This window comes from Adiantum capillus-veneris, chromosome 18, assembly GCF_014529385.1.
Source record: "Adiantum capillus-veneris isolate H3 chromosome 18, ASM1452938v2, whole genome shotgun sequence".
In the NCBI taxonomy this organism is placed as follows: domain Eukaryota; kingdom Viridiplantae; phylum Streptophyta; class Polypodiopsida; order Polypodiales; family Pteridaceae; genus Adiantum; species Adiantum capillus-veneris.
In genome coordinates this window covers 86667063-86736365 of record NC_140948.1, presented here as the reverse complement: position 1 = coordinate 86736365, position 69303 = coordinate 86667063, and the positions used below count along the sequence as shown (strand labels likewise).

Sequence of the window (69303 nt, the reverse complement as noted above, 5' to 3'; positions counted from 1 at the left end):
CTTTATCTTTCCTCTCCAACATGAGGATGCTATCCTAGGGGCACCATGGTTCAACCGCATGGTTGCCAGGATGAAAGGAGAATCTACTTCACCTACAGGGGAAAGAATATGTATATAGATGCTAATGAGTTTGGTCGTACTATAACACTTGTAAATCCTCTCGCCCTTGATAAATAAATGAAAGCTCAGTTTCTACGAACATGATTTTTGTCAAAGAATCCCTAAAAGGTCCAAATGTTTCATCAAAGGTGAATGATAGGAATCAAGAAGAGTTAGACTTGTCTAACTTCCTAAAAGGATTCCAAGATGTTTTCATCGATGATATCCCTATGGACTTACCTCCAAAACGAGGGGATGATGACCATCGAATTGAGCTCCTATCAGGAAGCTCACCGCCTAACAAACCTCCCTATAGAGTTTCACAAGCTCAACAAGAGGAGATCATGAGGCAAGTATAAGAATTGGTAGACAAAGGAATGGTGAGGCCTAGCTCCTCTCCCTTTTGCTCTCCAGTCCTTTTAGTACAAAAAGAAAGATGGTACATACCGCATGTGTGTGGACTATCGCGCACTAAACCATATCACTATCAAAAATAGATTTCCCGTACCTCGGGTAAAAAATCTGTTTGATAAGCTACAAGGCTCTACCTACTTCAGTAGGATTGACCTTGAAAGTGGCTACCATCAAATAAGGATAGTGAATGAAGATATCCTAAAGACCGCGTTTCATACAACGTTTGGCTTTGATGAATATCTAGTCATGCCTTTTGGCTTGACTAATGCACCAGCTACATTCAATCGATTAATGGAGAAAATGTATAGACCCTACCGCAAATTCACTGGAGTGTTCTTTCATGATATCATCACTACTCCAATTCCTTGGAGGAACACAAGCAACATCTCCAAGTGATTTTTCAAGCACTAAGGGAGAATAAGCTTTTTCTCAATCAAAAGAAAAGCGAATTTTTCCTTCAAGAGATTCAATACTTAGGTCATATTATCTCTCGGGATGGTATCCGTATGGATCCATCAAAGTTGGAGGTAATAAAAGCATGGCCTAATCCAAGGAATCTACATGAGCTAAGAAGCTTTATTGGTATGTGTGCATAGTATAGACGCTTCATAGCAAAATTCTCTCAAATAGCAGGACCATTACATGACTTAACAAAGAAAAATTTTAAGTATTCATGGACTACTAAGGAGCAAAGTGCTTTTGACAAGCTCAAAGAGAATCTTATCTCGCAACCAGCTTCCGGATCTCTCAAAGCGATTTGAGGTCCAAAGGGATGCTTGTGGTGATTGCCTTGGAGTAGTCTTGCTTCAAGAAGGGCATGCCATATCATATGAGAGCCAAAGACTCAACACGGATGAACGGCTCTTAGGCATTTATGAGAAAGAGCTGCTAGCTGTTCGACATGTCTTAGACACATCAAAGCACTATCTATTGGGGACTCCATTCATCTTACGAACAGACCATCAAAGTCTCAAGTACTTTATGACGCAAACAAAGCTTTCCTACAAACAAATGAGGTGGGCAAATTTTATTTCACAATCTAATTTCCACATTGCTCACAATGCTGGTAAGCACAATCAAGTGGCTGATGTACTTTCACGACGACCAAAAGTTAATGTTGTGTCAATAGCAACTCACAATGATCTATCTTCTATGATAGATGAGTATGCTATTGACCTGACTTTAAAGACATAATGTGAGCCCTTGCTTTGGGAAAGAAAGAGGAACCATTCACCTTACAGGATGGTTATCTTCTTTATGGCAATACACTATGTGTTACCCACCCCCTTCCTGAGAAAGTCATGTATGAATTCCATGCTCCTTCCTATGCGAAGCATCGAGGCATTCAACCTACTCTTCAAGGAGTAGAGACATACTTTTATTGGCCTACCATGAAAGTGGACATACAAGAGTATGTTTCAAAAGGTGTGGCATGTCAAAAGACCAAGTATGATAGAGGGAACCAACCTGGATTACTCCAGCCATTGCCAATTCCTAAGTCACCATGGGAGAGTATATCCATGGATTTTATCTTTGGATTACCAAAATTTATCCATGGGAATACGGGAATATGGACAATAGTCGACAGGTTTAGCAAGCAAGCACACTTTATCCCTGTCAAGAAGACTATTAAGGTACACCAAATGGCAATTCTCTTTATATCACAGATTTTCAAACACCATGGATTGCCAACATCCATTGTGTCAGGTAGAGATCATAGAATGACCAATAATTTTTGGAAAGGTCTCTTCGAAAATCTAGGTACAAGATTGAATTTCTCTTCGGCCTATCACCCACAAACGGATGGCCAAAGTGAGATAGCCAATCTTACGATTCTTGATCTACTAAAGACCTATGTTACAGAAGTAGATCAACGCTCACAATGGAAAAAGTACTTACCCCTTGTAGAGTATGTGTATAATAATACTATCCATACTTCTACGGGAAAAACACCTTTTGAAATCATAGAGGGAAGACCTAAAAGTCTCTTGCTACTTAAAGTACATGGGAAGATCTTCGCTGCCGATGAGTATAGCTGTGACCTGTTAAGCATCTTTTCAAAAGATTAAGGAGGCTATATCCATCTCCTAACTAAGGCAAAAAGTTGCTGCTGACAAGCACAGAAGGGCCTTAACGTTCAAAGAAAATGATTGGGTCTTACTTAAGTTTCCTAAGGCTCGATTGAGGCAAATGACGGGCAAAATACGGGCCATCAAAAGTATTATGCTAAACTAGCAAAAAAATACTATGGTCCTTTTCAAATTTTAGAGCCAATCAATGAGGTGGCTTATCAACTCAAGTTGCCTAACCATTGGCTCATACACAATGCTTTTCATGTGAGCCTACTTAAGCCCTACAAAGGAGATCCTCCAAATGAACCAACCATTGAAGACCCTCCCGAAATCGAAGATCAAGAAGAGGTACTACAACCTGAAGCTATCCTTCGGCATGAAGAAAAGGTACTACGGCATGGTAAGATTATTGACGGTATCTTATTAAGTTCAAAAATTATCCTTTTGAAGATGCTAGATGGATGCAAGGAATCTAGCTTAAGGATAGTGTGAACCTTGTCAACGCTTACAATGCTACATTAGTGTAAGCAAATGTACATGTTTCTTTTAATGATCAATGTTTTGTCTTATAAGACTAATTCTCTCTTTATTGTGCACAAATTTAAGTAATATGCATACTAAGAATCATGTTTGGGATGATGACGTCTCTCAAACACCATGTAGAATTTGTCACTCTACTTGGGAAGATGAAATGGACTAAAGAGTAGACATGCTTGCGGCAGCTATATCTCCCAAGCACCAATGGATTAGTCATCCATCTTGGAATGATGTCATAGGGTAAAAAGGGATCCGCTACCCGCTAAGACAAATTGACTAATGACTATGACTTTATCTCTTTTACCTCATAGTTGAGGACGACTATGATTTCAAGAGAGAGGTAATGTCATTAAATATTTAATATCTAACCAACCTAAATGATTTTCTCATATTAAACTGATCATTTAATGTGGGATAATAAACGGGAACAAGGGTTAGAATATAGACATGTGCTCATGGATCTATCTCAACACGGGGCCAATGGTAAAGGGGCCCAAATGAGAGATGGTATGTCAAAGAGCAAGGTTAACTAATGGAGCTTAAAAGACCTTAGGGTTAGCTTCATTAAAGACCTCCAATGGTTAGTGTTAAAAGTCCTTTGACCTTAAGCAAGATAGGACCGAGCTTGAGGTGGGAACCCGACCTAAACTTATCTTTGACCTTAAGCAAGCTAGGGATGTGCTTGAGGTGGGAACCCAACCTAAACTTGCCTTTGACCTTAGGCAAGCTAGGATTGAGCTTGAGGTGGGAACTCCACCTAAGGTGCTTGTCATGCTTGATGACTAAGGTACTTGAGGTACTTGCCATACTTAATGAGGAAGTTGCTTGAGAAGCTTTCTATGCATGGGGGGTAAGATGTTTGAGTCAAAAAGAGACCCTACACACTTAATGAGGAAGTTTCTTGAGGAGCTTCCTATGCATAAAAGTCCCAAAGTTAGGGGAATCTTTGACCTAACCTTCCACTCACCCGAGGGGCACCCCTTTTCTAAAAGGGCACATGGGGCACATGTCAGACTCTCACTAAGCTTAACCACATGGTGTGCTTGAATGCTATTGGTTGAGCTAAAGAGGGGTCAAATGAGCTTCTACTTCCATCCAACAAATATCTAGATATTTTCAAGCTCTCTCTCTCTCTCTCTCTCTCTCTCTCTAAGGGGTAAGGAGGACACTTGTCAAAAGACTACCCATGTACTTGACTGCATGCTGCATGTGATTGGCTAGGGGGAGAGGGGTCCAATGAGCTTGCAGCATGTAGAAAAGTCACCACTCACCCAAAGCAAGGAGGGGGGGTGCTAGGGGGATATACTCCACACAGACACTCATGTGCAAGGGATTCTCACTTGGTGAAAGTTGAGGAACACCACCTCCTTCTCCAAGCTTGTGAGAAGTGAGAGCCTACATCAACACTCTTGGCTATGAAATGCAAATCCAACCAAGAGCCATGCTTCAATACTTAAGCTTGCCATCTTCTCCATCTCCATTACTATGCTATTATGTATGCTAGCAAGAAGAGTAATGATAAGTGAGGAACTATTTCTTTCCCCTATGGAATGTTTCTTCTTCCTCTTCCCTATCCGCATTCCCCCCTAGCTCTCTCCACCTTTGAAGGTGTTTGAGGCCTTGGGACTGAGGCTTGGGATAGTCAATTCTTTCTACAAGTTTATGTTATGCTTGTGATGCATGAAGCTTTCCATCTTCATTGCGTCACGTAGGTCACAAGGAACCCAAAGATTGTATTGTACCAAGTCTCTCTTGATGGGAGAAACTATAATACAAATGCCTGTTGGAGGGGGGACCGGCTCCATATGAATCCGGTCCTCAACTATTGTCCTGTTCTCTAAACTCTCTCTCTCTCTTGCAAAAGTATTGTTCATGCCAAGTTAACTAAGTACCATGTTTATGTGGCTACCATCAATTAAGTTCACCCGCTATGCTCACAAAGTAATATCTCAAAAGTGCTTCACCTAATTTCCTAATTCCGCTACTCTCAAAGTTCATAGGCCATTTCCATTACAAGCACCTTAGCTCAAAAATGGTAGAAGAATAACCACCTCGAAACATGTTGTTGTGTGTCTCATGCACTCAAAAACGAAGCCCAATGGAAGGTGGCCAAGCGAGTAGAGACCCCCTAGAGCTCCTTTAAGCCCACCTTGTAGAACTCATTGGGTTGATTGGACCCAACAATCTCATATATAGGCATACCCTACATATGGCCCCTTTTCTCTATGAACTTGCCTTAAGTGTGTGACCTTTCTTTTGACCATACCTTCGCTTGTAGAAGAGTTTCGTCCTCAAAAACAAAAGTAAGAAGTTCTCCTCTTGAGAATACTCATCGTTTCCCAAGGGGAACCTTCTCATGTCGGTCTTTCCACTTGGAAAGCACTTGTTTTCTTAATGTTCCTCACCCTCCCTATCTTTGAAAATCAACTCCCCTTGCTCACAATCAATCAAAGTACTGTGAGAAAACAACCAACCCATTTGCAGTATAATGTCACACCCACTCATGTCAATTGCATAAATATTCTAGAGTGTTTTGCAATTTTAAGACAAAAAGGAAAATGTTCAAAATGACCTTGTGTATAATGTTTCTTCCTGTTTGCTATATCAATTGGTCTTTTAATGTGAGAATCGGATCTTAATTTGTGGTTTTGATAAATTATTGTTGACATACAACACTATGTACTACACGGATCAATTAAGCATACTTTCTTTGAATCCATCTTCCCCAATACTCGTATGAAAAATGCACATCATCTTGATGCCATACAATGGTATCTTTTGTCACGATAATGAAGTAAATCTATTGATGTTTTTGCGTTACATGTATGTAGAATCGTAATTGTGCTCAATATAGAGGTGGTGGCATTAGACTCGAACACAATTGGAGATGTCATTATGAACGATCCACTACCTACTCAATACCAAGTAAATGGCCTAAATAAAACTCACAAAATATGGAAATGGAGTTGCCACATAATGGTAGAGTCACTCTCACAATTCATTTACATGATAAGATAACACTACTAATGGATGAACATTGGTTTTACTAAATTAGGCCTACTGTGGTAGCGTCTCGAGCTCCCTAGAATGCGGTTCCTCTTTGCACACTTGTAGAGAGAAAATCTATTTTGCATTACCAAATCTTTCAAAGAATCAACACTATGAAGTGATTTTGCGAGCTCCTTTTAGCAATGATAGTCCCAAAAGAGATAAGAGTGCTCCCACAATAGCTTTTCAACAAATTGCAATGCAAACCACAAGGTTAAGAAGCTTCATTTTTGGAACTAGCTATTGCATCCTCCATTATCCTTTTTTTTTTGTTGCAAAACTCACAATTGTGAGTGGATAGTATTAAGAACAAAGATATACACCAATCCTCGAGCTCAGACCGTGCCTTGAGGGTCAAAGGATTACAAGTTATCTGCTTGGCAGAGAAACCACTCTTACTCCTCGGCTTTACTTATTACAAGATGTTATGTATTGTTCTAGACCAGTCCTCTGAGGCTTGTTTGCATCCTCCATTATCCTAGAGAGAAGGTATCATTGCAAGAATGAAGCGCCTTGCACTTATCCATGGCTACAAGGAAAGATCGTGAATCTCACTGCAAGAATGAAGCAACTTAAGCTTATTGTGTGCACATTAATTGTTCACAATGAACCCTATTAAATTAGAAATCAAGGACAATGAACTTTCAAACAAATATTCTATCCATATGAAATTACTTCTAAACAATCAAAACTCCAAGGCTACAAGTGGGTGAGAAACAACAAAGAAACTTGACACTTATTGTTGCGTCAATTGCCAGGATTAAACCCATGTTCCATGTCAATTTTTAGGTATAGCTGACAAATGAAAATGCGCATCATGGAGCCATCACATGAGTCACACTTTTTTTTTTTTTGGTTGTAATTTTCTTATGATGAACTCCCTGCCCCAAGTTAAAGAACAGGTATTGCATAGCATTATTGCTAATGTTACATTTGTAGATTATGTTGACATGCATAGTATTTACATAATGAAAGAAACCTACAAATGTATCCATTTGTTTAGGTATTGCACCACATTTTAACCTCACACTTTAGTACTTCTTATTTTATCTTTTGTATTGGACACTTGACACAACCGACGATGATGTAATCGTTTGATCTTGTAGGTGTATTAGGCCTTTCATAGATGTTAATGAACATTTCAATTCAATTCATTTCTCTCTGTCTCTCTCATTTGTGGGTGTGTGTGTGTGTGTGTTTAGTCTCATAGGTCTAGGGTAGAGGAGCCAGGAGGGGGACAGGTAACTTGGGGAGCTTGAATCTCTTTCTTCTGAGCTCAATTTTTTACGCTGAGTAGCTCAATTTAATCGCTTTTTCACAAGCTTTCAAGAGAATTAATTTGGGATTGGTTGGGTTTGAGAGTCGATAGTCGCGACGCGATTTTCGAAATCAAGTGTATCAAAAATCGGCATGAATAAGAACACCAATGGAGGCCAAAGAGGTAAAATGCAACCACGACATCTTGAACCCACACCTTGGCCAATGAAAAGGCTTTATTTCGAATGAATTAGTCGTTTCAACTCCACTTTTTTGTGCTTCTATTGGTCCCCAAACATATTAAAATTAGGGGTTCATGTGTCTTTTCTCTAGGGGCCGTTGACCCCTCTACCCTATTAGGCCTTTTGTAGATGTTAATACACATTTCATCTCTCTCTCTCTCTCTCTCTCTCTCTCTCTCTCTCTCTCTCTCTCTCTCGTGTGTGTCTGGCCAAAAGTTCCATTATTTGTTGCTTTATTAAACCTAATATGGCTTTGTGTTTGGTCCAAAGTTGGCCGATGATAGGTGGTGGTATGTAGTAGAAATCGCGCCAACAAGTGCTCAAATCTACGAATGCCAATGACAATTGTGTGATGTGAGCTAGATCAATTCAGACCGTGTGATTCACGAACCCATCTATGTAAAAAGCTTCAGTCAGTATGTAGTCCTTTTTTTGTGGTTTGGTGATATGAGTGAGTGAGAGAGAGAGAGAGAGAGAGAGAGAGGGAGTATGTTGATTCCCATGCAAGAATCAAGTTTCTTTGTTTGTGAGGCCTGTGAAGCTGCCCTAAGAAGGCTGATTTCCCTCTCCTTTCGGTTATCTTTTTATTTTCCCGGAAGGCCGTTGGACGAAACATTGTAATGTAGCAGTCCCAGGTATCTCTCTCTCTCTCTCTCTCTCTCTCCTTCCTTCCCTTTTTTCTTATGTGCACAAATGGCCGACAGAGCGAACACATGGACGCGCAAGCAATGTCTCTCTCTCTCTCTCTCTCTCTCTCTCTCTCTCTCACATACACACACACAACTTTTTGGATGTGTTTGATACATTAGCCGTTCCCGCGAACCACCACCACAACAAGAGAGCATGATACAGGTTCGCCTGTTGACGTGAATATTGGAAACAAAGACGACGTTGTCTATCCTCTGCCAATGTAAGTCAAGTTTGTGGAGAAAATGACAAGAGGGGGCTCTTGAGGTAAGTGTAATTGTAGATGGGTCTTTTTGCATATGCCCACATGCCAGCTATAGAGCATCCCCTGCATAATTTTCCTCTGAGAAGTGCGGAAGCAAAACTTTGCCATTTTGGGTACAGCAAAAAATGCAGTGTGATGAGCTGGCCCTGCTCAAAAAAATGAGGCAATGTTCTAGGTATTCATGTTCATAGGATATACTCCTAACTGTGATTTAATGCAAGTTATTTCATTCTTCAGCTTTGAGTAGAGAAATTTTGAGAGAAGCAAAATCTTTGTGGCAAGATCATTGATGGTTTGACTATTAGCTTGATAGACATAGTTGGTACGGTGCTCCAAATTGAGTTCTATTACCTTGCAAACTATTGGTATGTATCAGGTAATAGAACTCATGTTCTCGATTGGCTTCGACTTTGGTACCATGTTTTCGATTGGCCCTTAGATGCATTTGATAAGGAGGGAGACTATCTCCTGTACTAGTCTGCTTCCTTGGCCTACCAAGAGCTTTACTTCCTTGGATTAAGGAATGTGTTGATACTTGTTGGGGGTCCCTTTGGATTGCTGCCTCAGTCGTTGCCAAGGCTATGATTTGAGCCCTTATTTTCAAGACAATATGCACTCCCAAAATGGTCAATGAAGTGTGGATAAGATAGTTGGGAGTTGTCAAATTAGTGCTTCATTTTGCATTTTGCGAAGGCTTGTCAAAGTTGAGAGGTTGACAATTTTTGCAGTCTTAGCTACCATGAAGAGGCCCTTTTTAGTCTTCAAGAGCTGTTGGCCCCCTACGATATTAGTTAGATCCTTGATCCTATGTTGCTAAAAACATGAGAATAGGGGTTGCCAAGGAGCTGGATCAGTTCCCTCTTGCCCCCTTCCACCCGGCCAGGTTGGGCGTCATGTGTCCCAGTGCACCTTAGCAAGATCAAAAGAGGGACCACCCCACAAAAGCCCCTTTGCCTCTCTTTAGAAGGTCCATTCTTCAAGATTATATCATCCCTTCTTTGGGTCTTGAGCATCTGGTAGTGAGGTGCGTTTCTTTTTAAGCAACACATTTTTTGTAGATAGGCCTTGTCAAGGAACCAAGCCCCTCTTAAGTCTACCAATGCAGGTAAGTACCTCGAGGCTTGATTAACTTGGATGTTAGTTGATGGGGCAACGTTTGTGGCTTCGAGATTTAGGGTTTCATGTGTTGTGACTGACCACCTAGCGGGGGGAGTTCATCAATAGCTTCCACAACTTTTCATTTCCACTCTGTGGCTTGAACCATCGAGAATGGGTTTTTGAGGTAGGTCTTCATAGCTTGCACCCTTACGTTCTCGATTTGCTTTATTGTTCTGATGACATTGGATTCATAGTTTTGTTAAAGATCTTTAGTATCCTAGATGGTACAAGTTTAAAACACATCTTGGTTCACTTGATTGTGGATGTGCTCAGCTTCCCATGTTGTTTATATATGTGTGAGGATTCCTAGCCTCTCTATATTGTCCTTGTATGTGTTATGTGTTTATCCCATGAGGTAATTGTCATGTGTATACCTCATGAGGTGTGCACCCTTTATCACATGAAATCATACCCTCTCAATCTACCTATTACCAGTTGTATTGGTCGTGGATTTCAGCCTCTAATCAGCCCCATGATTTTGTAGGTAAAAATCCCTCAATCAAGGGAGACCCTAGCTACCTCAAATTCCCTATATAATGCTCCATTTCTACATGCTTTGTACAAGATCATTCTCTCAAGCTCCATCTCTACGTGCTTTGTACAAGACCACTCTATCAAACTTTTTGCGCGCGCACACACACACACACATGTAACTTCTTGTTGTCAATAATATGTACTATGTCTTAGCGTGTAGGAAAAAGAGAATTATGGGCTCCATATAAGAATGGCGGCGGCAGAAGTTGTAGGAGCAAACCCCCAAGAAGCACTTGCCATTGAGGAGATTGTGTCTTATGAGTTAAGTCAAGAGCAGGAGCAAACACTCAACAAGACGTTCTTATTACTTCAAAAGAAGGGCACCAAGAAGAAGAATGAACTTGATGAGAGGTTCTTTCTTCTCTCGTTTTCAGATGCATGCTTTCTCCAATTTCCTCATATACACGTGTATCTGTAAATGCATGTATATATGAATGAAAAAGTGTATATGTGCATGTATATTTAGCGACTGAAGTATTTTTCCCAACCTTGCCATATTTGTGGATAGTTGCCCGACCCACACTTATGGGCTATATATGTGAGGGAAGGGGCACTAGGGAAGCATAGAGTGCAGAGGCCCTTGGGTGTAGGGCGCCTGTAGTAGGCAGCCTTAGGGTACACGATGGGTAGGGAGATGGGCAGCCTGGTAGCGTTTTTGCTACAGATCAGCCCTAGTGTCCTCTCCGTGACCCGGTCGGCCTTAAAAGACCTTAGGGTTAGCTTCATTAAAGACCTCCAAAGGTTAGTGTTAAAAGTCCTTAGACCTAGGATCTTAAGCAAGCTAGGGCTGACCTTGACGTGGGAACCTTGCCCAAGCTTGAGGTGCTTGTCGTGCTTGCTGACTAAGATTCTCTCTAGAAATGTGAGGAGTAATGATGCGCTTGGCTCGCTTTGCCCGAATCAAAATTTTGAGCTAAGTGAGCTCCACGAGCTTGCCCAAAGTATTTATCGACCTGTTGAGCTTGCCAAAGCTCGGAGAAAGTAAGTAGGGGGATGTTGGTGACGCTGGTGACTATTGTAACAGACTTGGACACTCCAAGTCAAGAATCAACCGCGACAACACCAAATAACCACTTCAAAACAATTCACAGATCACAATAGATTTGCACTGGCCCGGCGGAGTTCCGTGCCTAGAGATATTGGCCCCAAAGACTGGCGCCCCTTTCGGTATTTCTTTTTATATTAATCAGATCAAAGTACAAGAGAGCGGTTAGGGTTTCACTCTCAGACTCTGCGTCCAGATGCTCTGAGAAGTTAAGCCCTCACCACTTATTTAAAGGTACAAGGGATGCCCAAAAGCAGAGCCCCAAAAGCTTTTAGAATAAAAAGCATCAGTTCTCTCTCTCTTAGAGAGTCTTTTCTCTTTTTTTTATTAAAAGAAAAGAAAAATTCGCATCGTTCATCATTATATTTTATTATTAAAAAAAAAAAAAACCTCCGCGATTTTCGAAAATCAGGGTTTTTGGCAGAAATTAGGGTTTGCAGGAATTTTAGGGTTTTTGGCAAAAATTAGGGTTTCTGTTGTCCGCCACGTCATCACTTTTTGACATACCCCCCTCTTGAAAGCATTGTAATCGACTGCGATTACGCCTGCAAAACCGACAAAAGCCATAAACCGTCTTAGTAGACACTGACTGTTAGTACCTACGTACTAGGAACACACATCTAGCACATGTACAAAATCGACAGTCACATCACACGACATCACAGGACATTACATGACATTCAACATTCATTCAGATCTTAGACCATGATTTATCGGCAATGTAGCTAGCAATCACATATAGGTCCAATGGGGACCTCATCGATGTCCGATTGGCTAACCCCTATTGCAACCATGTCTATTCGAGATCAATCAGACCAAAATGCTGCAGTCATTTCGGCTATCAGTTCCTGCACTCACAAGAAGTCAAGAACAAATCAGTATCATTATCAGGAATTCCATTTCATAAAGTCATCCAGTAGAATATTGTCAGCTCTCAGTATCCCTGAAGCTCAAGAGACATCAGTGACTTTAGTATCAAAATCGAGGCATCTGTTGACAAAGGAGCGGAGTGACTCCCCTCTTGTGCATCCCACTGCACCAGATCTCCGGCCAAGCTGAATTCTGGGTTCCGTTTGGAGTAGTCTATGCTAAACCAAAACATCGAGGTAAAGTTTCACAATCTGAGGAGTATTTGCTAGGTCCTCCTTCTCTATCCACTTCGCATCAAATGCAGGAAAGTTCTTGAACTAAACCAAGAACCGCCTTCGGACTTTACCTTTCTTCGTATCGTTATGTGCCAAAATCTGTTCAGGAACAAGGATCTCCTCGTTTTCTTCCACTTCGGGTTGCTCATCAGGCTCCCCATCATCAGACACATCACCCTTAACAGGTTTCAAGAGACTCACATGCAATGCATTGTGAATCCTCCAAGTATCTTGCAGTTTCAATCGGAAGGAGACATCATTTATCTTGTCAGTGATCTGGAAAGGTCCGTAGGATCGCATACTAAGCTTTGAAAAAAGCCTCTCCTTTACCTTTTTCTTTCGTAGGCGTGCCTTCTCAAAACGTAAGAGCACCCAATCATCCTCCTTCAATTTCAAGTCGCAACGATGGCGATCCACTGCCTTGTTCGGTCGTTCTTGAGACTCTTGCAAAGTCTCGTGAACCTTGGCAAAAGCCGTATCCAAATCTCTTTAATATTCATCCGCTTCAAATATCTAATCTTCGTACTCAAGAAGGATGGAACCTTCGCAGCACTTTAAACAATCTCACATGGCGTCTTCCCGTCGAAGAGTGTATCGTGTTATTGTAGGTAAATTCCACCAAAGGTAAGTTCTTTTCCCATTGAGTCTTCTGATCCGAGATACAAGACTTCAATAAATCTAAAATCACTGAATTGGCAATCTCAAATTGCTCGCCAGTCTGCAAGTGGAACGATGACGAGAACTGCAACTGCATGCCAATGTTCTCCCAAATTGCCTTCCAAAACAAACTCATAAATTTGGGGTCTCTGTCGGAGATAATCATCTCAGACGAGCCATGTAATCGGAAAATCATCGTGATCATTCTGTGTAATCGGGAGATCAAAAATGAAATCCATTTCAATACTTTTCCAGGGGCGGGTGGGTATGGGTAAAGGCTTTAACAATCCCTGTCCCTTATGCCTGTCAAAATTGACCTTCTGGCATACTGAGCACAACTCTTCCACGTCCTTTTTGAGTCACGGCCAAAAGAAGTATCTCTCTACCCCTTTCATGGTGGTAGCAATGCCGCGGTGACCCGTAAAAGGTGGACAGTGGCATTCAGTCATAACCTTATCCCTCAACGGCTGTGTAACGCACAACATAGTCTTTTTCATCAAGTAGCCTTCCCGAAGGGAGTATCCCGCTACTGTCTCCCCATCCCGTATGCATGTGAAAATATTTGCAAAATCTGTATCTGTGGCATACTGATCGACCATATCCTCGAAACTCCTATGATGTATTGCGGAAATAGCCAGAACCAACGGTTTCTGAGACAAAGCATCTGCCACCACATTCTTCTGTCCCTGCACATGGACAATCTGGAAGTGGAACTGTGACAAGATGTTCGCCCACCTCATCTGCTTTTCCGAAAGCTGCTTCTGTGACAAGAAGTAGCGCAAACTCTGATGGTCTGTAAAGACAGTAAAATCCGCTCCGAGTAGGTAATGCCGCCACTGAGTAAGAGCATGGATAACCGCCAAAAGCTCTTTCTCATAGATCTGTGCTGTCATCTCCGGCCTAGAGAACAAACGGCTCTCGTAAGCTATGACATGGCCTTCTTGCATCAAGGCCGCACCCAGACTACGACCACAAGCATCTCAATATACTTCAAATGACTTCTGCAAGTCCGCCAAAGTCAAAATAGGTCCCGTAGTCAATTTCTCTTTCAATGTCTGAAAGGCAGTCACCTCTGTGGGTCCCCACGAAAAAGATACTCCAGTATGCAAAGGGGAAGCAACCTCTGCAAACTTTCGTATGAACCGCCTGTAGTACGAACACAGTCCCAAGAAGCTTCTAACTTCATGGACATTCCTCAAATTGGGCCAATCACGGATAGTCTCTATCTTGGCCGGGTCCATTTGCACTCCTGTTGTGCTGACACAATGTGTCCCAAAAAGTGTATCTCTGGTAGAAAAAATTCACTTTTCTTTGCATTAATCACTAACGTGTGATATCGTAATGCCTGAAAGACTTGAAGCAGATGATCTCTGTGTTCTGCCTCATTCTTGGAGAAAACAATGATGTCGTCAAAGAAAGTGCCAACAAATAGCCTGTACTCTCGAAAAGTCCTGTCCATCATCCGGTTAAATGTCACAGGAGCATTGGTTAAGCCAAAAGGCATCACCAAAAACTCAAATAACCCAAAAGTCGTCCGAAAAGCTGAAATGTAGACATCTCCTGGGGCGATCCTGATCTGATGATATCCACTCTTCAAGTCAATCCTGCTAAAGCACGAGGATCCCTGTCACCTGACGAGTATATCATCGATCCTAGGAATCGGAAATCTGTTCTTGATGGTGATTTTATTGAGAGCTCTATAATTGATGCACATTCTCCAAGATCCGTCTTTCTTCAAAACCAACAACATTGGAGAGCAATACGGTGAAGTACTAGGCTGGACAAGACCCTTTTCCAAGAGGTCTTTCACTGTGTTCATAATCTTTTCATTCTGTACTCGGCTCACACGATAAGGTGGCCGATTTGGTGGCGTGCTTCCAGGTATCAGATGAATGGTTTGATCTTCAGGCCCTCTGAAAAGCAATCGGCATGAGTGTGGAGAAAAATCTTGGCGTTCTTTTGATCAGGTCAAAACATATTCAACCTTTATCCAGCGTTCAGTTCTCTCCCAAAAGAATGATTAAGAAACTGAAGTTCATCAAGTACAATCTCTAAGCCCTTCATTTATCAAAGTGGCTTTCTCGGCCCGGTAGTCAACCACGGCGTAGTTCTTGTGGTACCAAGGGATCCTGAGTAAAACGTCACTCGTGTGCCCTGAACACCCCTGTCATTGCAAACAAAGTTTGCCAATGCTCGGTGTAATGGCTACATCCCATCTGGGTGCCAGTCGAACTACCTCTGCCTGTGGCGTTAGTCTGTCGGGTGTAATTCCAAATCGAGCCGCCAATTCCAAGTGAAAAGAAGTTGGCCTTGGCTCCTTCAAAAGAGCTTCCTGATCCTTCACTTTGCCCCAAAGCGGCAAAGTTTGTACTTACATTCATTATATTCGGTGCAGGTTCCACGCCATGTGGTACCATATCTGCTTTTCTATCTGCCTTTTCTGCCACATTCCTCAGCTGCTCTCAAACTCTCAGGCATGTCGTCGTCTTTATCATTCTGTTCTTTCTGTGCCTTTTTAGGGCACTTCGCGGAGATATGTCCATGTTCCCCGCATCCAAAGCACTTCCCCTCTTTGATGAAGCGAGCTCTCTCCTCAGGAGTAAGCTTGGGTCGTGCATCCTTTTTCTCTGGGTTGCTCTTTTTCTTTCTACTTTCATTCCCAGAAGTCTGTTCGGCTCGTTGTGTCATGGCCTCATCTGTGGGGTAGGTCAGACTGCCAGAGTGAATGGCAAAGCCCCGCTTCGCATGACTCATCAACTCCTGAATAGAAGCTGACTTCTGTTCCAAGCAGTGATCTCGGATCTCTGTAGGTAGACCCAAGGTAAACCGCTCAATCTGTTCTCTGAACGAGATCTTTTTGAATGAAGAGGCGGGTAGAAAAGAGCTCCAGAATCTTTCACAATAAGCATTGATTGTGTCTTTCTTGGTCATCCGAAGATGGTTCCAAGCAGCTCGTATATCTCGTTCATATTCTTGCGTCAACCAAGAAGAAATAAAAAGATTTTTAAATTTCAGCCATTTAACTGGCGCAGTCTTGTTTAAAAGAAGCGTGGACCACCAAGTACGAGCATTCCCCTTAAGGTAAGAGGTAGCTCTCCGAATCTTGGAGTGCTCTGAATAGCGTCCTCCCGCGAAAGCGATGTCAAACTGTTGTATAAAAGACAAAGCCTTCGAAGCATCTGAGTATCCTGAAAAAGTATCAAACTTGATCGAGTGGCCACCTTTCTTAAACTCTCGAACTTTCTTGCTTTTATCTTTGAGAAAGTCATACTGGTTAGCTTTGTAAAAAAAATAAAAAATTCTTCTTGTTCGCATAAAAGTTTCCGTCATCAGAATCTGAGCTGTCTGTAGACGAGTCCTCAGTAGAATTGTCAGTCTCTAGGCAAGATATAGCCTTCTTTGCCTTTTTCTTGCCCTTTCCGAAGCTTTGTTTCTTGCTTCGCTTTTTGCTTTTCCTGTCTTCTTCGCTCGAGTCTGAAGAGCTAGAAGAACTGTCAGAAGAAGAAGAAGAAGAATTGGGTACTCCTTCAAATCGAACACGCTTCTTCTGTTTTTTTGCCTTGTCAAAAGTCTACTGACGACCCAAATAACCTGGAAAGTCAGTGCTTTTCTTCTGCTTTTTGTCGGGCTTTTTGGCTTTCTTTTGCGCGTCAAAAAGTTGAGCAATCCGTGCATCAACCACGTTCTCCAGTTCCTCCTCCGTATATTTTCTTGGAGGCAGAAGGTTTCTTGAGAGCGGGTTTCGGGAGTGGTGTTGTGGTTCTCTGCCACTCCATCTGTACCTCTTCCAAAGAGGTCTGGTTCATATATTTTGCCATCTTCGGGTCCTTGGCAAAATTGAGCATCATCTTTGTTGCATCGCCGATTAACTGGCGACACTCCGTCTCTCGCCGCTCCGCCTAAGTAGGCCAAGGCGGGCCATACTCTCTGCTGGAATCTTCGTTGTGATCCTTGTCCGCATCTCCAAATGCAGAGGGAGTCGACTGATCATTGCGTGAAGCCATAGGTGCCGCGGAATTTTTTTTTTCGGGGATCAGATTTCCCGTAGAAGAGAAATCGGCCGTGCTCTGATACCACTGTAACAGACTTGGACACTCCAAGTCAAGAATCAACCGCGACAGCACCAAATAACCACTTCAAAACAATTCACAGATCACAATAGATTTGCACTGGCCCGGCGGAGTTCCGTGCCTAGAGATATTGGCCCCAAAGACTGGCGCCCCTTTCGGTATTTCTTTTTATATTAATCAGATCAAAGTACAAGAGAGCGGTTAGGGTTTCACTCTCAGACTCTGCGTCCAGATGCTCTGAGAAGTTAAGCCCTCACCACTTATTTAAAGGTACAAGGGATGCCCAAAAGCAGAGCCCCAAAAGCTTTTAGAATAAAAAGCATCAGTTCTCTCTCTCTTAGAGAGTCTTTTCTCTTTTTTTTTATTAAAATTAAAAAAAAAGCAAAATTCGCGTCGCTCATCATTTTCAAAAAAAAAAAAAAAAAACCTCTGCGATTTCCGGAAATCAGGGTTTCTGGCAGAAATTAGGGTTTGCAGGAATTTTAGGGTTTCTGGCAGAAATTAGGGTTTCTGCTGTCCGCCACGTCATCACTTTGTGACACTATGCTCGGGGGGACGCAACGTTGCAACTTGCTTTGATACCAATTGTTGGAGTTGGGGTGTTGGCAACGTTGGTGACTATGCTCTGGAGGCCCAACTTGCTGTGATACCATCTGTTGGAGGTAGGGTTGTAGGAATGCGCACACAACTTGGAGATGGAGACGAAGTTCAAGGCACACAACAAACAATATTACTTGGTGTATGAATACAAGATAAGATAGCCCTAGAGTGATGGAAGTTTATACAAAACACAGGAAAAAAACTTCCTAGTGAGGGGAAAAAAGTGCCCCGGCGGTCTTCAGTATGTTCACACACATCACTATCATATCATGGTAATACTCTTCAGGCTTGTTCTCCTTTAATAGAGATACCACCTGCGTCTCTTGAGCCCCATAGGGTTCATAGAGATATGGCTGTGATCATGACACAGTACGAGGAGAGCTATCCCTCTCTTGGATCATAGAAAATTGTGTATGCTAGAAGATCTGAGAGATTTATTTTGAAAACTAAGAAATAGTCTTGGTTGATTATTGTATAGTTTATGGACAATTTAAGGATCCAACCTTATGTATAGTCTTTGAGGATCGGTGATCAGCCATTTATTTATCTTGAGGCGTTTAATTTAATGATAAGATGTTTTCTTGAGAGAGAGAGAGGTCTTGTTGTCTCTGCATACGTATATTATAGATGCTTAATTTTGCAGAGATGTGCCTATGTTGCTACGTTCCCTCGGTTTTAACCCATCAGATGCGATTATTCAAGAGATCATTCTAAAAGTACACTTCTTCATTTTCTTGTGGGTTTTTTGTCTATTTGGTTGCTTGCAAATGTTCATTCATCTCCTGTGATTTTCCAGGCCAAAAGCCGGCAATCAGCAAAGATCACACAGGGTTTTTTGGACTATCCCTACTTTGAAGAAGCATTTGCGGAGGCTTTTACCTTACGAAGCGCTGAATTCAATCGCCACTCAGAAGATGATATCCTTTCTGCATTTCGGGTATTGGATGCTCGTTCTCATACCAATATTAGAACAGAAAGAGAATTAACATTTATGGTTGATTCTCTGTTGTATTACTTTGATGAAATTTTACCTTAGGGTTTGTGCCCTTGAGGTGACTTTTAATGGAAAGATTTTCTTTTCTGAAAAAAAAGGAGGAGAATTAACCACATGCATGTGGATGCACGCTCACACACAAGGGTTTTTATGTATATTTCTGCTCGAGGAAGCGCCCGGGAGCACGTGTCACTATGAAATTGAGGGCTTTTGCTATCATTTTAAGTTTTGTTCTCTTTTTTTTTTCTGGCTGGGAATCTGGCAGGCTATAACTCCCTCAAATCAAGAATCTTTGGAGCCTCAATATCTCAGAGTAAGCCAACTTCATGCTGCTCAAAGAAGTACTTACAAACCACACTTAATCCAACAAATTGTGTGATGAATGATGTTTGCAATTGCTGGTTTGTCCAAAGGAAAGCACTTTATTAGACATCCTTGGCACTAAATAGGACTCCATAACATTTTGCTTGAGTGATGATGTGGCACCCTTGTGCATCAAATTTGCATTCAAATTTCAGGGCTTTCGAATTCTTCTGAATTTTCATTCACAGAAATTTGGTAAAAGAAGCGCACCCTTTGATCCGCCCGGCAATTGATTGTTCACAGTTTGTGTGGAAGAAAGACATTAGTTTTGAAATAATGTAAGGGGAGAAGATAAAGAAAGTATGTCTACTGAAGTTTTTGGAATTGTTTCTTCAACAGAAGCAACTCATGGAAACAGAAAATGGGTTCTCACATGAAGAAGTTGACAACATGATTCGGACATTCAAGGACAAAGACACCGGTCTTTTGTGGCATGATGATATTGCAGAGGTACTGGCAAATGATGGATTGCCCTTGGTATTATGACCCACAAGAGCTTAGCCCAGTCCTAGCCCAAGGCTTATCTATGCTAACAATAGTCGTAGCCTGATGTCTTTCACAATTCTTTTGTAACACATGATAACACAAGGAGCTAGTTTATGGAATTTAAACAGCACTAAAGACAATGCATACCTTATTTGAAATCTCCTTTTCTTGGCAATATTTCTATGAGCTTATATTTAGTAGCTTAATGGTGTTAGCTCTTATTGTGGATAGTCCTCTGAAGGGAAGAAATGCATTGTGCAATTTTGTGTATTGTGTGTGGGCATATGCACCTGTCCATTCCATTTCATGCACACATCTATTCATGCACATTCATGTGTGGGGGACTTCTTGAGACAACAATATTTTCTATTTGAGCAAGTACGTGTGCTTATTCAAGCGTCTCTGCACATGCATGTCCACATTTCGAGGGAAAATTTTATGCTTTGTCATTACCAAAATGGGTTGTTGAGTCCCACATCCTAGTTATAAATTTAGTGAAATTGAGAGATGTAAATTTAGGTAAGGATGAGTCCACATGCAACTTTTGAATCAAGTGGAATCAATGGCATTTATCATCTGTGTGGGCATTGCACATTTTCACTTATATTTTACACTTTACTTGCACTCTTGCTCCACATTTCAATCCTTAAGTACTTCACCCACATTGACCTAGTATGTCTTAGTTTCTATTATTTAGGCACTTTTACCTATATATGTTTATGCTTTTGTTAAATGGTCCATACATTCGTTATATATATCGGCATTAGCAATAATTTTTCAAAGAGCCCTACTCTTTTTATTATCAAAGAAACCAATGAGACATGTGAGGCTTCCCATGATCCCTCTCCATCAACACTACATTCATGAGGGTTGATGAAGGTAGCTTTTACATCCCATCTCATGTCATTTGTACAAAATGATCTCCTTTGACACTTCACAAACATTATTCCTCATAATAAGTGGTTTGAGAACCTCAATTATGCCTTTTTCCTTTCATCCTAGCTCCAACCATAAGAAGGAAACCCAACTGCACAAGGTCTTTTGAGATCTCCTTTGATCTTCTTTTGTACAAAACAATCTCTTTGATCTTCACTAGCATTATTACTCATAATAAGTGGTTTGGGGACACAATTATGCCTTTTTCCTTTCATCCTAGCTCCGACCATGGAAATGATAATTGATCGGATGAGTATCAATGATGGTACAACTTTATGATGACATTCTTATAGGCAATATGTGAGGGACTCCAAGCATAAGGTAAAGATTCCTTAAGCTTTTAATGTGTTGATGTTAAACCTGTGAGTTACACGTTATTTACTTAACACATTGGAATTAAGGACAATTTAGTTCATAATAGGGGAATACCTCTTGGTATTCCAGTGCTTCATAAGGCAAGCCCCTTGAGACTCCTCTGTGTTTGCGCATCTGGGGCTCACCCCAAAGGAGCCACAAACACTAAGCACCCTCGCAGATCTTGTCCTGGCACTCATTTTGATTCTCCAAACTTTGTCAGGAACCTGGCATTTTCCTCTGTAGCATCTCAACATCCTTAGTTGAGGGGGGGTGCTAGAGCTTTTTATTTACCTTCTAGATTCTTTTACTCATGCTTATGACTTTCCTCGCATGCACACAAGCCCTTGGTTTTGGGTTGGCCATCCTAGATAGTAATGATTGTAGGCATGTATAGGGCTTGCATGAGGCATTTTGCCTATTTTATATATTTTTCCCAAATTTTTGTTGGATATTTTTAGAGGTTTTGCCTGACCCAAACTTGGCACACTATATTAGTGTGCCCAAGGTCCACTCTCTTTCCTTTATCATTATATTATATTTTCCCTTGGAGTTATTGAGTTGCACGCCCCTCTCTCTCTCTCTCTCTTCTCTGATGCTCACTCTGACAAGGATAACCATCACTGTACTAGTTGGAAGGAAGGCCCATTTGAAGGTCATGTGCTTTCCAACCTTTGACCCATGGATCCATTGCTTATGAGCCCTAGTGGCTTTTTTAAGGTTGGACAATCGTTGAATCTCTCAAAATTCTTTTACTTCATTTAACTCTTGAATACCTCTTTATTTTTTAGCAATTTTTACCACTTTCTCAATGGCCATCTCACAGGTCTGACTTATACCTATAAGATGAAAATGAAAGGAGGGAATTGTTTGCATAGGCTTGCCTTAAGCCGCTTCTGATTGAATGATTTTCCTTTATAAGTTAGACCTAAACCTATTGGTTAGACATCTATCCATATCTAGATATGTGGCCTACCTTGAGAGGCTATCCGTTTGTACTCTTATATAGCTTTACTCACACTATGGATAGAGCCAGTTAGCCATAGCTAGCTTCACCTCCCCTATTCTCCATCTTTTGTATCATTTTTTCATGAGTGGGTGGTTAATTTTATTATATATCGTACCCTATGCGCACATTTTCCCAACATGATATCAAAGCTTTTATATAGCCTAATCTATGTATTTTTCTTTTCATTATGATGCCATTGACTTGCTGTCCAATATACTCAAATCTCATTGGTTAGATTTTATCTCCTTCACAACCAATAAATATCAGTTATGGATAAACCATCATTCTTATAGATAAGATCTTTAGGATTTTGAGGAGATCTTTCTCTTTAAAGTCCCTTAAGGAGCTTTGCTCTCTCTCTCTCTCTCTCTCTCTCTCTCTCTCTCTCTCTCTCTATTTTGGGCGAAGTTTGTACTTTACATCTTAGACAATAGGGTCATAGTGTCCTCCATCATTCATTCTTGCTTTAGTGAAGTGATGGACATGGTCATACATAGCTACATTTTTTGTTCCATACAAATCAGAGGACCCCGGATGTATAAAGGGTCTAAGGGTCTCTCTCTCTCTCTCTCTCTCTCTCCCAAATACCCCCAAGTAGACACTTACAAAAGTAATCCACTATTTAGTTTATAGACTTCAAATCCTACCTCTTTGTTGGTTTTCTTGATATATTGACGTGCAAAAGGAGAAGGGTTTAGCCACTAAAACTATCAAGTCACCACCGTCACAAGATAAGGGCATGCAACCGACATACATTTATACCCAAAAACATAGCTTTCAAAAGAATTTTCTAGAACTCATCAAGAAAGCCGAGGAACATGATGCATCAATTCACCTGAATAGTAAATCTATATGCAAAACACTACCTACTTAAACCTCATAACACTGCCCTTGAGAAAGGGTAGAAGAGGCTGGACCGTGCCCAAATCACTAACACATTTACACCAAACATGAGCCCTGATCAATTTATAAAGAAGCTCTGGATCTTATCTTGTCATATGCATGCAATCAAAGAGGAAGTTTCTTCTACTAAAACTGCCTTTTTCTAGAGTGGTGCGATGTGTGTTAAAATCTGACAATAATAAATGCTAAAAAACCAAGCACTGCATGTAGTCCCCCTCTGCCCCGTGGAAGGAACCAGCAAAAACTGATTTCAAGGCCATAAATGGGGCAATAACTACGTCATTACATTACTGTGAATCGCATTAGAACTATGTTTATGAGACTTGAAAGGATTACAGACAACTGAATGGTGGTTTTTTTTTTTCATTATTGCCGCCACGAGCTGCCTTAAGAACTCTCAACTTGTACAAAAATCTGGTCTCCTCACTCCCATGCACAAGAAGAGCACCTAGAGATAATGTGTGACGGTGATTATGCAAATGCCATTTCCTTGACACGAATACTCGTCTGCAATTTCACACATAGCTTTCCCGGTATACTCTGCAAACTAATCCCATCGAGGCATTCTCCCACTTGGAACTTTCTAGTCGTGGTGAGCTACAAACAAGAGTGCAACCCCATTAACTCTTGGCTCTACATCCAAGTACCCATGGAAGCATATGTCAATCATATCATGCTTACTATACAAATGTTCCCAGTGGGACAGGTAGCTATTCCTCTTCTTTTCAAAATGAGAAGAAAGCAATCAGTAGAAGTCCATAACGAGCAGAAATGGTTGTCAAAGACCCAACGTCTGTGACAATAACTAGATTAATGGGCTGCTGACAGGGTAAAGTATCTGTGCTGAGACATAGGGAAATAGAACAACATTACTTAGGCACTAGCAAGCCTCACCATATCTCTCTCTTCTACTTTGGTTTGCATCGCACAGCCAGCAACTTCTCCCAAGCATATCAAAATACAGCAGTATGACTTCAAAAGCGTTCCCTTTTTCTAGCCAATGTTAAAAGCCTAGCAGCCTCATCCAATCTGTCTGCCTTTTCATAGATCTTCCCCATGGTTGCATATAAATCATGCTCTGGCACACCTCCATGTTCACAAAGTTGCTTGAACAACTTCTCGGCAGCATGGACTCGCTCCAGATTACCGTACAAAGACATCATTTTAAGGTGAACTTGATCGCTCAGAACACATCCTTGCGCCTGCAAATCCTTGTAGAGCCTCTCTGCTCCATGCAGTAACCTCAGCTGACCATATGCAGATAATAGATATTCACAAGTGCTGGAGTCAGGTAAATAGCCTTTATTTCTCATTCTATCGTACACTTCCAATGCATGCTTGGCCCTTTGATTGCTGCAGTAGATTGCAATCATGTTTTTGAAGACGGAAATGTCCAGCATTTCTCCTTCCTGATATACTCTATTAAATAGCCTTGAGGCTTCCTCCACCTTCCCTGCTTTTGCCAAAATATTGATAGACCCGCTCCGAGACACCAATTTTGAGTGCTTCAACTCCTCAAGAAGCCGCTGTGAATGCCCCACCAAACCTGCATGCTCATAGACCATAATCATTGTCTGATAGAGAACTTCATCCATTTGAAAGCCTGCTGTCCTCAGGTTTTGAAAGAGCACGACGGCCTTCTCAAATTTTCCTGCCTTTCCATACGCAGAGAGCAGGGTAGAGTATGTGACTGCATTTGGTTCTACCCCTGCTTGTTGCATTTTGGCCAGGATCTTTGTGGCCGCCTCAAACTCTAAAGCTTGCCCATGTATGGCAATGATTGTATTGTACGTGATTATGTTCGGCTCCACGCCACTCACCTGTCGAATAATACGGAAAAGATGTTTTGCCTGGCCTTTCAATCCAGCCATTCCATAGACATTCATAAGAGTGTTGTATGTGACTACATTCCTTACCACCCCTATTTCATCCATGCTCCAAAAGAGGTGCTCCGCCTCCTTCACCAACTCCAATTTTCCGTATACATTGATCATCATATTACATATCGTAAGATCTATCGGGCACCCTTCTGCTCTCATACTCAAGAAGACATCCTCTGCTTCAGTATACTTTTCAGCTTCCGCGTAAACATTGATGAGAGTGCTATAGCTGACTGTATCCGGAGTAATTCCATACGATTTCATTTCGCCAAAAAGACCCCTGGATTCTTTGAACAATTTGGCCTTGCCAAAGAAATTAATCATAGAATTATACACGATAAGGTCGGGGCATATGCCATCTGCCTTCATTCTGTAGAAAAGAGCCATTGCTTTAGAGAAATTACCATGTTTCCCAGCAAGGTCTATGAGGGTACTGAAGGTTATCAAATCGGGAGCGATGCCGGCACGGTCCATTTCCTCAAGCCACAAAAATGCTCCCTCCAATTTTCCTGCTTTCCCATACTGGCTGATTAGAGTTGCAAAAGTGTACTTATCAGGGGAGACCTTGCACTTCAGCATTTCCTTATAGAGGCCCTCTGCAAGAACCCATTTCTGCTCTCTCAAAACATTTCTCAGCATGATGTTGTAGCCGAACTGAGAGGGTTTATACTTGCCCTTTTCGACCATCCAGTCATGGAGAGCGAGCGCACGCTGCCAGTCCTTCTCATTGCTAAGAATGGTGTTCATGAGCCTGAAAGAGAGCTTACCTTTCCAAGGGAGCATGGCCTGATCAAGCTCTTCAGGACTAGTGGTCTGCTGCAGAGCATGATTGATCTCTTCGATATTGATGAGGTGGTCAGGCAAAATAGGGGCGAGGTCTCGTGTAGCCTTCCAGCCTGGTCTGCACCAAACTTCTCTCGAAGTGAGGGATTCGGAAGAGCCATTAGGAAGCAGAGGAAGAGAGGCAGAAAAGCCATCGAGAGTCTCTCCTGCAGCTTGTATCTGAAAAACCTGCTCCGGTGCTCGCATGACATCGCAGACCGTGACTCCTGCTGGTGAAGAAGAAGAAGAAGAAGCAGAAGCAGAGAAGAGACCCAGAGTGAGGGGGACGGGGCTCATGCCCGCCATCAACGTGAGAAAGCATCACTCTCAACAGCAGTTGAATAAACTCCCGGACAACCGAGACCTGATTGCAAGATAATGCATAGCGAAAGAAAGAGCGATGATTTGCTGCGATGAATGTTTCAATGAGACATAAATATCTAACGACCAGCAGAACAAGGTGAAAATGGAATTTTCATGATGGCCGGCCCACCTCAGCACTCGGGGCCACGTGTCCTTAGCGAAGACCTCATGATGGGATCTACGGCCGCCAACTCCACGCGCAAATCTGAAGGTGAATGGACGTCAAGCAAAAGGCACTCCTATGTGCGGTCCCTTGGATTTGAACACCTGAGATGTGGTAGGGCAATCCATGTCACTAATCGACACCTCCTTTTGGGAGGTGGGATCAACGACTCACGATCGCCAGTTGATCGTGACCGTTGGCTTGCCTAGGGAATGCAAAAGATTCCCACGTTTGCGGATCTAGGGCTTGAATCCCTTCCAAATAGGAGCTAGACTAGATATAGGAGGAAGGGAGGTGCAGATCCACTTGGGTGTGAAACATGGGGTGTAGGAGCTTTGAAAATGTTAGACCAGCGGGTAGACAGACATGCGAATAACCTCCCAACCATCCTATATATAGGCCCCTGGCCCTCTTCCATATATAGACCCCTTTACTGCATGTGTGTCTGGCACATTGTCCGGGCCGTGCCCGTCTAGTCCTACGTGCCCGTCTAGTCCTACCCTTGGCATGATAGAAAAATGTTGAAGATGTTGAGATTTAACTATTTTTTGAAGGCACCATTTTGTTTTTTAACACAGTTCATAGTAAGTGTTGAGCTCTTTGATGATCCGTGTGCACGCGGATGATCAGAGAGCTCAACATCTCTTATGTTATATGTAATTTGGACACAATAGTTGAAATAGTAGCAAAAATAATATAGTTCATGTTTTGTTTTAATTTTATGGCGTATTAATTTAGAAATAATGCTCCGGTTTAGGGTTTTCTATCAATATAATGCTAATGATCTTCATTAATCGACTATCGTTTATACACTAAATTGAGAAGATATATACACAAATTGGAAAAAAACGATGAGTGAGGAGGGGGGATCGTCCGCAGGCACACCCATCTAATATCATTTGTCCGCCATCTGTATATCACATGCAGTCCCCAATAGATTATGTACTTGTCCTCTTTGTCTTCCAGAATTATCTTCCAACACGTTAAGTTTAAGGTGAATGTCATTGATATTATGGACAATTAAAGTTGAGCATGAAAAGGTGAATATGCTCTCTCTAGAGATTTCATTTTGATGTTTTGAGTTGCATGTTTTATGTACATGGTACCACATGACTTGAACATGGCATTTTTTTGGTTGTGTGACATGATGATGTGATTTGAGGTTTGTTATGTGGTATGATATGCATATCATATTTTGGTTTTGAGGTTTCTTGAGTTGATTTGCTAGGTTGCTTTGAGACTATGGTAAGTATGTTGTTTGGTATTCTTTAGAATATGATGTTCAATCAAAACTACGTGAAAAAGCTCAAAAATAAGGTTTTTATTCCAAAAGCTCGCAAATATAAAATCCCCACCAAATAATTGATCACGAGACCACCACCACACGCACAGGCACGGTTTACAACCTAGAGAAGATACTAAGTGGATGCTTGATTTTTTTCCCCAAAACTTTTCAGATTTTCTTCACACCTTTCATTACTCACGGTTCAGTTGATTCTCTATTGAGAAACTGAAGAGAGTTGCTATCCCTAGTGGGAGTGTCGTTACGAGTTCGGGCACCCTCCTGCTGTATGTGGTTAGCATTACAATTGGGATAGCTAGCATGTAATTGTTAATTGCGGTGCTATCTTTTTATTTTTACTAACAATGAGATTATGCTATGTAAATTGGAATTTTGGGAATTGAGGAGAAGGAGCCACATAATCTCTCTCCGTGATCTTTATTTTCATAGTGTTTTAGATATTTTGCCAATAAGGTTTCATTGTATATATCTAGTGATAACTCACCCTACAAAGAGTCTTGCAAGAAGTGATAGCCACCACTCATGGACTAAAGTGTAAAGAGTGGCTCAAATACTAGTACCAAAAATATGTTTCATAAAATTAAATACTCAACTCCACAAAGAGGTTTTGTGGATTTTGGGGGGCTAGGATTTTAAGCCATTCTTGTGCAAGATTCTCCTCTCTCACTCTTATGCTAATTGTTTGTGCAGAAATCATGTCTACATCTCCTATCTTACATGATTTCACTATTTTGTGTGTCTGTGTGCGCGCGCGTGTGTGGTGTCTTTGTCTAGTTGTATGTACTTGGGTTTTGGGGGAGATGGTGAAAGGTTGATAGTTACGTGTGTGGGAAAAATTCAAGGGTTTTAGCTTCCGTTCTACAACTCCAACAAGAGAGTTGCCCCTTGACCCTTGGGAATGGTTCTGTGTGACCCTTGAGAGGTGGACCTAGCCATGTTCTGCTACTACTTAAGTATCTTATTTGTACACACCAATAAGTTAGCTCATTTTCCAATCAAGTTGTCAATTGAGTCTATACTCTCTCTCTCTCTCTCTCTCTCTCTCTCTCTCTCTCTCCAATCATTAGTGTGATTATCTACTATGTCATTATGAATGTTAGTCTTGCTGATCCACTCTAACTCAAAAATTGGTATTGTTAACATATACATGTGGTAGTGATGTGTGTGAACACACTTAGGACCGCCGATGCATTTTTTCCCTCACTAGGAGGTTTTTTCCCTCGTGCATTGTATATATGCCCATCACTCCAGGGCTATGTTATCTTTCCATTGCACACTAAGCAATACACTCTCTGTTGTCTGCAATGAGCTTCCTTTGTCTTATCCAAGATGTGTGTGTTTTCCTGCAACCCTAATTCCAACAATTGGTATCAGAGCAGATTGCATCCTCTCGGGCTTAGTCGCCAGCAGCTCCAGCACATGCTTGCTCACTTTCTTCGATTTTTGTGAGCTTTGGCGAGCGTTCGCATGTCGATAAATATTCTTATAGCTTCCAATACATGCAGTACTATGCAGGCTATTTCGTCATTTTGTGTAGAAATTTTGTCAATGCCATTTTCTACATAAGAGGTCCCTTATAGTCTTCTACGGTTTGTGCTATATAGCAAGTGTTGTTCCCACTTTCCTTCTTCTCTTTTCGGGCAGTTTTCACATCAAATGCAGCATTTACCATGGCTGACAACAACACAAATGTGTTCAAGATGTTCGCTGCTGAGGACAGATTGAATGGGGACAATTACCCTATATGGGCTTATATGATGAAACATGTTCTTGTGTCGAAGGGTGTTTGGAACATTGTGCAGGGCATTGATGTACGGCCTGGTTCTGAGGATACAGGCGACATTGAGGATGTTGCAGGTCTTGCTGCAAGGATTGTTAGAGTTGTTTTGCCTACGGCAAAACAAGCTCGTTGAGATGTAGATGATGCGCAGGCTCATGCATTGATTGCGTTGTCTGTGAAGCGCACTATTACTCCTTACATTCGTCCAACGAAATTTGCAAAACAGGCTTGGGATATTCTAGCTAGTCTTTTTGCAAGTCGCAATGAGGCAAAAAGTTACATTGCTGCTCAAAGAGCTGGAGTCGAAGATTATGCATGAGGAAGATGACATGGACACTTTCCTTGTTGGTGTCAAGGATATCAATGAGCAACTTATTTCTGCAGGAGAAGTCATTTCAAACAGTTCCCTTGTGCAGATCGACTGTTCTTGATGCCTTGTCAAATTCTTACCAGACTTTTGCTAGTACTTGGAGACTTATGACCCAAGGAAATCCTGAAGTTTTCAAGTTTGATGCATTATGCACATTGTTGTTGCAAGAGTCGCTTTCAAAAAAAAACAGGACTAGATAGCGTGCAGTTGAACAAGCGTTTATTGTTGCTCAAAGAAAAGGTGGTAACATCAATGCAACCACTTCTTATGGCTCTTCTGCAAGTGGAAAATCACATGTTCCTAATGCTTTGCTGACAGCGATTCGTCTGGAAATCCTGGTGATAAGGGCAAAAAGAAGATGCATTGCCATTACTGTAAAGCTAATGATCACTTGATCAAGCAGTGTCCTAAGTTGAAGGCCAAAGAGGCTAATAAGAAAGAGGTTGGTTCCACTACTAATGATGGTTCCACTACAAATGCAACTATTGTTGAGTCTTCTGTGAAAGGAGACTATGATGATGATGTTGATGCAGAATGTGCTTTCAGTGCAGAGTGTACCTGTTGTCCATGATGCATGCATGTCAGTTGCTGTAGATTCACTTGTGTGATATTTTGACAGTGGTGCTACAAAGCACATTGCCTCACATCGTGATTTGTTCACCTCTTTTGAGTCTGTCCCTCATGGGAATTCAGCTACTTGTGCCAACAATGCCTCTTATCCAGTTTAGGGAGTTGGAAAGATTGTGCTTACTGTTGCAAATGGTAGTTCTTTCACACTTGTTGATGCACTTTATGTCCCTGGGATCAAGAAGATTCTTTTGTCTATATCTGCACTTGCTAGACTTGGTCTTGTAGTCAAATTTGTGGATGACAGATGTACAGTACATGATCTCAGTTTCGGTGATGAAATTGTTGCATTAGGCATTTTATGCCATGGGCTGTATAACCTCACTTTGTATGACAAGTGTGGGTAGAGTTTTGCAAATGCAGCTATGGATTCTAAGGCTATTTCAAATGCAAAACTTTGGCATGCACATTTTGGACATTTGAATTTTGCCAGTTTATTGTGTTTGCAAAAATATGAAATGGTTGCTTCTTTGCCGCCTCTTGAAGCAACTGTCAAACATGTTTGTGAAGGTTGTATGCAACGTTCAAAGTTTCCAAAGGATGGTTCAATTAGGGCCACATGCAGGTTGCAGGTTGTGCATAGTGATGTTTGTGGGCCCATGCAAACTCCGTCCTTGGGCAATTACCTTTACTTCGTGACTTTCATTGATGATTACTCCAAGCATGCATGGGTATTTCCACTTAGAGCGAAGTCTGACGTATTTATGTGCTTCAAACAATTTTTGGCTATGGATGAAAATGTCTCGAAATGTACTATGGGCACCCTCCGTTTCGATCGAGGGGGGGAGTATATGTCTCATGAATTTAATGCATTTTTGGCTAGTTGTGGGATAAAACACCAATGTATAGTGCCTCGCCTCAGCAAAATGGTCTTGCTGAGAGGAAAAATATGTCACTTATGGAAATGGCACGATGTATGGTCAAAAGTCAAGCTTTGCCACATTCGTTTTGGCTTGAGGCCATCATGTGTGCCACTTATGTACTTAACATGTATCCTACAAAAGCTTTGCAGTCTCCATATGAAGCATGGCATAATAGAAAGCCTTTCTATTGAGCACATGCATGTTTTTGGTTGTTTGGCATATGCTTTGGTGCCACAAACACAACGCAAAAAATTGGATGATAACGCTAAAATGTATTTTTGTTGGTTATAGTGTTGAAAGCAAAGGTTACATGTTGGAAAGCAAAGGTTACAAGTTGTATCATCCACAAACAAAGCATACCTTGGCCTCACGGGATGTTGTGTTTGTAGAATATTCTATTCAGCCTTTGCTGTCATGTACTAGAGAGACAGTAATGTCTGCTCACAAGACATTTATAACATTTTGTTGCCTCTTTTCAGTGATGGAAGTTCAAATGTAAATTCCAATGAGGCAAATGTACAGCCTATGGGGGTTTCTGAAAATGTCATAGATCAGTCTATTACTGATGCAGATATATATGATGTACTTGATGAGGAAAGGACTGAGAATGAGCAGGCTAGAGGTATGCCTAAATGGCTGGTGCATACTTTGCGTGATACTAAATTGGATGCACCTTTGTCTAGTCGTACTCATTCAGGTTCTCGCCATGCATCTTATGCATCATATTGTTATGCTTTGGCTGTGTCTAACTTACATGATGTTGAGGAACCTCTATCTTTTGATAAGACATATTTCAAAAAATCGAATGGCTGCCATGCAATCAGAATATGATGCACTTATAGAAAATGACACATGGACTTTATGTGATTTGCCTCCTAGAAAAAAGGCCATTGGTGAAGCGCGTTTACAAGTTGAAACGCAAGCCGTATGGTGAGATTGATCGCCATAAGGCTCAACTTGTTGCAAAAGGTTATGTACAACAAAAAGGCATAGATTATGAAGAGACTTTTTCTCCCAATTGTTGTATGACTACTATGCATTTTCTATGCGCATTGGTAGCTCATCTTGGTTGGGATGTACATCAATTAGACATTGCTACTGCTTTCTTGAATGGTGACATATTTGAGGAAGTTTATGTATCACATCCTCGCGGTTTTGTCAAGAAAAGACAAGAGGATAAAGTGTGCAGATGTAAGAAAGCTTTGTATGGGTTGAAGCAATCTCCTCATGCTTGGTATGAGAAGGCTGACACTCATTTGGTTAAACGAGGATTTTGTAACAGTCCAACAAAAAGCACATTGTATGTAAAGCATGAGGGTGATGTACTTCTCATTGTGGTTCTCTATGTAGATGATTTACTGATCATTGGACCAAATGAGAGACATAGTGTTGAATTCAAGTCTGATTTGAATGCTACTTTGAAGATGAAAGATTTGGGGTTGTTGCATCATTACTTGGGTATACAATTTAAGCAGTTTGATGGTGGTATTGCCTTCTATAAGAAAAGTTACATAGAGACATTGCTATGTAAGTTTGGACTTGAGGATTGCAAACCTATTGCCACTCCCATGGAAACAGGTTTGAAATTGAGTCTTCATGATGTTGGTGGTCCTGTCGATGTCACTCTTTACCAAACTGTTGTTGGCTGCCTCATTTATGTATGCAACATGAGGCTGGATATTCAATTTGCAATCTCACATGTCAGTAGATTTATGCATAGCCCAGGTTCTAAGCATTGGCAGATTGTCAAGAGGATTTTTCACTACTTGAGTGTCACTTTACATCTTGGCTTGTTTTATCCCAAGGGGAGATCATTGCCGCTCGATTTACATGCTTTTTTGGACTCAAATTGGGCTAGTTGTTTTGACACACAAGTGTCCATAAGTGGTTTTTTTTTCATGCTTGGCATCTCATGCATATCATGGTTGAGCAAGAAGAAACCTTCTGTGGCCGTGTTACGACATAAGCCGCACAGTGGGATCCTGCGGAGGTCTGGACATTGCGGACTAGGAGTCATGCGGCTTTGGGGCAGTTATTCACAGGATATCATAAGACAGGACGGGGGTCTCCACCGTTCCCGATCTGCACTAGAGTAGCGGTTGTATATAGGGGGGCATACCTGTCTTTGGGATTATCTCTAATGTTCATGTTATCAAATACATCTTCTCTCTTGTACTCTGTGTTCAGATATATATCAATGAAGAAGGCAGTGTTCTATTTGCTGTAATCTGTCTTATGTTCTGTCTTCCTGTGTCTGCTGTTTATATAATGTAAGACAGTGTGCGGGTAATCATTCCTGTAATGCTTATTGCTCCTCTGCGCTCAATAGACATTACATCTGGCGACCACGATGCGCGATGGGCGACCTGCGATGAACATGCATGCGCACTAGGTCGCAGGGTCCTCCTGACCTGGTGGTTCCAATTGTGGGGAGACGTCGGAGGAGAGGCAGTTCGGACGAATTTGTTTTTTCAACACCACAGGCTGAGGAACATGTATCTCCATCATCAAGTCCGATGCGTGGTAGACGCATTAGGCGTGTGCGGCGTACTCCACGTAGCCTGTCATGTCCTCTTGCCGTGCGTTCACCCTCACCTACCCATGTTGCTCCACCGCTGTCTCCGGTAAGCAGTCCTGGGGTTTTTTCGTCATTGTCCCCACCTCCTAGTGTTTGTCAGCTTTTTCCAGGAGAGGGTACAGTTGGGCAAGGGATGATGACACAGCCTCAGATTAAGTATAGCCGTTTTAGAGGTCTTTCAAAGGAAGACTCGGATGCACATTTGCAACAATTTAATAAAGTGTATGGATTGAATCACCCTGGGGTGGTGATTCCTCTTCATCAACAATCAGTGTTCGAATCTACACTTTCAGGGAAAGCCGCCAAATGGTTGTCAGAGTACCCTGATGATCACTTCCGGACGTATGTCGAAGGATCCAGAGCGTTCTTGCGATGGTTCAGAATGGAAAAGACGGTCCCTCAGCATCTAGAAAAGCTTCGTACACTGCGTCAAAAGTCGTTGCTAGTGGAGGACTATGCTGCAAAATTTCGGATGCTTTTGCAGCGGGTACCTCAGGCACAAAGGCCGACAGCCGAGGTGTTGAATGATTATTTTCTGCGCGGACTCAATAAGGATCTTAGAACTGCTATGGCAACAGTGGATAAGGTAACTACTCCACTGGATAATGTAAATGCCAGAGCTGTTGTAGCAGGAGAAGCTTTGGAGGATACGGAATCCTCAAAGAAATCAAAGAAAAAAGAGCAGAAGAAATCTCATCGTAAGTCTTAGGGAAGTGGCAGTGATAGTTCGGAGTCGGCGCGACTACAGACTCAGACAACAGCAATTCGGGGAAAGAATCGGAGGAGGCACCTCGGAGAAAATCCCAGCATCAAGGGAAAGGTGTTCCATTCGGCTCGTCAGAATCTGCTGTGGTGGTTAAAAGTCTGAAGGAACTATGGTGTACTCAGTGTCGAAATCTGGGGCATGCTGCTCAAGAGTCTGCAATGAATCAGAAATGGTGTGTAATCTGCACGGCCAACACTCACAATACAGTGGAATTCTATTTCAATGGTCTGTGTCGTAGGAGTTGGGATTCTTCTACATAACACCCACCACAGTCAGGGCAAGGACAAGAGCCTGCGGTGGCGATGGCGCATGCTCATACATCAGAAGCGCCCTTTCCAGGACAAGTAGGGGGACAGGGTCAAGGAGGGGGTCCAGGTCGCGGAAGAGGTGGTCGAGATCCTAATCGACCCAAGACGTGCCTTTTCTGTTTGGGGGATGGGCATTGGCGGTCAGAGTGTTCAAAGGCTATGGAATATGATCGGAAGAAGCAGGAACCTGCTACTACGGGAAAATAGCCTAGTGTGGCTATGGTTCAGATTGAAGGGTTGGAGGAGTCAGATCCGATGGTTTCACTAATCATGCGATCTGGTAAAAATATGGTTCCAACAGTCGATGTTAAGCTTCCCGATTGGACAACTCAAGAAGATGTACGGAAAAAGACCGTGACCTGGATGCTCCAGTCAGCACCACCATTGAAATCATCAGGACCATCGACCGTTGTTCTGGAAACAAATGAAGGGAAAGACAGAAACAAGGATGATACTAGGGAAGGGGATAATTGGAATTCAGCTTGGAAAGAGGTCTTCAATTCGCCAATACAAGTACCTTTGGGTTCACTATTGAAATTGGTTCCGAATTTTCATAATGCTCTGCTAAGTCAAAAGTCCAAAGAGCTGAGGGAGGTGGACATTGCGATAGCTGAAGGCGAGGGGGATGAGTCAGCAACATTGCCGGAAAATAGGATCACAGATACCCGCATTCCGGAGCTTTCAGTCACATATCATGGTACATACATCAACAAGGTACTATTAGATGGAGGAGCGGGAGTAAATATTATTACTCAAGCAGCTTGTGAGCGTTTTGGACTCATTGATTGGGAACCTGCACCTTTTGTAGTCCGCATGGCAGATCAAAGAAGAGTGTAGCCAGTAGGATTACTTCGGGGCATTGTCCTGGATGTAGCTGTCTTATCTTTTGATGTTTCTTTAGTAGTCTTGAATATTGAGGATCATAGTCAAGATTATCACATTATTTTGGGGAGACCATGGTTAAGACAAGCCAGGTAAAGCACAATTGGGAGGCAAATATGCTTACAATTAAAAGCGTTGCATGAAAGTTCGGGTGATGTTGGGAACATGTAGGCAACCCGTTCAGGCAGCAGGCCTGTGATAGCAGAAACAGTAAATATGGTAGAAGGATTAGAAGAAGATGAAGAGGAGCAATTTCTGAAGGCTAACCTGGATTTAGTTTCTTTATACCTTGCCGACATTTCTATGATTTCAGAGGAAAAATCTCTCGGGGCTACAGGACTTTCATCCAAGACATGGGTGCAATAGAAAGCTTGGCCTAATCCCGAATCATTGGAGGGCATTATTAAGCAAGAACATGCGTTTGAAGCACAAATGAGAAAAATTACACGGGTGAAGGAAGATGAATTGGAGCAGGTCTTTCTAGGGGAACAAGCGGAGTCTCAGCCCATTTATATAAATAAGTAGCTTGAGGCAAGTTTCCGAGGAGATTTGATTGACTTACTGACAGAATTTAAAGATGTTTTCGCATGGGAATATGTGGATATGAAAGGATTGGATCCAAAGTTTTATCAGCATACTATTAACCTAAAACCGGATGCGGTGCCAGTGAAGCAACATTCTTATAGGATGAATCCGAATGTGGCAAAGCAAGTTAAGGTGGAAATTGATCGTCTTTTGGAGGTGGGTTTTATTACCCCTATTGATAATCCCGAGTGGATTTCTCCCATTGTGGTGGTACCAAAGAAAACAAGCAAATTCAACTTTGTGTAGATTATCGGAAGCTGAATGCAGCTACAGTTCCGGATCCTTTTCCTCTTCCATTTTTGGATTCTATTTTGGATGATGTGGCAAGGCACAAGATGTATACTTTTCTTGATGGGTTTAGTGAATATAACCAAATTCGAATGGCGTTGCGTGATCAGCCTAAAACAGCTTTTGTCACAGCATGGGGCGTTTTTGCATGAACAGTGATGTGGTTCGGATTAAGGAATGCGCCCTCAACTTTTCAAAGGGATATGTTTCAAATTTTTGGTCCCTATTTGACAGATTTTATGCGGGTTTTTTTGGATGATCTCAGTATTTTTGGAGCGCAACTAGAGCATTTGAAACAATTGCGGTTATGTTTTATGAAATGTCAAGAAGTAAAGTTCAGTTTAAATCCTCTCTAATGTGCATTTGCAGTTAGAAGTGGAAGGTTATTGGGTCATATAATCTCTGAGGATGGCATTTCCGTGGATCCGGATAAAATAGCCGCAATTATGGAAACGCCTCCACCGGTGAATTTGAAATAGTGTCAAGTCTTTCTGGGTCGAGCTCGTTGGCATGGGAGGCATTTGAGGTTTGTTGCACATTTGGCAATCCCTATTAATCAGGCAACACATTCTAAGGATTTTGAATGGATGAAAGAATGTGATCTGGCTTTTCGAAGATTAAAACTTCAGCTGTCCAAAGCTCCAATTATGATCCCTCCGAATTGGGGTTAGGATTTTCATGCATTCGTGGATGCTTCTGAACGGGCCATTGGCAGTGTGTTGATGCATGAACAAAGTCAAGGGTGGTTCCTACCTGTCTATTACGCCAATAGAAGACTATCATCAGCATGAAAGGAATTATTCAGTGACAGAAAGAGAATGTTTAGGGATGATTTATTCAGTAAAAAAATTCTGGCATTATCTGTTGGGCCGGTGATTTTTTTTTCATGTGGATCACTCGGCTCTTTTATATCTAGTGTGCCAACAGAACTTGACAGGCAGATTGGCCAGATGGGTGCTCTTGTTGCAGGAATTTGATTTTGAGGTCATACATCGTCCAGGAGCCCAGCATGCAGTAGCTGACTACCTATCCAGGTTAGATTTCGGTGAGCCACAGACGGGAGTAGCTGATGAATTTTCATATGCATCTCTGTTTTTAACTAGAGTTGTTACAGATGATCTTACAGCTACGCAACAACCAAGGATCATCCCCAGCATTCCATGGACTTGGTATGAGGAGATGTTTCATTTTCTTGATAGTGGAGAAATGCCTTCATTCTTGTCCAGTCATCAAAGGAAACGGATGGCTATCCGAAGCAGGAATTTTGAGATTATTATGGTAAATCTCTATTATCGCACGGTTGCAAAGGTCTTGCTCAGATGTTTTCTACCACAAGAACAAGAAGCGGTTTTGGAGGAAGTCCATACCGGCATTGCAGGGGGACATTTTGCAGCCTTGATCACGGCTAGGAAAGTTCTACAATCAGGATTATGGTGGCCTACATTGTTTCAAGATGCTAGAAGAAATGTGCAACAGTGTGATGTGTGTCAACGGTTGGGACAACCCACTAAAATGTCAAGAATGCCTTTTCAGCTGGTATTGCCTAAACCAGTGGTAGCTCACGCGGGTAATAAGTATATTTTGGCAGCCACGGATTATGCTACCAAATGGGTGGAGGCATGGCCTTTGAAAGATAATACTGCAGTTTCTGTGGCTGGGTGTTTATATAAGGATGTTTTTTCGAGATATGGCTGTCCTATTGAGCTGGTTAGTGATCGGGGTAGCCATTTTTTGGATAAGGTGATGGAGAGAATGCTACGGTTTTACTTTGTATTGCATAGGAAATCTTCTCCATATTACCCTCAAGCGAATGGGTAGGAGGAATCAACTAATAATTGGTTCGTATTCTAACAAAGTTAGTGAATATGCATAGAGCGGATTGGGATGTGAAACTTCCTTCTGCATTATGGGCTTATCGAACAGCTTATAAAGTGCAACAGAATTGACTCCTTTCAAGTTGACATTTGGTATGGAGGCAATTACCCCAGTGGAGCATGTGGTTCCGAGTTTGTGGATGTTGATTGCGGATAAGCTTCTTCCGGAAGACTCCGTAATTTATCGTTGGATGTTTTGCAGGAACTAGATGAAGAGCAATTGCGCAATTTTGCGGTGTTGCAAGATCTGCAGTCCAGGCAAAAGAAATGGCTAGATCGCCCTAAAGCACGACAATTTTTACGGGGAAAGTTGGTCCTGGTATTTAATTCTCGCCTTGGGAAGATGCCCGGGAAGCTAAATACGATGGTCCGGACCATTTTGGATTTTTAAAGCGTGTGGGCCCACTTCTTTTTATTTGGAGGATTTGCGGGGGGAGGTGATTTCTATGCCGGTGAATGGATTTCGACTACGCCATTATTTTTCACCTACCTCAATTCAGTGTCTCTTTGCTGTGGTACAAGAGCCGGAAGCTGCCTTAATCATGATTGGGTATTCTTTTGCATGCAATCTTGGAAAGCGGGAAAAGGGCAATGATGATTGCAACACCGTGGCACGCCCTATTTTGAGAACTCTTTGTGAGTGGTTTAGTACATGCAGTCAATACTTCATACTATCCTCACGTTTTTTGCATCGCGCTCACAAGCTTCTGCTACCTCATTTCTCTCTGCTTCTATGTCTTTTCGCTACCATGATGGCTTCCCTGCTTTGCAATGCATCCCATTTACTCTAGTATAGCAACTAGCTCTTCGCAGAGTGGATGTTTGGCTGCAAGATTTGCGCCTGCGAGTTTTTGCCAACCTAGATTGGCACGGAATACTTGTCCACCCGTAGGCCACAGCGTTGATCGAACAACTAGCTACTGGGGACATGGTGCAAATTAACAACCAGCAAATTCAATTGACAACAGAGAGAATTTCAAGATGCTGCTATTTGCCCAGTGATGGGGTTGTGCGAGCATCACATGTGATCCCTGCTGGCAGAGGCCGAACATGAGTTTGGTTTGAAAGTTAAAGGAGAATACAAGATTTCAGGGCTAACAGATACAGCGATAAGGGATGCCTATCGCTGGTTTCTTGAGGCAATTTGGTTGCAAGCCAAAACATATACAATCTCGGCCAAAGCACCGTGGGCATCGATTGTCAGACAAAGGTTGCTCGCAGAGTGCCAAAGAGTGGTTGCACAGATGGGGCGAAACACCCCAACAAATACAAAATTCGGTCAAGTGCTTACGTTGGTGTTTCCATTGAGAGAAGTTTTTCCTCTCACCCTGCGCCCTCTGTGTCATTTTGAAGATGACAGATTTGTAGTACGTGGTACTGCAACACCCCTGCCACAAACTCAGAGTCAGGAAGTGCCACATGTTTGGGTGACTCAAACCCCTGCTCGTATTGTGGATATGCCCGGGACATCGACTACAGTAGTAGCCCCTGGTGCACAGGAGATGGCCACTACAGGAACATCGAACCGGAAGCGAGGTCGGGAGGAGAACTTGTTTTCCACACCACCTCTTGCTTCGACATCCACCGTGCCGGAGGATTCCGCTGTTGCGCGCTGGAGACGCAGAATGCAAGAAAGGGCGGCAACCTCCACTCCGGATGGGACTGGCTCTACGGGTGCGGACACTTCCTCGCAACTAGGAAATTTTGGAGTCACTAACGCAGCTGCTTCGACATAAGGCACCCTTCTCGCAGTTTTGCCCTGGGAGGCGACGGTCGCAAACCCCTCTACCAACTCCAGTGTGCGTCACTTTTTTGCAGCATCTTGCGGAGTCTATTTGTTCGGCCTAGCCAGCTTCTGCAACAACTGAGGCACGAGTCACAGAGCTGAAAACGCAGGTAACGTGTAAGAACCCTAGGAGCTAGAGACCTGGATCCTCCACCCAACCGCCCATACTTATAGGCTCTTAGCCCTAGGATCCCATGTCCACACTGCTAGTTGGCCCGTGGTTGGGGTCCGTGACCCCCCTTTAGGGTAGGGCCCTACCCGTAGGACCCGTGTCCTGACATTACTCCCCCCTTTGGAAGAGTTTTCGTCCTCGAAAACACAAGTGGTGGTATCTTCATAAGAACACTAATGTTTTCCACCGTGGTATCCCTCTTGGATCCAACGGTTTGTTGAATCGGAACCCGGTTCATTGGGAGGTTCAATGAAATCAAGAATAACATCTTGATTTTCCACATTGTTGTCCCTGTACAACCGTCTTGGTTAACCGACCCATAACCAACATAATGTGAAGATTCCATTTAAAACTCACTTGAGTATGTTAAACGAGTTATCCTAACTAAGAGGTGCCTAAATGCATACCCAGGTTTCAGACTTTCTGAAGGTACTTGAATGTGCAATATAACCTTGGCTCATCTTTCCATGAAAGTACTATGCTGACATACTCATCAGCAGTAACCAAGTCCTTGACTTGCTATGGTTTCTTGCCAGTGGTCAACCCCATCAAAATTGATGATTAAGGTTGATAACTTGAGAATAACAGGCAGAGACTAAAACTAGCCGTAACATGCCTTTCATCATATGAAGCAAACTCCAAACCAGAAAGGTAACCGATCCAGTTGTTTCGCTTCTTGCTAATGTATGCACTTAGCATATCCTTTAGCATGGTTTACTAACGTATGCACTTTGCATATCCTTTAGTACTAAATAGAATGCTTGTAAGCTGCCCATCCTACGCGGGATGAATAACAGCAGTAAGGGTGAGGTGCTTTTACCCCAACCACTTACACAAAGTCGTCCACGACTGACGACAAACTATGACTCAATCATTGAGTATCCAGCCATATACTCGATATGGAATGGAGACAACCAACTAGGTTGAAAGAAGATTGGAGTTTTAAGCATCCAATCACAAACACCCATACTTAGCCATCACCTTGTATGGCACCCATACAAAATCTGCAAGAGAAATTGCACTGACAGTGCAAAAAATTGCAGAAACAATAATGCCATGAATTTGCAGGCCGCTCCGAATAAATTTGTGTTAAACACTAGGGCCCATAACACCTAGTGTGCATGCATTTAACACAAACATATCCGAACCGCAATTCCATGACGAGACTTTCCACTGTACTTAGGTGAAAATCTTGCAACAAAAGTTGGACCATAATAGAATGTGACAATCCAGTCACACCTAGGAACCAACCATGAGACCTTCTCATGAACGTAGCATACTTTGCTATATGTAGAAACAACCCTCCGTTAAGGTGGTTTCACAGCACTTGTAATCACAACAAGTATGTACTTAGTACCCGACAATTTTTGGCCACTGAAATTGTACCTGATACTGTGTGCTGCGAATGGTCTAATGAACGGATGCGACCAGCACCTAGGGACTTCGTCGCGACACATCATTAAGAATTGGGCGCCAGTGTCAGTCCCAGAGACTCATATTCTCCACATGTGGAATATGTCTCAAGTAAGGATGTCAGGAAAAGTGACATCCATCAAGTACGAGCTGTACTTGTGTGTGGAGGTAACTGATAACACTTTGCGACAAGAGTGAGAGGGACCCTCATTATCATGCTCCACACTGGCTAAACCGAACTCCTGGAGTTCCTAGACCATGTTGTATCCCATGTGACAACATGTGCCAAATTGGACCCTACAAGTAGGTTCGTAACATCATAAGGTATAGTGGATGCTACGGTCCAAAATACTCCGTTCCAACATGCTCTTGGCATGGTTATGAAACATTCAAGCCTATGTATACGACTTGTAGTGGAAACCGTGGGTGTTGCCTGCGCAATCCGATCCCGTTGGTTAACATCTACGTAGTCAAACCTCATGGTAAGACCCTCTGTAGAAACTGCTCAACTAGCAGGCAACGGTAACCAACATAGTTAACCGTGTACATAATGATTGGAATCAACTCGAAAAGTTAAATTCGTCCGCTACCGTGTGGTAGATTGCGGAATTCTTTCCTTGAAAGTTTAACTACCCTCCGGGTCGTACCCCAGACAATATGTCCGTAGACACTCTGTAGTGCTCTAGAGAGAGCAGGGAATCCACACAAGTGAACTGCCTAGCTCTGGTGGACAGCCATGATGTCTCAACTGATTGCTGTATCCATACTTCCTTGTAGAGATCAGCGGATGTGAGTTGAAGATTATCAAAAACTCAACTTGAGTGTCGCACTGAAAACATGTAGTGCAAAAATTACACCTTAATCATCCGTAATGACAAGACTCTTGCTTGCCCATTAACATTGATGTGTACTTCCTTGGGTAGATCTGTTTGATCGTGAAAACAATCACCCGAAGAATGCCAATAGTTGGGTCTTACCCTTGGCCGAAAAATGGCTCTTAGCCTGTGTGGCTCATAGCCCTTATGCAAAGTTGTGTTCAATGGATGGACTGATGAAGACTAATTTGAGTAGCATCTTAGCCATGTGCTAGCTAAGAGTTAGAGCACCTTGGCTTAGGCTAACTCATGAGAAAAACATGTATCAAAAGCTTCTTAGAAGATTTTCATTATTCCCTTAAAGAGAGAGAAAGAGAGAAAAGAAGAGCATGCTGGGCTGAGGAACTTTCCTGGAACGACTATGACGTGGGTAGTTGATTGCCATGCTCGTGTGCATATTATGCTTAACGTGCATGCAATGATTTTCTTCTATGACTCTCTCATCTAGAGAGGTAACAGGAAAACACAAACAAGTCACAAACTGACCCACCTACCGTGTATGTGGTTGTGACGACCCAAACCGGTAGAATTGAATCCACTTAGCTAGCATGCCGTGCATGCAAAATTTTAAGCCCGTGGCAAAAGTGATGGCCTCAAACGTGAGGGTCAAAACCATAAGTGCCTTGCACTTCTAAACGGGTAGGGATTGTGTGAGGTGATATTCCCTATTTTGCCAGTTCTTCAAACGTGTGTGCCACTGCCCTTGATGCCAAGTCATTGGGCAGTACCTTGGCACAAGGGAGAAGCCTTGCTTCATGTAAAATTGCCAAAGCACTTTGCGTTGCACAATGACAGTCATTGTCAAGCAAAGTGTAAACATGGAAAAAACAAGAAAACTTAAACTTGGCTAACCTGGTAGTTGTTGCTACAACCATTGTCATGAGAGTCCAAAGGGAAAGCTCGCGTAAAGATGGCTCATAGCCAAATCTACCGTGCGAGAGAAACTTGTCGCATATGCATATACGCCCTCTTGTATCATATACATCCGTCGTATATGAAATGAAATAATCTGTAAACAGTTTGCTAAAGCCTTCCCAAGTTTGTATGCTCATAGCATATGCCAAACGTGGTGAGTCACTATGCAAGATGCATAAATAGAAGCCTTGCTTCACCTAAATCGGTAGCCAACTGATGTGGCTGCCATTAGCATGACAAAAATAATCGACCTTGTCGAGCAAGTTCAAGTGAAATTAACTTAGTATTGTGTGGCAAGCATCCTATGTCGGCTTGTATAAACAATGACAAGGAGTCGGCCATGCTGAGCAACTTGTTGCCCTCCACAAATCCAGTAATAGGCTATGCGTGTCGCCTTGAGATATTGAAAAACCGGCCCTTGACCCTGCCTTTGAAGCAAAAAGTAACTTGTGATGAGCGTGCTCCATTAAGGTACTCAGGAGAGGCCATGCTTCATATAGGTATGTCTGGCCTCATTGCCAAGAAATGCTATTAGCAATCGATGACATAGCATAAAGAGTCGACCTACCAGGTTTGATTGCTATTGTGCATGACAATCACCACTCCTAGCATTAGTGTTTGCATCACCACAAAGTGTGGTTAAACTTTGTATAGGTAGAGAAGCCTTGCTTCTCTGCAATCCCAAACTCAGGGCTCTTGCCAGTCGCCTTGAAATCGGCCATTCCGATCAGCGATCCAACCATGCAAAACAACTTTGCACGCATGAGCCGAATTAGCCATCGGCCTTGCCGTTGCATCAAAGATGAAGCTTGGAAATTCGATATGTATACGTCTGCAAAATAGCATCACATAGAGATTAAGAAAATCCTTGGAAGTACGAAAAGACCAACCTGATGAGCATGGCGTTTGTCCGTGTACGCCGCAAACATATCCGCCACTTGTTCAACAATATCGTCTTTGCCTAGGAGCTTTGCCCCTTTGCCAAGTCGAACAACAGGCCTTTCCTGATGAGCATGTTCCATCAAGTTACTTTGTCGGATGCCCCTCATAGGGAGAAGCCATGCTTCTAATGTAGATTGTCGTGTCCAAGCCGTTAACGTTATGGCCTTGCCAAAACCGTGCATGAGCATGCATACCTTGGAAAAGCCGTCTTTGCCTCCCTTCGAGGCTTGCATGCAGCCTGACAAACTAGGGACGGTCCAATGGGCAGGCCTTGGATTCACCTTGTAGTCCTCGCCGGGAGATATTTCGAGCGCTCGAATCTCGTCATTAAATTGGAATTTTTTGTACATGATCAAAAATCTAGTTTGTCGCTGCTCATCCCGGACCTCCAAGGTTGTGGAGCTGCACCCAGAACATGATGGTAGAGGTCCATCCTCGGGTTCCATCCGTGGGCTCCTTGTGGGACGGACAACCTGCTTGTGGGCGGCCCTTGGGCGCCCATAATCGGAAATGAAAAGAAGAAAAAAATAAAATAACGCAACCCCTGGCCTCAAACGATGGCGGCCACGTAGCAGAAGAGAACAGGAGAGAGATAACGCGCCACAAGCCTCAGCTTGCCTTGCTACTGAAACGCGTTTTGGCCTTTTGCTTGTCGCGCATCTGTCAAGCTTGAAAGCACCCAATTCCACGCAGGCCAAAACTTGACCTCAGGTGAGTGCAAGGGTGTCCTCGACTGTGTTCGGCTCTGCAGGAGCCGCTTCCCATGGACAAGCTTGATGTCGGGCCCTGATGCCTCTTCCGCCATGCCACTTGATGCACAACCTTACCCTCCCTTGCATGGCTTCTCGCGACACTTCCATGGCTGCGAGAGAGATAGAGAAGGATGCCTTGCATGAGAGACCGAGAGAGAGAGTGAGAACAAGAGGGAACGAGAGCCATGCTTCTTTCCCTCCTCCATGCCTCCTCCTCCTCGGGGCTCTTATACCAATGTAAGAACCCTAGGAGCTAGAGACCTGGATCCTCCACCCAACCGCCCATACTTATAGGCTCTTAGCCCTAGGATCCTCTGTCCACACTGCTAGTTGGCCCATGGCCGGGGTCCGTGACTCCCCTTTAGGGTAGGGCCATGCCCGTAGGACCCGTGTCCTGACATAATGGCTTTGCAGGCAAGCATTGCCAATTTAACAAATCAAAATGTTGAATTGACTATGGCAGTTTGGCGACAAACTGAAGAAATACAGGCACTCAGGGAGGATAATTCTACATTTGTGGCTTCTATTCAAGATGAATTGCTCCAATTGCGAATGCAAAATAGCCTTGCCACTCATTTAGCATCTCATCCTGGTGATATGATGATCAGCATGAATGATCTGGATGCCTTAGCAGTGGAGATGTAGCAGGACCTCCACAGTTTTTTGGAGAATCAAATACAAAGTTGGAGAACAAGGATGTCTGTTGAGGTGATAGCACATCAACTAACTCAGCAGGTTGTGATGAAGCAACTTGAGCCATCGAATATTGACAGAGGTAAGAATGTTGTTCCAGAAGGTTTTGATATTGCTGATTGGATGCAAGCTACAGAAGATTGTGCTGAGGCCGAGGCTCATGTCTCTCGTTTGCAGTGAGTGATTCATCGCCTTCGTAAGGAGCGGTGTAGGTTATGTTTCTGGGTGGAGACTTTGGCTCATTCCTTCTCCCTCAGTCTTCCAACATGTCCTCCTTTTTGGCTTGCACTAAATAGATACCTGTCTCGATATTATCCTCTGCATATGCCTCTTGCTCCCTTGCAGCAGGCACCTCAGTCTATTTCTTTGCCAACACAATTTATTCCAAGGGATCCTTGGCCGGAGCACACTTAGATAGATCCACACATCTATTGGCCGAGGTGTATTGGGCTCATCGTGCAGATTTTCGAGGATTTGGCTACATCGACATTTCTTTCTCACCAGAGCAGGTCGAAGAACAACAACCGGAACCTTCCACATGGAGGGGCTAAGGTGTGGGTTCGTGCAATCCACCGTGCGTGCCAGGTGTTACGGCATAAGCTGCACAGTGCGGTCCTGCGGAGGTCTGGACATTGCGGACTAGGAGTCATGCGGCTTTGGGGCAGTTATTCACAGGATATCATAAGACAGAACGGGGGTCTCCACTGTTCCCGATCTGCGCTGGAGCAGCGGTTGTATATGGGGGGGCATACCTGTCTTTCGGATTATCTCTAATGTTCATGTTATCAAATACATCTTCTCTCTTGTACTCTGTGTTCAGATATATATCCATGAAGAAGGCAGTGTTCTATTTGCTATAATCTGTCTTATGTTCTATCTTCTTGTGTTCTGTTGTTTATATAATGTAAGACAGTGTGTGGGTAATCATTCCCGCAATGCTTATTGCTCAGCTGTAGGCAATAGACATTACAGGCCGCTTCCAAGTGTGAGGCTGAGCATAGGGCAATCTTCACAGCTACGTTTGAGTGTATATGGCTCAGACCTTATGGGTGATTGGGGTGTTGGACATAACCACGATAGGACATTGCCAACACTATCTACACTAACATTTAGAGCGCATTGGCAGTTGAAAGAAACCAAATTTTTCATGCTCGCACAGAGCACATTGAGGTGCATTACCACTATGTCAGGGAGAGGCTCTCATCAAGAGATATCATCTTGGCTTATGTGCCAACACAAGACAACCTTGCAGATTTTTTCACAAAGGCATTGTCTTGTGAGAAGTTCGAAACTTTTTGCAAAGCTTTGGGCTTACTCCCCTTTGTGGATTGATCATGTCCTTAGGGTATGGCACTTCCCTATACTCTAGGTGCCAGCTCTTGTTCACCACATCACTCCCAGGGGGGATTTGTTACCATATACATGTGGTAGTGATGTGTATGAACACACTAGGACCACCGGGGCATTTTTTCCCTCACTAGGAGGCTTTTTCCCCCGTGCATTGTATATACATCCATCACTCTAGGGCTATCTTATCTTTCCGTTGCACACTAAGTAATACGCTCTCTATTGTGTGCCTTGAGGTTCCTTCGTCTTATCCAAGCTGTGTGTGTTTTCCTGCAACCCTAATTCTAGCAGGTATCAGAGATATGGCATGATTAGCATTCTTTAATCTATTTCTCCTAAGGGCACATCTCTAATTAGTACTCTAATTGTTGTCCAACATGTCAAGCTTCATTTCTATTTTTCAATTCTGTGCTTTGTTTGTGCTCTACAAGATCTCTCCATAGAGCCCCTATTTTCTTGATTTTTGGAGCACATTAGCCCCTTAATCAATAGCTCTAATTATTGCTTTATTTAGGCGTGTGAGTGTGGAGATGAACCTACCAAGATATGAATTGAACCTTTTTTTTTCATATCCCCATAAGCAATGGGATGTGGGCCACTTGGATAGTGGCTATTTCCTATTCTTAAGTCATGGTCATGAGTTCAAGGAGTGGCAAGCGGGCGGATCCAATATCTGGACTTAAATCAAACTTTTTGAGGATGGTGGGTCCTCAAAGAGGGAGTCCCACAGAATGCCATGCTTACCCATGAGCTTGACTGCAGTGCCCAGATTTTTGAATGTTTCTTGTTGCCCAATGCCCTACCCCTACCTACCCAATGTGCCAACGGATGCAAAGGGTACCGAGAAATCTAAATTTGTGCATGAGCAAGTTTATTTAGATGCAATTGATTATGACCTTATGCAATTGTTGGATGATGCTCTACTTGATTCTGAGCATGTGCAAGATAGGGAAATATTTTTTGATGCATCTTGGGAGCCCAATGAAGAGAGTTTTGCTAGGGCACTCATGTACTTAGATATGGAATGCCAAAATTCCAATGCTAGAGGGGGTGAAGGTGCATTACCAATGCACTTACCCGTGATTGATGATCAACAAATGGTTGAGCCAGCTGCACAAGGTATATGGTAATATCGAATGTTACCAGATGCTATATGGGATTTGATGTTACCCTATGATGTAGGGGATCCAGGAGGAGACGATTATATGCATGATTCGGAACAATTGATTGGTATGCCATTTGATTTAGGTGGAGATGGACATGGTGTGGGGCGGTTGACTTGTATGCCATATGATCCAGGTGGGTTCATCATGGTTTATGGGTCAATACATGCTTATGTTCTATGGCTGGGAAATTCTTGTGTTTTCCCTATGATCTTGGAGGAGGGTATATTTGAACAAGGCCACAAATTGGAAAAAAAATTAAAGCATGCTCACAGTGGGGTAGTTCTTATACGTTTACAATTTTTTCTTAAGTTTGGATAATGGTTGGAACATATAGGAGGCTGTGCAGGTTCAGAGGGGGTGAATGTCATGCCGCTCCGCTTCCATGATAAGAAAATGAACAAAAGAATGCAGATTAGGTTTATTTGAAGTTTATAACTTTATTGAGCATTGATCAATGCTTGATAACAAGCAATCTCAATATTGATATGTATGCCAAATACGTTGTTTTGGAATGCCTTAATTGACATGTATAACAAATAATTTATTTGGTGATGCTTTGACCAAGATATGATATATACCTAATGTGAGGTTCAATAATGCTTTAGCCAATAAGTATGCCTAATATGATACTTTAGCATTCACTTGGTTAGTGAATGTGCCTAATGGGTGTACTTTAGAAAGCCAAAGAGAGATTGAGGATCCTCTAGTATGTAATGTTGACTCTTGCAATGTATTGGTTGCAGTGGCAAGGCAGTTGAGGACCAACCTTGTGGTGATAGGCAATCCTTTGGTTGATACGCTGTGCCTAGTAGTGCTTTGGTCGAGTATGTATGCCATTAAAGGTTTTGGAAAAACATGAGGTGCTTGACAATGCTTTGATACATATTCCAAATGTGGTGCCTTTACGAAAGCATGTTAAGTTCTTGATGAGCTTTGTGCCTTGAATGTGGTGCTACGAAATGCCTTGGTTGATGTGCATGCCAAATGTGAAGTATTATAAGGGCTAAAGGCCACCCAAGGGAAGGGGGTAAGGTTGCCCAAAGGGGTGGCTTCCCATTTGATATAGGAGAGAGTTAATGTGAATATAAAGAAAAAAGGAAAGGAAGCAACAGTGTAGGCAGAGCAAGGTGGAGGGGAGAGAAAACGGAGCTCGTGGCGAGCTGTGTGATTCTCAATGGATGTCGGGCAAAAAGCGAGAATCACCTAGCAGCTCGTGGAGACCCTATTCGGCACCAGCAACATCATTTTTTGTGCACGTCATATGTCGACCTCCCACGTCCACAAGGAGCTTGGCACGCCATCGTGACAAGCAAAACGAGGGAGGCATAAAAAACTGAGGCTATTTTTGGCAAAAGAGAGGAGAATGAACACGAAGAACGAAGATAATTTTGCATGAGGAAAGAAAAAGCGAGGTATGAGGGACATGAACAAAGTAGGGAAGGAAGGGAGGAAAGCTCCTTGCATGAGGAGGAGGGGAGCGGCAAGAAAAAGAGCAGTGGGTAAAGAAGGAAGAGAGGGAACGCCATCTTGTGCTCTTGGGACCTCGAAGAGATAGAGAAGAGACAGAATCGGCAAGGAAAAGAGAAAAGTCTCTTCATCTCAACCTCGGAGGATCTCAGGTTGCTTTCCCTCTCAAGAGATCTCAATCAACAAGGAGGGAGGGCGTTCGAAGCTCTCTTGCTCTCTCTCTCACTTGGAAGTCACCGGTAAGTAAGCAAAATCGAGAAGGGAATCTCCCTTGGTCCACTTTGACACCTCAAGGCGACCTTAGCCGTGGAAATCAAGTTGTACAGGGGAGGATTGGAGGTTTCTTTATGTCTCTTGACAAAATCAGGGCAAGCACTGAGGGCAAATGAAGTAGGAAGAACGACATTGAGGGAAGCTCCATCATCATCTTCAGCTTAAGTTTTGTTAATCTTGTTGATAAGATTTGGTGCCATAAACGACCCGCTCAGTCTTCGCAAGGAGCTTAAACTCCTTAGTTTTCAATTAATCCAAGTGATGGTGTCATTGCCATCAACGGCCCACCTTGGCTATTGATTAAGCTAACATACTCAACTTATTTGTGATTATGGTGATTGTCGGAGCTATTTGGCAGAAGCGATATCCCATGCCTAACATGAATAAATGCTAGTGATTATATTGCTTATTGGATATGGGTCATTACTAAGCGAATAGAAGCGTTGGAAGATTTTCTAGTGTCGCTATTTGCTTGGCTATGAGGGGTCTTGGAAATTTTTTGAGGTAGGCACTGGAAAATTGTGTGACCTATAATGACCTCAAAACATACCATATAGCAAGGTTGATGACTACATCCAACGTTCGCAAAACACGCATCACATGAAATCTTGTCGTTCAAGATTGAAAACATAGTCTTTCTTCGATCTGCCCGACATGTGAATCTTTGCACGAAGTGGTACTAAATTTTTGAGCAATTACAGTTTTTCTTATTTATTAGTGTTGGTTTCCTCTAAAAAAGGATAGTCTTTTCGCATAGTCTTTGGCTCTACCTTGGCTGGCTCAGGCTCTAGGGGGATTTTTACCTGGCTTGAGGACTCCCTCAAGCTCGGGAATTGCCCACCCATTTTTTTGGGTCCTCCTGACCCGTGATCGTGTGTCCCTATTGTGAGAAATCTGTGAAGGCTATTTCTATCATGCACGAGGATGGAGAGGGGGGAGGGTAAGAATATCCATGGTTTAATTGTCCCGGATAGGCACTGGCTAAAGTAGCCCATCATAGAATAATCCCAACCTCCAAAGCGTATCAAAATCCCAAAGCATAATTGTAATGCGATAGGCATGGGAAACTAGGATGTGTAATCTCTTGCATGCAAAGAAGATCTATGCTAGCCCATTGCATGCCCACTCTCCAATGCTTCCATATATTCCTCACTACACATTGAAATGGAAGCTGCAAGATGGTCGGTTGCATGTGTTGCTTGATCCTTTGTAGCTCTTGTAGGATGCATCTGTGCCCCTCATATCAGTGCCTTCTTGCTTGAGCATGCAGACTCCACTATTGCTCTTCTAGGCCTGGCCTTTTCATGATCCATCTCTACCACACCACACTCTAAGAGAAAATGTCCCTATCACAAAAGGGGGCTCTAAGAGACAAACATGAAAACTGCAAGCATGATGGGCAATACCAAGTGAAGAAGAGCTCCAAACACAGTTCTCCCATCCTTCCACACTCGGTACTAATCTCACAGATCCACACCACACAAAAGAATAAAAGCATACCTCTACACTGTGTGTAGTTCTTCATCAATGAGTGAGGGAGAAGAGGACACAGAAAAGGGATGGGATCACAAGAGAGACAGAAGAGGACGCAAAAAGAGGGTTGGAACACAAGCGCTACAGGCAAGAGTAGTTGCATTCAAAGGCTAGAGGCATAAAAGAGACTAAACTTTGGAGCATGCACCTCATAGTGAGCCACATTTCTAATTTGATGGTGGTTGATCATTTGTATTGCATGAGAATGTGAGTCCGTTTGTTGCATTTTTCGTTATTGTCCTCGTGAGTACAACCCACATGCCTTTTTTGACTTACTGTTTGGTGTGTCCACTTGGACTTAGAAGGGAAGAGAAGTATTAGAAATTGATCACCCTTGTAGTCGCCATCTCCATCTCCAAAGAGCAGAAACCGATCAACATCCAAAGCTTTGTTCTACCTTCCGTGTTGTCATCTACCTCGGGGCCATCATATATTAGGTTCTCTCTCTCTCTCTCTCTCTCTCTCTCTCTCTCTCTCTCTCTCTCTCTCTCTCTCTCTCTCTCTCTCTCTCACACACACACACACACACACACACACACACACACACACACACCTGTGTGTTTCACCTCTATGTGCACCAAAGCCTTTGTGTCATGGGATTAGGGCACAAGGGTAACGACACTACAAGGGAAAGTAGTTGTTAGGGTTAGAAGGCTCGGGGTTCAAGTAGTAGAGTAATGTTGTGGTCACACAACACATAGTTATTAGTAAGATGTTATTGAGGCTTCGATGCCAAAATCGACATAGTAACAGATGGCCTTGCATAGTTGCATATAAGACAAATAGGGACCTTGGAGATTCTCCAAGCATAGTTGTGAGGTTCAAGACACAGTTGGGAGGTTGAATGAATAACTAAGACTTGTGTGACCATGCAAGGGGTTAGTTATTCATTTAATGCTATGTTTGGGTATAGTTGGCTTAGAAATCTATTACTGATAACTAAGCCTCACATGACCATAACCTAAGTAAGGGAAAACTTGTAACAAATGTTGGGTGGCCATGGGTCAAATCAAGGAAAATTAGGGATTCTGTAGGCTCCTTATTCGCGTGGTTCTAACCCTCTGTGCCACAAAGACATGTCGAGACTTGTAATGGCCTTAACACATGGGTCAAAACCAAGAAAATAGGGGCCTTGGGGGATTCTCTAGGCTCCGTATTTTCTTGGTTCTGACCCCTCACACGTACCTTATGACTTCATCACATGGGTCAGAACCAAGCAAATATGGACCTTGGGGGATGCTCCCCACTCCCTATTTGCTTGGTTTTGACAACCATTTTCATTCAATATATATGGAAGAGTAGTTTGGCTTGCTGTTTCCTTTAGACACATTAGGAACTTTGCTTACTTTTGCTTATAGAGGTGTGAATCCCTAGGTGTTCAAAGCCATAAAGAGGTTGTTTGTCTTTGCATGATAAAGTTAGAGATGGAGATGCTATCAAGCTTTGAATGTAAGCTACAAGGACAGTTTCATTACCATTATATCCTTATGTTTGTGGTGAGCCCTTGCAACTCCTACTCACCACTTACACCTCCTGTTGTTGTGGCGTACATGTCCTTTGAGTCCATCCTTTTTCTGCTTTCAAGAGTAGAGGTCCGCATGTAGTGTGAGTGAATGAAAGGAGGAGGAGGAGGATCTTGTTTCATGTTGCAATGGAGGTGAGAGAAGGTGGAGGATAAAATTTCTTTGAATCTGGGTCAAAAAGTGAGGGAAAAGAGGTCAAAATGGTCCCCTTCCCCAATACCTAGTCACCTCCCTTCCATTCTCACTAGGTAAGAGACCTTTAAGAGGTGTAAAGCTACCTTGTCCCCCTAACTTTTTGAGGGTATAGAGTGTGTCCACCATCCTCTTCCTATTGTCTGGCCTCTAACCAAAGGGCCCCAGAGGTTTCATATTTTTTCCTAAAGATGAAGAACATAGTTCTGGAGTTGGATGATGAAGGGGAGGAAACATGTGAAGAAAAACTATAGATGTTCTTATACAGCATCCGTGCTCATCACCGTGCACTAGAGCTATTAGAACATTTAATGTGGAATTTATATCCAATGGATCATTGATTACTCAATTGAGTACCTACAAACACATTTGCAATAGTATGAAGCAGTCATTTGCGACAACTCCCTGACAATTGGTGGAAAGCGATATGTGCACCCAATCGATCTTGCCCTTGAGAAGCGTGCAATAAGAAGACTGAATTCTTGTCTAGAACGGTGTTCCTCCAATGCACTACTTGTCCAACACAAAAGCCCAAGGCACTCTAAAAAGTGTCTCTAAGTGAAATTTGACCACGGGTTTGTCTGTTATTTGCATTTGTTGACAGATGATGGTGAGCCAGAGGCTTCCCAGTCATCAATTTTTGGTAGTTTTCCCATTAGCGCCAGAGGAAGAGGTAGAGGATGTGGAGATACAATTTGACCCAGAAGAAGAGCGATAAAATGTGCTAAAGGAAACATTTGATGCATTAAGATAGATGGACTCCATATAAGGGGCGATGCAAAATGCTCTATGTGGTTCTTTAAGTGAGATGGATAGCTCTTGCATGTCTACCACATATGCATGGGAAGTGTTAAACTTAGAGAGATACTATTATTGGTATTTGAGTATTGTGTGGCATTCACAATGAATAGGAGGTTGCTTGTTATATTCATTGCTCGACACAATTACAATATTGAATGGATGTGCATGGTACAATGTATTGGGATGGACGAGCATAGAGCTTGTCGTCGATAATGTGTATATAGGCTGAAAACATCCTCCATGTATAATGGTTCTCCACAATCACTTGTGGAAAATTACCACGTAGATATGGTGCTTAGTTTAAGAGAATATTGTATGGACATTGAACTTTGAATTCTCGTCTTGCTAGATGTATGCTTTGAGGTTCATACATTGCCATATGTTCAAGCTTAAAGTTGAAACTTTGTGAAACTTAGGTATGCTTTTTGGTGTTTGTCGTATGTAAAATATGTGCTTTTTGATTTAGTATTTTCTTCCATTAAAAAGGGCTCTAGATTAAATTTTTTGATTGCAAAAGCTCAAAATCAGAAGCTCACAAAAAAATGCACTCCTATTTGGTCAAGGAGAAGTTGTTCTTCTTGATCTACAACTGAAGGTGGATCCTCATATATATGGGGTGTAGGTAGGGGTCCTCGAAAGGGTTGTAGAGACTAAATGAAATGCATTGTGAATGTGCCAGTGTGAAGGTAATGGTAAACAAAATAAAACATCATTTATTACATCAAAAATCTTGAATGGACCTTAAACACGAGGAACAAACTTTACAAAAACATTTGTATCAACACTTTCAATTCTTCTCTTTCTAATCAAAGCTTAACATAATTTCCTTCCTTAAATCCATGTGCTTTTTGGTGCTTATTAGCATGCTTAGTGTAAAGTTCTTGTGAATTCTTAATAGCAGAATGAACGATTTCATAAATATCATGAAAATTGATAGTAAAAGTATCCACGAGCAGACACGATATTAGAAAGACATAAATCAGGAGTAGAAAGAGAGTGACCATACAAAATCTTAAATGGAGATTTACTTATAGTGGAGTCAGTGGTATTGTTATAAACAAATTGTAAAATATGTAGGTAATCATCCCATTTCTTTGGTTGAGAAGACACATAAGCTTTAAATACATAGTACAATTAATGACTTATCTTTCACAGTTAGACTCAGGATGGAATGCAAAAGTAAAATTGAGTATCGTATCAAGATTTTAAAAATTATAGTCCAAAAAGTTTACAAACTTGAAATCTCTATCAGATTTGATTCTTTTGGCTTTCCAAGAAAGACAACTTTAAGAAAGAGAAGTGCAGCTTGATGTGCGGTGAAAATTTTCTTGCATGGAATGAAATATGGTTTCTTAGGAAAACTATCAATAACAATCCAAATCATATCGAGCTTATGAACAGTGAGTGGAAAGCTAGTAACAAAATCCATAGAAATGTGTTCCGAAGGTCTTTCAAGAATGGGAAGAGAGTGTAAAAGACCTATCTCTTATCTGTTGCTACTTTAGTTTTTGTCAAATCAAACAAGATGCAAATTACTGTTTAATCTCACTTTTCATAGTAGACTAACAAAATCACAACATAAATTCTAAAAAGTAGCAACGAAACATCTATGTCGAGCATAAGGTGGGCTTATGCAATACTTCAATGAGTAAAACATGGAATGGTTTTGTGACACACAATTTTTTTTCTGAAGTAAAGGAAATTTTCTTGTATAGTGTATTCTAGAAATGTGTGAGAGAGTTGTCAAGCACGTGCAACCATGTGGTTTTAAAATCATCATCTTGTGCATATGTATCAAGCATATAATCAAATTAAGTACTCGTAATAATTGATAGATTAATAAAACCACATGCAACCATGTGGTTTTAAAATCATCATCTCGTGCATACGTATCAAGCATATAATCAAATTAAGTACTCATAATAATTGATAGATTATTAAGAGAGGGTCTTTGACTCAAACCATCATATAAACCATTTTCTTTACGAGGTTGATATTGAATGTTGGACTAAAAACTTTAATTAAAATTAGCCCGCTTAACATGCCTATCATCTATCAGGGGTTGAGATAGCATATACTTGATACTTTGTTGATCAGTTTTTTTTATCAAGTCAGCACCCATTCTTAAAGACTTTAATTTTTATTAGGCTTAGAGACTTGTCAAGGACTCCATATCTCATTATTAGTTAATTAGTTTTGTAAATTATTATTGCTTAAGTTCTTTATTTTTAGCAAAAAATTAAGTAAGATAATTATTAGATCAGCTTAGAAATTAGTGAGATAATTTTTAGAGGTAAATCATAGTGTTAGCAATAATTTTTAATAATTATCTAATAATTTAGTTAGTTATTTTTTCTAATTACTATTACTTAAATTCTCTATATTTAAAATAATTTAAGAAAAATAAATAGCAAATCAATTTAGAAGTTAATGTCATAATTTTTAGAGATAGATTATAGTGTTAGACATCCATGATAGTTATCTCATAATTAGTTAATTAGTTTTGATAAATACTTTTGCTTAAATTCTCTATTCTTAGGAGAAAATTAAGTAAGATAATTAGTAGTGAGATAATTTTGAAAAGTAGATTATAGTGTTAGAAACAAGTGATAATTATCACATAATTAGCTAATTGGTATTACTAATTACTATTGCTCGAATTCTCTATTTTTAATAGAAAATTAAGTAAATAATTAGTAAATCAGCTTTGAAGCTAGTGAGATAATTGTCAGAGGTTTATTTGATACTAAAAATCAATGATAATTATCTCATGATTATTAAATTAGTCCAGCTAATTATTATAGTCTAAAATTTTAATTTTTAGTAGAAAACTAAGTTAGATGATTAGTAAATTAGATTAGAAGTTAGTGAGATAATACTTTTAGATAGATTATAGTAATTAAAATCTGTGATAAGTATCTAATAGTTATTTAGCTACCTTTGCAAATTAATATTGCTTAAATTCTTTGTTTTTTATTTTAAAAAAAGTAAAGAAAATAATTAGCAGATCCACTAAAAATTTTCTAAGATATCTTCTAGAGATATAACACTCTTTTAGAAAGCTAGGATAAATATATCTTCTTTTAAAAAAATCGATAATTATTAAGTAAAAAATAAACTATTTTTATATCTTACTTAAAGGAGAAAATTTATGAAATTAACCAAAGAAATTATAAGATAATCAATAGAGTTTAAGAAAGTCACAAGGAAGATAAAATAGAAGTATCTTGCTCATATAAGTAGTTAGAACATTATTATATCAAAAAGTTAATATTTTTTACTACAAATTAAAGAGAAAAGCTAGCATATTAATTATTCAAACTTAGGCATGGATTTCTATAGTTAAATTAAAGTAGCAATAAATCCCAAGAATGATATCATACCACAAGAAACTACTTATAGTACTAGAATCCAACGAACATCTTTAGGCTCCTAGAAAAGTGGAATTAAGGTAATTGATAGAGATGTGTTATGAAAATTCTATGGTAAGTTTTGAATTTTAGTAATTTACCTAATGATTAAGCATCCTTTTATAAGGATAAAGACCATGGCTCCCAAAAGAACCTGTGAAAATCAACAATCCAAAGAGGATGATAGCAACACAAAGAGAACATGCACTACACGACCATGAGGCTGGTCCAAGTAGCAGGCCAGCGGATAAGAGTGTTTGTACCCCCGAGCCTCAGCAGATCGTAGATCAGTCTCACATGTGGCTCTTGGTTATAAATTAAGTTTATGAGTAGCTCAAATTCTTTTTAAGTTATAACATTGCATCCATTAAAGAGTGGAAAGGTACGTATGAATTATTAAACTGGCCAAAAATGGAAGGGTACCTTCCAAAAAACATCGTGCATTTGTTTGTAAACTAGAAAAGAAATATTTGGGTTAGCCTGGTTGAACAAAGAAAGATCTGATTGATCATCCTTAAAGCAATTTTTCTCAAGATACCTCTGATTCCTCAAAATATTTTCACTTCAGGTGATTATCAATGAAGCCTTTTCAGCTAATGATAATTCGTTTACCCACATGTACGAAGAGTTTTTATTGGAACCACGCCTCAATTTTATGGACAACTGGTTTGGCGTATGGGTCTCAAATGTAAGTGTAGCACGTTAGTTCCCCCGGAGGGGTTTTTTATATACCAAAGAGTTATAGAATTGCATGCACAAGAGGGGTTTAAAAATACAAAATTTGAAAAAAAGTTGTAGGTTTATGAAGGAAGAGGGGTCTTTTAATTAAGAAGTGTGTGTATAGAGGGGTTTTAAAAATACCTCTTAAATGCACATGCTATAGGTATTTTTGAAAGGTGGACCCCCCGAGGTATGGGTGCCCTGAACTGCTATGCCTAGGGGTCATTATGAGCCACCTACCCACCTTGAGGATCAATTTTGCCATTTTGGGTGTATTATTTTTGTTAGGAAATAAGACGTAGCTAAATAGATAATTGAGTAGATTACTTAATGGAGAGAGACAAATTTATATACACGAGATTATAGAGTAGAGAGAGAGAGAGAGAGAGAGAGAGAGAGAGAAAGAGAGAGAGAGAGAGAGAGTACACACGATATACGTGGTTCACCCAATGTGGGCTACGTCCACGGGAAAGCAGCCACTCAATGGCTTTAGTACTTCAAAACAAGAAGTAGTTTACAAAAGGATTATACCCTTAATGGAGCTCCCGCCTTGCTTCACTCTCACCACCTCACACTCACCTTGTTGCATCAACTTCACACTATGAAATGTGTGTAGAAATGGCCTCCTTTTATAGGCCAAAAGGGTTGCCCTCTCTTATGAGAGACAGCCATGTGTAGCCGCCCTTGTGCGAATAAGTCCAAATCGGACCCTCCAATCCGCCCATGTGTGGCCGCCCTTGAGAAGGCAAGTCCGCTTTTGAATTCGGCCACCGGCCACCGGCCATTGACTTCCGACCACCGGCCACCGGCCATTGGCTTCCGACCACCGGCCATCGGCCATTGACTACCGGCCACCGGCCAACCGACCGGTTGTTTTCCGACCACTTTCCGACCGCCGTCCGGCCATAATATTCCGGCGAAAATGAATATTCCGGCCTTTGAAGTTGCCCCTGATTCTTGTCCGTGAAAATTTTGGTTTCCGGTGAGTGATTTTCCTTCACGCACGATGGCTTCTCCTCATAATGGGGGCCTTACAAATGTGCGCTTTTACCACAGAAAATTACAAGGGTAAATCAGGCTCCATACTTAACAATCTCCCACTTGGAGACTGATCTCCAAACCAAACCTGTGACTGCTTTCCATTCTGGCTTCTTATCCTTGAATGCCGATTGAAGATGAGCAAAAGCTCAACTTCTCCTTGTTGACCACCTTTGTAAACATGTCTGCAGGATTTTCACTTGTATGCACCTTTCCTAGCTTTAGTTGTCCCTCTTCCAAAAGAGTGCGTATGAAGTGATATCTCACCTCAATGTGCTTTGTCCTTGAATGAAAGGCTGAGTTATTCGCAAGATGGATAGCGCTTTGGCTATCACTGTACAAGACACAATTGTCTTGTTTGAATCCAAGCTCTTCTAAGAATCTGTGAAGCCACAGAATTTCTTTGCTTGCCTCCGTCATTGCTACATACTCTGCTTCCGTGGTAGAAAGTGAAACCACTTTCTGCAGCTTTGAAGCCCAGCTTACTACTGTGCCTCCAACCGTGAACACATAGCCAGTAGTGCTCCTTCGAGTATCTTTGTCACCTACCATATCTGCATCAGCATACCCTTCTAGAAAAATATCAGTTCCTCCAAAATACAAAGCATTTGTTGTTGTCCCTTTTAGATACCTAAGTATCCACTTCACAGCTTGCCAATGCTCTTTACCTGGGTTGTCCATGAACCTACTCACAACTCCCACTGCATGTGCAATGTCTGGCCTTGTCCAGACCATAGCATACATCAGAGAACCTACCGCTGTAGCATATAGAACTTTAGACATATAGGCTATCTCCTCTTGTGTCTTTGGACAGATATCCTTCGTTAGTATAAAATGACCAGCCAAAGGTGTAGAAACTGGTTTTGCATTTTGCATTGCAAACCTTTCTAGTACCTTCTTGATGTAATCTTCTTGAGATAGCTTTATTGTCTTCTTCATCCTGTCCCTTGATATTTTCATACCAAGTATCTCTTTGCAACACCTAAATCTTTCATTGAAAAAGATTTGGACAGCTCCTCTTTTAGGTCTTAGATGTCCTGCATGTTAGCACTTGCAATCAACATGTCATCAACATACAACATTAGGATGATGAATTTCCCATCTCCCAAATTCTCCGTGTAGACGCAGTGATCCGAGTTGCATCTTGTGAATCCATGATCCAACATCCATCGATCAAACTTCAAGTACCATTGTCTTGATGTTTGCTTTAAACCATACAAGCTCTTCTTTAATCTGCAAATCATTTTCTCCTTACCTTTTACTTCATACCCCTTTGGTTGAAGCATGTAGATTTCCTCCTCTAAGTCACCGTGAGGGAATGCCGTATTTACATCCATTTACTCGAGATTTAGATCATGAGCAGCCACAAGGCTTAAGACAAGCCTAATTGAGTTCATTTTTACAACAGGAGAAAATATTTCATTGAAGTCAATACCTTTCTTTTGAGAAAAACCTTTTACCACAAGCCTAGACTTGTACCTTTTCTTCCCACCTTCTTCTTCCTTTAGCTTGTACACCCATTTGTTTTGAAGTGCCCGCTTATCTTTAGGCAACTCAACCAACTCCCACGTTTGGTTGCGATGTAGTGAGTCCATCTCCACTTGCATGCTCTTCGTCCATTCTTCTTTGGATTCATGTTGCATAGCTTCTTCATATGATTCCGGCTCTCCAGAATCTGAGATCAAGAGATGGTTGAAGGAAGGAACAAACCTTTCTGGAGGTCTACTTGCTCTTGTAGATCTTCGGGGAATAGGTTGAGGCTCCTCATTTGGTCGATGTTGTTGCACATTGTCACCGTTTGCAGTCCTTGAGTCTTCATTGTCCTCAAGCTCCATGTACTCATCACCTGTTTCTTTTGTTTGTTTTCTTTCCAAGTAATCTTTGTACATATTTTGTTTGTTAAAAATTACATCCCTACTCCTTAAGATTTTACCATCTTCAGGATTCCATAGGCGATACCCAAAGTCTCCTTCTCCATAGCCAATGAAGAAACACTTTTTGGACTTTGCATCTAACTTTGATCTTAGGCTTCTATCTATGTGCATGAAAGGCTCACACCCAAACACTTTGAGAAATGCATAATTCACCGGTTTACCTGTCCATGCCTCTTCTGGAACTCCCCCATCCAATGCCGTTGAGGGTGACCGATTGATTAAGTACACAGACGTACTTACAACTTCCGCCCAAAGCTCAAGCGGTAGGCCTGCATGTAGCCGCATGCTTCGTGCTCGTTCCATGATTGTCCTGTTCATCCTTTCCAAAATCCCATTTTGTTGAGGTGTCCTTGGGGTTGTCCTTTGCCTCCGAATGCCATTGCTAGCACAAAAGCTTTCAAAATCTTGGCTGCAATATTCACCTCCATTGTCGGATCTGAGGCATTTAACCTTGGTACCTGTTTCATTCTCCACAAAGGCTTTCCACCTTCGAAATATGGAAAATACATCGGATTTATTCTTCATGACATAAACCCATGTTTTTCTAGTCGCATCGTCTATGAATGTTACATAGTACAATGAGCCACCAAGTGATGGTGTACTTGCAGGACCCCAAACATCAGAATGAACCAACTCAAGTTTTTTATTTTTTCTTTCATTTCGTGATTTTGGAAATTTTACCCTCTTTTGTTTACCATAAACACAATCTTCACAGACCTCTAAGTCCACTTCTTTCAAACCTGGTAGAAGCTTCTTTGTTTGAAGGATTTGCATTCCTTTGGCACTCATATGCCCAAGTCGGTAGTGCCACACCGCACTGTCAACTTCTGTAGTTGCTGCACAAGCTGAAGGTTGCGTGCTAACAGTACACAAGTAAAGTGTACCGACTTTTTCACCCTTGGCAACCACCAAAGATCCCTTTGAGATCTTCCACCGTTTGTTTCCGAATGCAATGTTGTGACCTTCATCGTCCAATTGTCCTGTAGAGATCAAATTTTTGCGAAGAGAAGGAACATGCCTAACATCTTTAAGCTTCCATTCATTTCCATTAGTAGTTTTGACAGAAACTATACCTTTGTCGACAATCTCACAAGCTTCATCATCTCCCAAGTATACATACCCAAAATTACCTTTGGTGTAGTCTTGGAAATGTTGCTTGTGTGGTGTCGCATGGAATGAAGCCCCGGAATGTACTATCCAGGAATTAGACACATTGTCTAATGAGAGAATTAGAGCATCTTGCTCTACTTTACCTGCCACATTGGCCTCCGATGTTGGCTTGTTGTCTTGAGACTCTGTCTCCTTCTTCTTCTTGGACCAGCAATCCTTCTTGATGTGGCCCTTCTTACCGCAGTTCCAACATTCAAGAACTGACTTTGTGCGTGACTTGCTCCGCCTTGAGCGATCACGACCCTTTTGGTTTTTGAACCTCTCCTTAAGCCTTCCTCTTGTTTCCACTGATAGTGCAGCACTTGATGATTCTCCTGTGCTTCTCCTTCGCATTTCCTCGCTTAGGAGAACACCCACAACATCATCAAACTTAAGAGTATTTGTGCCAGAGATAGAATTACTTACAGCCATCACAAGGCTGTCCCAACTATCCGGTAGAGATGATAGTATAAGGAGAGCTCGCACTTCGTCATCGAAATTGATTTTCACTGATCGAAGTTGACTTATGTTTGTGTTAAAGTCATTTAGGTGTTCTACAACTGAACCATTCTCTGCCATCTTTAGATTGAACAAGCGCTTCATAAGAAATACCTTATTGGATGTCGATGGTTTCTCGTAGAAGTTGTCAAGTGACTTCATCAAGTCCTCCGTGGTCTTCATCTCCGAAACATTGAAGGCCACCGTTGACGCCAAGCTTAACCGGATTGTTCCCAGTGCCTTTCGATCAAGGACAATCCATGCTTCATCTGCCATTGTTGCGGGCTTCTTCGCAAGACCGCCTAGTGGCAAATAGAGGTCCTTCTAGTAGAGATAGTCTTCAATCTGCATCTTCCAATGTTGGTAGTTTTTGCCGTTGAACTTCTCAATCTTGAGCTTCGCTTCCTCCGCCATAACTCCCACTCAATTCAAGGAATCCTTTCCTTGAGATAATTTAGCTACGAGCAAACCTTGCTCTGATACCAGTTGTTAGGAAATAAGACGTAGCTAAATAGATAATTGAGTAGATTACTTAATGGAGAGAGACAGATTTATATACACGAGATTATAGAGTAGAGAGAGAGAGAGAGAGAGTACACATGATATACGTGGTTCACCCAATGTAGGCTGCGTCCACGGGAAAGCAGCCACTCAATGGCTTTAGTACTTCAAAACAAGAAGTAGTTTACAAAAGGATTATACCCTTAATGGAGCTCCCGCCTTGCTTCACTCTCACCACCTCACACTCACCTTGTTGCATCAACTTCACACTATGAAATGTGTGTAGAAATGGCCTCCTTTTATAGGCCAAAAGGGCTGCCGTCTCTTATGAGAGACAGCCATGTGTAGCCGCCCTTGTGCGAATAAGTCCAAATCGGACCCTCCAATCCGCCCATGTGTGGCCGCCCTTGACAAGACAAGTCCGCTTTTGAATTCGGCCACCGGCCACCGGCCATTGACTTCCGACCACCGGCCACCAGCCATTGACTTCCGACCACCGGCCATCGGCCATTGACTACCGGCCACCGGCCAACCGACCGGTTGTTTTCCGACCACTTTCCGGCCGCCGTCCGGCCATAATATTCTGGCGAAAATGAATATTCCGGCCTTTAAAGTTGCCCCTGATTCTTGTCCGTGAAAATTTTGGTTTCCGGTGAGTGATTTTCCTTCACGCACGATGGCTTCTCCTCATAATGGGGGCCTTACAAATGTGCGCTTTTACCACAGAAAATTACAAGGGTAAATCAGGCTCCATACTTAACAATTTTCTTTTTCTTTAAATATATGGCATTTGTTAGGCCATGTGACTACATATCTTCTAGGGCATGTGAAATAATTTTCTCTTAATGTTTTCAATTTTTAACTTAATTAAAGTGAACATGAAAACTTTCAATGAAGATTCGGGGTCAATGTTGGTCCGAATTCACTTCTAGATTTTTTTGACTAAAGTAATGTGGTGCTTAAGATTCTAAAAATACCAATGTTTGCTATTTTTGGAGAAGTTTTCATTGATTTTCAGAATCAAGGCTCTTTGACTTGGCTTTGTACACATAATTACAGAAAGTGGAAACCTACAAAAAGCATCCTTTGGTGTTGATCATTGCTTGGAATCTTTATTTCTTACCTTGACTTAACAAAGCCAAATTGTAATCTGGTAGTGTTGGTTTCTTGGACATAAAACTCCCACACCTAGTCTTTACTAAGCTTAGCCCTAATTGGAAGATATGAATATCCATCTACGGGTTTCCTTCACTATTTGTACCTAATTCTTTGACGAAATTAGCTCTCAAACTTTTATTTCATAATGGTATCTTGCTCTTACATTACTCAGTTTGAGCTGTGATTTGGTTTGTTGTGTTTGGAAGCTCTCGATACATATGTTTGACCTACTTACAGGTTACTCGTGGTTTCAAGAAGGTTTTCACAAAAAAAAAAATTATTCTTATGATGGGGTGATCGCATGAATTCTTGTTTGGACTCTATTCAATTAATTGATTGTGCTCTAACATAATCTCATGGTATCACTAGATTGCTCAACCAGATTGGTCTTAAGAAACCTGCATCCACTTTTGAGAAACCCTAAATGTATGGTGATAATACTTGAAAAACATCCTTTATCATGGCTCTGTTTGGATTCTTTGGATGACCTTTATGTGATAGCTATGACAATCACCAAGAGGTGGTTGGTTTTATTAATGTTAGTTAGGTTTGTTGGTAAGATTTATCTTATCTCACTCTATCTAAATTAATGATATTGTCACGCTGAGTATATTTTGATTTTTCCTGTTGACACTAGTATTCTTCTAAGAATCTGCAAAATTTGGATTATACTGGGATTTACTTCTTGGCTTGGGACACCATTGATAAGGCTAAAAAGTGTATCTTTGTGGGTATTGCTTTGCTAAGGTTATTTAACAAGTTTGAGAATGTCTTGACACTCTAATTTATTATATGAGTTGGTCCTTATCTTAATTTTTTTTTTCATTGCTTGGCATGAACTTTTGACTAAGTTGGCCCTTATCTTGAGATTGTTTGTGATTGCTTGGCTTGAACTTTTGACCGTGCGCATGTGATAGATGTTTGATTGGCTTCGAGTGCATCCTTGATATGTTGAATAAAGTTTTTATCTATGCATAATTTGATTGCTTGGGAATGGTACTTTTTCCTAATTTATGATTTAATTCTTTGAGCTTATTAGAATTCATTCAACCATTTTGGTGATATTCTTATATTCCCTGAGGCTTCCACTATAATAAAAAGTTGCTAAAGCTTTATTTTAACTAGGGTTTCCTTGCTTTTGGTTAGTCTTTTTTGATTGCCTAATGATTTGATATTGAGTCCATAAAACACTTGCAGTATGGATACTTCATCTGGGTCTCAAATGTGTTGGAATTAGGGTTGCAGAGAAACACACGCAGCTTGGAGAAGACGAAGGAAGCTCAAGGCACACAATAGAGAGTGTGTTACTTAGTGTGCAATGAAAAGATAGATAGCCCTAGAGTGATGGGCGTATATACAATGCACGGGGGAAAAAACCTCCTAAAGAGGGAAAAAATGCCCCGGCGGTCCTAGTGTGTTCACACACATCACTACCACATGAATATGGTAACAAATGCCCCCTTGAGTGATGCGGTGAACAAGAGCTGGCACATGAGTAAAGGGAAGTGCCATGCCCTGAGGACAGGATCAGTCCACAAAGGGGAGTAAGCACAAAGATTTTCGGAAAGCTTCAAGCTTCTCACGAGACAATGCCTTTGTGAAAAGATCTGCAAGGTTGTCCTGTGTTGGCACATAAGCCAAGCTGATCTCTCCTACTAAGAGCCTCTCCCTAACATAGTGGTAATGCACCTCAATGTGCTTTGTGCGAGCATAAAAAACTGGGTTCCTCGCAACTGCCAATGCGCTTTGACTGTCAGTGTAGATAGTGTTGGCAGTGTCCTGTCCACACCCTAATCAGCCATAAGGCGTCTGAGCCATACACACTCAACCGTAGCTGTGAAGACTGCCCTGTACTCAGCCTCACAACTCGAAGTGGCCACAGTAGGTTGCTTCTTGCTCAACCATGATATACATGAACTGCCAAGTATGAAACAAAAACCACTTGTGGACACTCGCGTGTCAAAACAACTAGCCCAATCTGAGTCTGAAAAAGCATGTAAGTCTAGCAGCAATGATCCCCCCTTGAGATAAAACAAGCCAATATGTAAAGTGCCACTAAGGTAGCGGAAAATCCTCTTGACAGCCTGCCAATGCTTAGACCCTGGGCTATGCATAAATCTGTTGACCTGTGAGATTGCAAACTGAATATCCGGCCTCGTGATGCATACATAAATGAGGCAGCCAACAGCAGTTTGGTAAAGAGTGACATCAGCAGGATCGCCAGCATCATGTAGACTCAACTTCAAACCTGTTTCCATGGGAGTTGCAATAGGTTTGCAATCCTCAAGTCCAAACTTACATAGCAATGTCTCTATGTAACTTTTCTGACACAAGGCAATACCACCATCACACTGCTTAAACTGTATACCCAAGTAATCATGGAACAGCCCCAAATATTTCATCTTGAAAGTAGCATTCAAATCAGCCTTAAATTCAGCAATATTTCTCTCATTTGTTCCAGTGATCAGCAAATCATCAACATAAAGAACCACAATGAGAAATACATCATCCTCACGCTTTACATACAATGTGCTTTCTGTTGGACTGTTACGAAAGCCTCGTTTAACCAAATGAGTGTCAGCTTTCTCATACCAAGCACGAGGAGATTGCTTCAACCCATACAAAGCCTTCTTACATCTGCACACTTTGTCCTCTTGTCCTTTTATGACAAAACCGCGAGGCTGCGTTACATAAAATTCCTCAAATATGTCACCATTCAAGAAAGCAGTAACAATGTCTGATTGATGTACATCCCAACCAAAATGAGGTGCCAATGCACATAGAAAACGTACAGTAGTCATACGACAAGTGGGAGAAAAAGTCTCTTCATAATCTATGCCTTTTTGCTGTGCATAACCTTTTGCAACAAGTCGAGCCTTATGGCGATCGATCTCACCATCCGGCTTGCGTTTCAACTTGTAAACCCACTTCAGACCAATGGCCTTTTTGCCAGGAGACAAATCACATAAATTCCATGTGTCATTTTCTATAAGTGCATCATATTCTAATTGCATGGCAGCCATCCAATTTTCTAAATTATGTGCTTCATCAAAAGACAAAGGCTCCTCAACATCATGTAAGCTAGGCACAGCGAAAGCATAACAATCTGATGCATAAGATGCATGGCAAGAGCCTGAACGAGTACGACTAGACAAAGGTGCATCCAATTTACTGACACGCAAAGTGTGCACCAGCCATTTTGGCATACCTCTAGCCTGCTCATTTTCAGCCCTTTCCTCATCAAGTACATTATGTACATGTGCATCAGTAATAGGCTGATCTAAAACATTTTCAGAAACCCCCATAGGCTGTACATTTGCCTCATTGGAACTTAAATTCGTATTTCCACCACTGAAAAGAGGCAACAAAGTGTCATAAATGTCTTGTGAGCTTACATTACTGTCTCTAGTACATGACAGCAAGGGCTAAACAGAATCTTCCACAAACACTGCATCCCGAGACACCAGAATACGTTTTGTTTGCGGATGATACAACCTGTAACCTTTGCTTTCAGCACTATAACCAACAAAAACATTTGACAGCCTTATCATCCAATTTTCTGCGTTGCACTTGTGGCACTAAAGCATATGCCAAACAGCCAAAAACAAGCATGTGCTCAATAGAAGGCTTTCTATCATGCCATGATTCATATGGAGTAATAGGCTACAAAGCTTTCGTAGGACACCTGTTAAGTACATAAGTGGCACACATGATGGCCTCAAGCCAAAAATATTGCGGCAAAGCTTCACTTTTGACCGTACATCATGCCGTTTCCGTCAGTGACCTGTTTTTCCTCTCAGCAACACCATTTTGCTGAGGTGTATAAGGCACTGTACATTGGTGTTTTATCCCACGACTAACCAGAAATACATTAAATTCATGAGGCATATACTCCCCCCCTGGATCAGAATGGAGGGTGCCCATATTACATTTCAAGACATTTTCAGCCATAGCCAAAAATTGTTTGAAGCACATAAAAACTTCGGACTTCGCTTTAAGCGTAAATACCCATGCATGCCTGGAGTAATCATCAATGAAAGTCACGAAGTACAGGTAATTGCCCAAGGACGGAGTTTGCATGGGCCCACAAATATCACTATGCACAAGCTGCAACCTGCATGTGGCCTGAACTGAACCATCCTTTGGAAATTTAGAACGCTGCATCTTACCCAAAATACAGCCTTCACAAACATGTTTGACAGGTGCTTTAAGAGGCGGCAAAGAAGCCACCATATCAGATTTCTGCAAACGCGCAAACGCAGGAAACTGGCAAAATTCAGATGACCAAAACATGCACGCCAAAGTTTTGCATCTGAAATAGCCCTTGAATCTACAACAGCATTTGCAAAAAAATTTCCACACTTGTCATACAAAGTGAGCGTATACAGCCCACGGCACAAAAGCCCAGATGCAACAATTCCATCACCAAAACTGAGATCATGAATTGTACATCTGTCATCCACAAATTTGACTACAAGTCCAAGTCTAGCAAGTGCGGAGACAGACAAGAGATTCTTCTTGATCCCAGGTACATAAAGTGCATCAACAAGTGTAAAGGAACTGCCATTAGCAGCAGTGAGCACAATCTTTCCAACTCCCTGAACTGGATAAGAGGCGTTGTTGGCACAAGTGACTGAATTCCCATGAGGGACAGACTCAAGAGAGGTAAAAAATTTACGATGTGAGGTAATGTGCTTTGTAGCACCACTGTCGAAATA

The 69303-nt window shown here is 41.8% G+C and overlaps 2 protein-coding genes across 2 annotated transcripts; one reads left to right on the top strand and one right to left on the bottom strand.

The window, feature by feature from the left end:
- The first annotated feature begins 8656 nt into the window (after positions 1-8656).
- Positions 8657-19879, top strand: LOC147435978 (dynein regulatory complex protein 8-like). The gene is made up of 5 exons (XM_086488883.1): positions 8657-10664; positions 18474-18546; positions 18627-18767; positions 19090-19137; positions 19527-19879. Exons 1-5 carry the CDS (start codon positions 10504-10506, stop codon positions 19671-19673), a joined length of 570 nt encoding a protein of 189 aa, XP_086345009.1. The 5' UTR covers positions 8657-10503; the 3' UTR covers positions 19674-19879.
- Positions 19880-23033: 3154 nt separating this feature from the next.
- On the bottom strand, positions 23034-25982 carry LOC147435977 (Tetratricopeptide repeat (TPR)-like superfamily protein). The gene has a single exon (XM_086488882.1). The coding sequence runs from the start codon at positions 25881-25883 to the stop codon at positions 23850-23852; it is 2034 nt and encodes a 677-aa protein (XP_086345008.1). The 5' UTR covers positions 25884-25982; the 3' UTR covers positions 23034-23849.
- Positions 25983-69303: the final 43321 nt, after the last annotated feature.

What these genes read in the sequence shown, in the direction of transcription:
- LOC147435977 (XM_086488882.1), bottom strand. Translation starts at nt 25,883, where the DNA reads ATGGCGGGCATGAGCCCCGTCCCCCTCACTCTGGGTCTCTTCTCTGCT.
- LOC147435978 (XM_086488883.1), top strand. Translation starts at nt 10,504, where the DNA reads ATGGCGGCGGCAGAAGTTGTAGGAGCAAACCCCCAAGAAGCACTTGCC. An exon ending in TTCAAGAGATCATTCTAAAA is followed by an intron (nt 18,547 to 18,626) that starts GTACACTTCTTC and finishes GTGATTTTCCAG; the next exon opens with GCCAAAAGCCGGCAATCAGC. An exon ending in TGGAGCCTCAATATCTCAGA is followed by an intron (nt 19,138 to 19,526) that starts GTAAGCCAACTT and finishes TTTCTTCAACAG; the next exon opens with AAGCAACTCATGGAAACAGA.